The sequence below is a fragment of the Pinus tabuliformis genome, chromosome 6 (assembly GCF_031772625.1).
Source record: "Pinus tabuliformis cultivar Carrire ecotype Pingquan chromosome 6, CPIR1, whole genome shotgun sequence".
In the NCBI taxonomy this organism is placed as follows: domain Eukaryota; kingdom Viridiplantae; phylum Streptophyta; class Pinopsida; order Pinales; family Pinaceae; genus Pinus; species Pinus tabuliformis.
The window spans coordinates 929224915-929297003 of record NC_142292.1 but is presented as its reverse complement, the minus strand read 5'-3'; positions in this window follow the sequence as shown (position 1 = coordinate 929297003).

The window sequence follows — 72089 nt, the reverse complement described above, 5'->3', positions numbered from 1 at the left end:
TAGAAGCCATGCTCAGTGTGTCCGAGGAAAGTTCCTTTTACTGTGTCAACCTCGTTAAAAAATGAATCAGTGAGTGTGAGGATAGTTTCTTCTAGTCTCAACCTCGTTAAAAAATGAAACTGGAAGTCACGAGCATAGTTCCTTGTCTTGTGTCAAGCTCATTAAAAAATGAAACAAGGAGTCACGAGGATAGTTTGTTCCTCTCTCAACCTCGTTAAAAAATGAAATTGGATGGTACGAGGAAAGTTCCTTTTACTGTGTCAACCTCGTTAAAAAATGAATCAGTGAGTACGAGGATAGTTTTTTCTTGTATCAACCTCGTTAAAAAATGAAACAGGCTGTCATGAGGACAGTTCTTTTACTGAGTCAACCTCATTAAAAAATGAATCAGTTAGTTTTTAGGTCATATAGATAGTTAGAAATTAGGATGTAATGAGGAAAGTTCCTTTTACTGTGTCGACCTCATTAAAAAATGAATCAGTGAGTACGAGGATAGTTTTTTCCTGTATCAACCTCGTTAAAAAATGAAATAGGCTAGCATGAGGACAGTTCTTTTACTGAGTCAACCTCATTAAAAAATGAATCAGCTAGATTTTAGGATATGTAGGTAGATTGTAGAAAGTAGGGTTTGAGGACAGTTCCTGTTACTGAGTCAACCTCATTAAAAAATGAATCAGGTTTGAGGATAGTTCCTGTTACTGAGTCAACCTCGTTAAAACAAGAATCAGGTATGAGGATAGTTCTTTTCTTGTGTCAACCTCTTTAAAAATGAAACAACTCCCTTTTCAAGTTAAATATTGAAAGTAAACCTTCATTTCATCCAGCCGGTTGAATGCAATGAAGCCTGGGGGGCATGTACCTCATTTCGCATCATTATGCTGGGGGCATGCGAACTTTTTGAGCATAGTTCCTTGTCTTGTGTCAAGCTCGTTAAAAAATGAAACAAGGGTAGGTTAAGTAGGTAGATTAGTCATGAGCATAGTTCCTTGTCTTGTGTCAAGCTCATTAAAAAATGAATCAAGGTTTTTAGAGCATAGTTCCTTGTCTTGTGTCAAGCTCATTAAAAAATGAATCAAGGTTTTTAGAGCATAGTTCCTTGTCTTGTGTCAAGCTCATTAAAAAATGAATCAAGGTTTTTAGAGCATAGTTCCTTGTCTTGTGTCAAGCTCGTTAAAAAATGAATCAAGGTTTTTAGAGTAGAGTTTTTGTTAAGTAGATTGTAGAAAGTAGTTATGAGCATAGTTCCTTGTCTTGTGTCAAGCTCACTAAAAAATGAAACAACTCCCACAAGTCTTTCCAAGATCTTGAAAGTAAAGCTTCATTCCATCCACCTCATTGAATGCAATGAAGCTTGGGGGGCATGTACCTTGATTTGCGTCGTTATGCTGGGGGCATGCGAACTTATAACAAGCATAGTTTGCGAACTTATAACAAGCATAGTTTTTCGTTTCAAGCTTGCGTAAACATGAAACTAAATCCGAGCATAGTTCTTTTCCTGTGTCAAGCTCGTTAAAAAATGAAACAAATCCTCCTCTACTTGAGTCGAGAGATTGACTAGATCTCATAGATGTTAAGTTGTGTATTTAGGTTAGTTATTTCAGTTTTTGTTTTAGGTCCAGTCTCTCAAATGATCTCGTACTTGAACCTTCATTTTCATCCACTTTAGTTGAATGAAATGAAGCTGGGGGGGGCATGCGCTCTAACAGTTATGCTTAGGGGGCATCAAGCACAGTTTTATCTCTGTTTCAAGCTTGTGTAAAAATGAAACTAATTTGAAGCATAGTTTTTATCTGTTTCAAGCTTTTGTAAAAATGAAACCTATCTCGAGTCAATTTTAGTTATTTTCAAGACTCGTTAAACTCATGAAAATACCGAGATTATTTTGCTATCTTTCATTCTCGTAAAACAAATGAAAATGCCGAGTTCTTTCCGTCTTTTCCTACTCGTAAATTAAATTGAAAGTCGGCCATATGAGTACATTTTTATCATTTTTTTCGAACTCGTTAAAACTTACGAAAAAGTGAAAACCATGAGTACATTTATCCCTTTTTCAAACTCGTTAAAACTTACGAAAAAGTGAAACCTTGGAGTTCTCTTTTAAGCCCTTTTCAGACTCTTAAAACATGAAAAGATTGTCGAGCGTTTCTTTTACGCTCGTTAAAACAGAATTAAAAGACGGTCCCCTTTTAGCTCTTTTCTGACCGCAAAATCAGGAAAAGATTGCCGGGTTTTTGTCGTTTCAAACTCGATAAGGAAATAAAACGACATGTCCTTGATCGCTTTTTACTTTTCAGGTCAATGACACTATTATGAAAGTACTCCTTGGTCGCAAGATCAAGCGGTTCCCCCAGGTATTATTTTATACTTTTTCGGGCTTGAGGGACACAAATGTACGAAAAAGTTCAACGTGGAGTCTCCTTTAGTTTTTTCAGACTCTCTAAAAATGAAAAACGCCGAGTTTCTCCTATACTGGGCTCGTTAAACTTTTACAGTAGAGGACCTGTTCAATTACAAACAGGAACGAACCACTCCTTCCTAGGGTTCGAATTTAAACTAGGTTGGACTCGTCCGAAGGATGAGCTTATAATCAAGCATATGTTATCCTCCTCAAGCTTGTTAAAAATAAAGAGGTACTTGCCAGAAATGGTGGGGGAAAAGAGAGAAGAATGAACCTGTTTGTCACCTTTTGTCTCAGAAGAAACTTTATTACCGCTCTTGAACACGACACTTTTCATTCACCTGGGTTGGGAAATCTTTTACCTCACAGTTGACCAAACCACTTTGAAAGTCTTTAACCGGGTTCCGGGGATTAACTTTGAGTTATTCGTCACCAAGCCATCTATTGTGTCGTTATGTGTTCAAGAGGTCTGCAAGAAAAACTTTCATCTGCAAAATACTTGTCATCCATTTGACCATCCCTGAGTCAGTCCTTACAGCAACATTTCTTCAACTTGAACAATGATTTCGTGTTGCAGGCTTGCCTGCAACGGGTCGCTTTCTATCGACATCGACACATTATCTAGAAAGATGACTTAGGAATCGACAGTACCTTGAAGTCTGCATGCATCAATGGCAGGTTTCTCGCCTTTGACGTCAGTTTACATCATTGACTTTCGATCAAAGGATTCCGTGAAGTGTTCGACATCAGAACATCTATTCACATTTCACGGGTTGTGCTTGGTACTTTGAGAACCATTGACATTACTGGTGGTTTCTCTCACGCTTGTTAACAGTTTGCATCATCGACTGGTAATCAAGTGGTTTCTAACATGTTCGACATCGAATCATTTAATCACATGGCTAGAATCGTACCAATTCGGGAAGTAGAAGTGAAGACCCTGGATCTAGTTTCTACCATCCAGGCTGCGAGGAGTTTTGTATTCATTATCTATGTAGACTAATCATAAACAGATGGCTGCGTCCATACTGTGTCTACAAAAGTCTATAAAAATGATGTACTGCAAGATCATTCCTGTATCAGAATAGTTAGTCCATTAGTTAAAGTTTTGAATCTGAGTATGGGAATGCCTACCTCAGTGATGATATAATCTTATCCATGTATTTTGTGTTGAAAATTGCAGGTTCCAACCAGGCCATCCACAAGACAATCCTTGAAATGATAAAGCGCTTCACCCTTCCCAGAATTACAAAACCCTACTCTATTCCAGGCTTCGCACTTTAGGGGGCAATCTGTTACACTAAAAAATGTCACCTTGACTACTTACAGTTAGTATGGCTCAAATCAACAGTCATGCTACCCTCTTGGGCAAGTCTCATGCCTCTGTTATCCATCTCAAACTCAAAGAAGAGAGAAAGTCTTGTAAAAACTATGTTTATCTCTGGGGTCGCAGGTTCTCTCTAGCCTTACCTGCGGGGACGCTGACCATGTTCACAAAATCTGCGTCCATGGACGCTCTGTATGTTAAGGGACAGGTGCGTCCCTCTGTAAAAGGCAAAATGCGTGAGTTTTATCTTGAAAAAGTTACTTGTGGTTACTTCTAGAACATTCTAGAGGTCGGTTTGATGAAATGGATGCGCCTCCAGTTGGTTCATGTATCTCTATTAAGGGGGAACTTATCCCATCAATAAGGGAGCTATCCCACCCAAAGAGGGGGATGATCCCATTGATAGTGGACCTGAATAACCTCTTTACAGCACTATAAATAAAGACATTGAGCCAGAGGGAGAAGAGGGTTGGAGCTATACATTTTCTTTGGGTAAATGCTGCAGGATTTAGGTCTTCCATTAGATCCTTTGTGAGGAGAGATTGTCTTCACTTGATTCTACTTGGGAGAGGGTGAGCTTTGTCAAAGTAGAGGAAAACCCTTGATGGACCCTGGGAGGAACTTGCACAACACCAAGGCCAGGTTGTAAGAGTTTCTTTGTTTCGTTATTAATACAAACTGGTTTATTTTTCTCAATAGCTTGTGTTAATGAGTTATTTCATGTGTTCCTTGGTCTGCATGTTGAATATATGTTTTATTATATGAAATGCAAGTGCTTGGTAATTGTTTGATTGTTTGTGGTTGCAGGAATTGACTTGAAGGAGGAGCTCATCCGGATCGTCAAGAACGGACTTCAACAACAGCGTTTTGGAATAAGGTAAGCCTAAACACTTGTAGTTTTCATGTTGTAAAAGGTGTATTTAGAGAAAGATCACTCCATTTTGTCTTGTTTGTCATTAGAATGTCTTAGACTTCTAGGAAGGTCAGCTGTGTCCGCACCCTTGACCAATTCCGTGTGACAGGTAGGTTGCACATGAAGCGGAATGACCATGCTAGAGGGAGGAGGGCGACCCAATCTGACCCAACAACCAGGTCCAGAGACATCCTGAAGGTCGACTGTTGGAACGAATTCGCCCAATCTTGATCATCGCTAGTCTCTAACTAAGCTTTAGCGCTGACATCGCTAGTAGGCAATGTACTTAGTCAAACCGTCCCTAAAGATAGCAAATAGCCTCGCGCTGGAGCATGAAATCTGACCATCGCGGGAATCAGATGTGCTCGTCCGATGGAAGCGTGACTAAAATTTTACTGACTGCTGACCATCGCGTATATTTAGTGAATTCTCGTGACGAGGCAGAAAACTTAGGAAAAGTGGGTCAATTGGGAACATAAGAGAGCATTTGTTCAATATGAGCATGTTTTACTGGACACATGACACAATAGAAGGACTAGGGTGAAGGCAGTGAAAAATTACTGTGTAACAGATGCCCCCTAAAGTATGAAGCCCGAGAGAGTGGGAGGGGTGAAATGCTTTACGAAACTGTCTGAGGTGGAACACCATTTGGAAGAACCTGTAGGTGCAAGTACAACTGATATCTCTGATAGTGAAATACATGTAGTCTAGGCATGGGTGCAGCCATCCAAAAGACATACGAACTAGGTCTGTGGTATGGATGCAGCCATCCAGCTAGTAAGACCATGATAATGATAAAGGTATGGTCGCAGCCATCCATCAACAAGTCATTTAATCATGAACCAATCCATGCATCCTAAACATGTGTAATATGAGTTCGGGGTCTTGAAACAAGACCGATCATAGTACAAATTCTAGCAGAAGAACAAATGTGTTGAAGTCGAGCATGATAGAAAGTCGCTTGATTACCGGTCAATGAGGAAAACCATTAACAAGCGCAAGAGAAACCACCAATAATGCCAATGGTTCTGTTGGATACCTATACCAATAGGTTTCATATTTCATGATTGGCAAGAGAAAGGCCAAATATGCTCTGCTTTGGTATCCCAAAGATCCCATATTTCCTAGAAAGCAAGAGCTGGGTAAAGTGTTTCAAGTATTGAGGACCTTATTTCAATTTTGTGGATGATTCAACAGTCTAATCTGGATCATGCCATGTGTTCAATTTTGAGTTATAGAATAGAGAAAGAAGTCTGTCCAAACTGTTTAATCTTGGCAGACAAGTAGTTTAGGTAGAGAAGCAAAGGTTCCCAACAGCTTAATCTGGGACCTTGTAAGAGATAAGGGTAGAAATAGATAGAGAAAAGAATAAAGAAAAAGCCAAAGAAAAGAAAAGGCAAGTAAGGGTTTGCAAGTCCAAGTGCACCCTCCAAGGAGAAACAAAAAATGCTAGGCAAGCAGCTGGGTAGGTAGTTGGGGTCGCAGAAAGTGAGTCCTATCATTGCAAGAATGGTGATGATGGGCAGCAAAGTAAAAGACTACAGCAGGAGCATGACTAACCTCCCTCTCCCCCTTCATTTCATCACTAACATTCCCTTCCTTTCAGCTGGGATTTATGAAGAGAGATCATGGTTTTATGGTGGTTCTAGTTCATTCAGAAGCCACATTTCTTGTCTAAAAACTTTTCATTTTGATCTACTCTCAAAACCAAATCATTTTCATATAAACTCAGTGAGATCCCCTTCATTTGCTCCCTTCATTCATATTAACACTAATTCTATTGTATAAATCCTCATATCGCCTATTCCCCTAATATTACTAACACCAAGGTGTATAAATCCCAAACTCTTATAAATACCCACCCCCTTGGCATTATAGCCAATAAAGTTACAAGTCAGGAATCAAATGACATCAGGTCATATTGATAAACCTATGCCAAATACCCCTTTTCCTCATAAGCCAGTTCCTCTATCTCCCCCCCCTTTTTTTTTTTGCACATAAAACCTTTAAAAAGGGCCCTAAACCCCACCTTATCCGCTTCAAAGAGCCAAAAGAGCATAAAACCCACTTTCCGCCTGTTAGCCAAGGTTGGCGCGTATAATTGTTTTTATCGAAATACATTAGAAAAGCGCTCAAAAGCATGGTTTATTTGTCTCCGCCCTCATCCGTATATTCCACACATGTCACCTCCCCGACCACCATTAGATCAAGGGCCTACAGATCCGACGGCCCTGATCGCGTTGGACCCCTTCCGACGTCTGACCGATACCTGTACTAACCTCCCGTCACATCTGCCTCGCGCCTGCCGTCCGATCAAAGTCCGTAGATCTAACGATCATCGTGACGTCGGAGCCCATCCGATGACCGATAGATATCTCCCGACGTCCGTATTTGGAGGACGTCATCCCACTGCTACGTGCCCTCACCACCGTACGTCGGAGGTACTACTGACCGATACCGCCCCGTACAGGAGGCGGTGCGATATGAAACCACTGCTGGTTTCCGGATTTCCTCATCCCGCCTACCCGCGTCAGCAACGCGTCACCGCCCCGTCACCCAGGTACGCTGCCCCGTCGACCTCCCTGTCCCTCCCATTGGTCCACCTGTCCTGCCATGTCACCGCCACCGTGTACCAACCAGACAGCGCCACGTCACCTAATGACGTCAGCATGACGTCATCCGACCTTGACCCCACCCTATGACGTCATGCTGACGTCAGCACATATTCGTGCCAAAAGCGTAAAAAGGTCTATTTCACCCAAAATTTCGTGTTTTTTGGTCATTTTGCGTGTTCGTCGTTATTCTGCTCTGCATGCAAACAACGTCCAAATTGTCTACCAACCTGCTAAACTGACCAGAAGGCCTCCAGCGCACCAGTTCAACCTGCGGTCACGACCTCTGCGCGTTGTCTTACCAGGTATTCCTCATCATTCATCCTCTGTGCGCCTGCAATTATCTATTTAACGCCTTAGAGAGCTTAATGAAAGCCGAAAATCAGAAATTCACCACTGAATTCCTCAGCAAAGCCTCAAAGTTCCAATTATCACTTCGAAAAACACCGGCCGAGCCTTTCCCAGTGGCATTTTGCTAAGAAACCAGGCCCTGTCTGCGCAATCGTGGCAGGCGCATTTGAAACCAATTTTTAACATTGAAAGGTGCCAAAACAGGGCTAAGCTTCGCTCTTAATTACAAAAACAGCATTTCAACTGCTGCACACCCGGCATTTACCTCCCACTTGCATTTCCATCCCTCTACAAAGAAACTGTGCTGTTGTTACTCTGCATAGTAACACAGCCCCTGAGTAAGAGTAAAATTTGCAAAGGAAAATCATGGACCCCCCTGTAGCTCCCATAGCCCTCAATGTGGCTCCCCTGAATGTCCCTAATAGAACATTTGACACCAGAGCATTGGCAGACCTGGACTACAAGATTACAGAGGAAATGATGAGCAGAAGCAGGTTCCATCTGCAAATATTAAACGAGATAAAGATCAAACATGAGAGGGGGACAGACATCTTGGGAATTTGGGAGTCATTCCTCCCAATATTCAAACTTCCTCAGGTTAATCAATTCCCTGAGCTTGTGCACATAGTTGCTGAACACTATGATGCATCCCAGAGAGCAGTGCTAGATGCTGAAGGTTCAATCCTGTTCCTCATTACCCCTGAAGCCATCAGGGAGATGTTGCAATTCCAAACAGAGCATAAGTTGGTCCCTCTGTCACTAGCTGATTTAATAGTACAGGGAGCCAGAACCACAGAGGCCCAAATCACTAAGGTCAACCAGCTCTTCATCAAAGCTGACACTTTGCAGATTCCTCCCATCAACTGTGTTTACCTCAATCAATTGGGCCAAGACCTGGTTGACATGATCAGTCCCATCCTGGGATATGATTCAATAGAACATATTGATGAAACAGTTATACAAATGATGCTTATGTTCTCCCCAGGAAGGAAACCAATCCACTATGATTATGCAACATACATATCAGACAAAATGCATGAACAGTTGATGAATTTGCCAAGAGAAAGAGTGTTTAGGTACACCTCCTACCTATATCATCTGCTCATATACTTCCAGCATGATAAATTCTCCTTCCCAATGAAGAGAGTAGATGCACAGGGCAATCTGAGATCAGTAGTATATTGGACATCTGTTTTCCATGTATCATGCTACTCTCCATATACCTACTGTGAGTTTATTGATCTCTTCATCCATCCAGCCTTGACTCTACTGATTGGTTCACCTCCTCCTAGACTGACAGAGGACATGAAAAGGTGCCTACATTTGTCAAAAGTATACAGTATTGGGGACTGGTATCTTTACCAACACCACACCGTTATCAGAATATATGGGTGTGAGTTACCCCCATTTAGACTACCCAAATTTGTGCCCATGAGGCTATTTTCCTTAGAATACTTCAGGCAGTTTGGCTATGTGGATATGTTCCACTTCTCAGGCAGAGGCAAGAAAGCACAGCTGAAAATCAAGAGCCAACTTGGCCATTTAGTCTACAATGAAAGGGATGAAGGGTGGAAGGAGGCAGATAGAATACTGGTGGGATTTGGTTTGAAGTACAGTTTTATATGGAAACCCTATGACCCCAACAACTTCATCACAATGAGGAGACTCAAATATAAACTGTCTGCTTACGGTCATCATAGCCTCCCCAAAATTGAAAAATATGCCAATCAAAGCAAGTGGAAAAGGGGAACTCTAGAAGAAGATATAACTCAAAAAGAGCTTGATCAAAGAGCTCTGAACAATCAAAAGAAGATGGCTGACCTTGAGTTTTATGCACAGGTCCCCTCACTGCCAAGCACACAAATTGGAGCAGCAGCCTCCTCTTCAACTACTCCACAGCAAACTACAAAGGTTGCTGGAAAAGTCTCAGAAAAAGGAAAGGAAAAGGAAATGGAGGCAGAGCAAGAGCAACAGCAGGAACTAGACAGGACAATGGGAGGGGAAGTCACCTCCTCCAGCCAGCAGAAAGAGGAAAGAATGAGCATAAAGCAGCAGTTCATAGACATTAAGAGAAGGAGTGACCCAATCAAAGTTCAATTATACAATCACCTACTTAACATGGCTCCTTCCAATCAGCAGAGACTCATGTCTGCTTTTGATGTAGGTGAGGGCAAACTGACATTGAGTCATTTTATGCCTACGGCACTCAAGCCACAGTCTTCTGCTGATTATCTCAGGACCAATTTAGAGGTCCTTGCCAAAGACATACACCCCATGGACAAAATTGAGTTGCATAAACAAACAGGGGAAATGGTGTATGCTTCATTGGCCGATAAGACCTTGGACAACTACAAGTTAACAAGCAGTCTGAATGCTACGGCTTCCCAGCTGGAGCTAGAGAGAGCCTCTTCTCAGGCCAAAGACAACAGGATCAAAACCCTGGAAGAAATCATCATAGAGATTGGGCACAATCCCAATGATATTAAAGGGATACAAGAGATCTTAAAAATCAGAGATGCTGATATGGCTGCACTAAGGAAGAAGGTCAAACTTCCAGCCACTATCCATCCACAGACCGATGAAGTGGCAAAACAAAGGTATGAGCAGGATTCCACTGCTCTATTAATTTCTGTTTACAAAGAACTTTTGCAAGCACAAGAAAAATTGGGGCAATATGAGGCCACACAAGCACCTCTGAAAGGATCATCAACACAAGCGCAAGAGGGGCAAACATCTCAGCCCCCTCCACAGGTCATTAATCTTGAGGAGACTGCTCCTACTACTGCACCTCCACCTCAGCAGGTTGAACAACCAGCCACATCTACTTCAGCAGCACCCACCAGCACAGATCAGAGCTTAGACATGTAAAAGCTAAAAAGCGAAATACAAGCTTTAGAAGCACAAATGATGCAGCTAAATGAAACTAAGGAGCAGCTGGCCAAGGTGAATGAAAGGCATGACAAAACAAAAAGAGAAGTAGGAGAGAAGGCCAAAGAAATCAAAGCTCTTAAAGACAAAATCAAGGAGCTTGAGAAAGAGCTACAGCTAGATAAAATCATAGCCGAAATCAGAGCAATGATATGGTCCAATATTGGTAAGTCTATCAATAACCAGTGGTCATACATTGAGACAATCCATGAGCAACTGGAGCTCATTCCTAAAGCACAGAGGGAAATCAGAACATCAAGGGCCTTGTTGGGGAACATGCCTGAAATTGCAACCAAAATGATCAATGTGCTCAATCATAAGACCAGTTCTCAGTTGACCATTATGGGGATCGCAAACAGAACTGATACTATCCAAATGATCAAGAGGGTTCTTACTCTTAGAAATCTGATGCAAACCTTAGACAGAAGAACCCAGGATATGCAAACTGAGGTAAACAGGTTCTTTGAGAAGTTTCGGGTATTGGAAAGTAAAGGACTCCCTAGCTTGCTGAACAATGGAGGGAGATTATTCACTCATGAAGAATATGCCAAGAGAGTGAATATTTTTGCCTCATCACAGGTAAATGAGAAAGCCAGCACCTCAGAAGATACAGGGCCTATCACAGGACAGATTTTCTATGGTAAGATAGAACCTCTAATTTTTATAATGAATGAAATGAATCATCTATTTGATGTAGCCCCCAATTTTTTCAAGTATACAGAAGCTGAAGAGACAATGCAGGCCATCCTCAAGCATCAGCTCCCTACACAGGAATGGTGGACAGATGCCATCCAGAGAATTTTGTAAACATTAAGCCATGCATTAATTTCTGTTTTTTCTATAAATTCTGATAGAAAGAACAGTCAGCAAAATCAGCAGGCATCATAAAGTCAAAGCTGAGCCAACTCAGCAGATGGAGCAGCCAACAAAGCAGGAAGGACAAACGCAGCTGGCAAAGCCATGAAATTCATTGCGCAGGCAAAAGTAAATGCGTACCTACAGGATCGGTACATAGTAATGTAACCGACTCAGTGACTCCTTAAAGTCAAAACAATCATCTGACAGACATAAAGGGCATTTACTCTGCATTTAATGTTGTAATAACTCCCTGCGTACTTTCTGAACACTACCGAAGATATTTTCTCTCTCTCAGATGACTCAATGCCTGAGATATTTTGTATACTTATTTCTATATAAACCCCTGCGCATGATAGAGCAAGGGTTGTTGTAATTTTCCTTTGAAGAGCTCTCGCTTGCTGTAAAAAATTCTCAGAGAAATAATACAAAAGGAGAATGGAATTTCCAAAGCTTGGTGTACTTTGATGCGTTGTGATGAATGGTGAATGTTGCAGGATTCCAGAGTGTTTCATAAAACAATAAGTTTTCTCAAATCTCTGTATTACATGTTTTCGAGTCTTTTGTTCTCTTTTATCGTTCAGATATTTTACACTTAATAGCAAAGTAGAAGAATAGTTCCAGGACTTAATCCATGATTACCCTGAACTCAAACTGAGCTATTATCCATGTTTTCCTCAGATATAGTAACAGAAGTGTAATTCTTAGTTGCTGCACTTTGAATCTATATCTTTCGCTGTGATAGACATTCCCAGGGATTCAAGTTTGCCCCTGTGACATCTGTCTTTTCTCGTAACCAGTTTGGTGGAAACAGTTAACAACGAGTGAAAATTCTTGAATGCTTTCATTGTTTGTCTTACCTGTTTCCTGTTATTAATCAAAATTTGTTCTATGAAACATCCAAATGGCCCTGTAAGTTTCACCGGTTCATCTCAAAGTTTTCTAGACACCTACAGCCATAGACTCCATTGCCCAATGATACTTAACTCTCTGAATATCACATCATAAGAGATCTGAAGGATATTCTTCAACCAAAACATAAACAAAACCTGTGCATAATGGCTAGCCTAAAACCCTATCATAAACAGTTATAAATCATAAAGAGAGAGCCCTCTCTGACCACAGTTTGGCTAGAAACAGTGATCCAAAGATTGGTTAGTGGTTACCCCGGCCGTATTCCCTTGGGAGTCATAGGGAACAACCTGGGTGTCAACATAATTGGCGACTCCACTGGGGACTTCTTAAAAGTTTTTAGATACTATCTATCTTCCAAAGCTACCATCAAGCCTGAAACTAGCCAAGAGGCCTTAGGACTGTTTCTGTAAACACAGGGACAGCTTTAGGGAAGAGCTAACTAGGGAATCTTCATCCTAGCTTTGAAACATATATAGTCATTCCAGAATCCTTACCTAGTCCTTGTACATATAAATCCTCCTGTATAAAGTTCTAAAAGAATACGTAGAAGCTGGCTCCCAAAAGAAACCCAAGGCACACTAGGGCAAACCCTGACCCTGATCAACCCATCATTGTTGATAACCCAAATATCATTCCAAAGAACATAAGGAGACAGCAAAAGCGGGAGAAGCCTGCTGATTCAGATATAAGTTCAGACCAACCTATCCTTATTCCTACTCCTTGCAAAGTCCTTTTCCGTTCCACACCCAATTCCCCTAGTTCATCATCAACCCCTCAAAGCCCTCCTCTCCCATCTTCACCATCTGCACATATTCTTTCAACCAGTTTCCCGCTTGTTACCCATCCTATTAACCCTGTTACACCTGTAATCCCAGCTGTCCCATTTGTTCTTATTAACCCTATAAACCCCATAAACATGGCTAACAGATATGCTCCTCTGCAGATACCAGCCAATGCACCGGCTCTACCTCAAGACTACCAAACCAAAATCTCATTTTTTGACTCCAATGGCCCTTTGACAGCTGTCCAGCATGCTAAGAAGATGCAAGATCACTTTGAGACCTTTGAAATAGATGATGACAGTGTCAGGATGAGAATTTTTGTTCAAAGCTTAACCGGGGATGTCAGAACTTGGTTTAGATCCCTGAATGCAAATTCCATTGCAACCCCTGAGTTCCTGTACCAAGAGTTTACCAACAGATGGGAGAAGAAGAAAGATCCTCTACACATACTCGGTGAATATAACACTATCAAAAGAGGTCCCCAAGAAACAGTCTTGGAATATTGTGCTAGGTTTAACAATGTATATAATGCTATCCCCCAGAACTTAAGGCCCCCTCCTGATTTGGCCCTGTATAACTTTCCTGACGGTTTTGACTCTGATATGGCCTATCAGCTGAAAGAAAGAGATCCTCCAACCCTTGCAGAAGCTCAAAGAGTTGCAGTCACTGTAGAAGCCAACCTAATTGCCAAGAGAAACAGGGCAAAGCTGGAAAAGAAGGCTGGCTTCAGAGAAGAGCCCTCGGGCCTTGATCAAAAGTTGGATGCAATACTAAACAGCATGAAGAGACTGGGTGAAAGAGTGGAATCAGTTGAAAGAAAGTCATCATGGGAGGCACCACAAAGCAATCCTCCTAGAAACCCAAATTTTAGGAGAACGCAGAACCCAAACATAGGAAAAACAAGTGCAGACCAAGACATTAGACCCCCTTTTCAAGAAAACTATGCAGAAACTTCCTCAGCCAATCAGCTCAATGAAGATCCTGAAATCAACTTAATGGGTCTGGACGGTAAAAGCCATGTTTTCTTAACACAAGAAGACCATGAAGAGGATGAAAGCAAAACATTTCAAACAAAATCAGGAGAATCCTTTGACTTTAAACAAGGGTATGATACTGCTGTCTATGAAGTCCATAAACAATACAAACTAAGGAGTAGGACTGTAAATGTAAATCAGCCTGAAAAGGTAAAGGAGAAACAGCAATCTAAAGAAACCTTAGTCACTGAACCGGATGACAAAACAGACTTGCCTACAAAAGAAGTAGTGGTTGAGGAAGTCACTGAATTACTGTCCCCACTACAACAGCCCACGGCAACCTCATCCTCCCACCCAAATCCGAACATTACCCCTCAAGACATGGGTATGAGGGGCAGGTTCCAAAATCAAGATGAAATCCAACAAGAAGATTTAATGAACAGAGAAAGGACTGCTATCCGTGACTCTAAAATCCAAGTTGACAAACCCTTTGACCTAGGAGCAGAGATTGGCAAGTTAAAAATAGCAATTCCCCTTTCAGAGCTAGCCAAGCATGACATATACAAGCGACAGATAAAGAAATCCCTACAGTTCACCAATAGCAAAGATGATGTAAATGTGCTAGATGACACTCCAGAATTACTGTTTGGCCCAGAGGTAGATGGGAAAACAGTAGTCACAGGGGTTTTACCTTTTTATCTCAGCCTGCATGTTCATGATAAAATACTGCATAATGCAATGTTTGACTCAGGTGCCTCTCACAACCTTATGCCAAAAGCTGTCATGGAAAGATTAAACTTGGATATAACAAGACCATACAAAGACCTGTTTTCCTTTGATTCTAGTCAAGTCAAATGTTTGGGCCTAATAAAAGATTTATGTGTGTCCCTGGTTCAATTTCCCAACAAAACCATACTAATGGATGTGGTAGTTGCTGATATCCCACCCAAATACGGGATGCTCTTATCAAGATCATGGGGAGCCAAGCTCCAAGGCTCCCTGCAATTAGATATGTCATATGCAACCATCTCTGTCTTTGGGCAACCAAAAAGACTTTATAGGGAAACACTCATGAAGTATATGGTCAGCAGTGAAGAAAAGCCTCAAAATTTTCCAATATATGCTGTCCATTCGGACATAGACTCCTTCATCCTCTTCAATGACAGCGCAAGCTTCTCACACAATGACATTAAGACCGAAACACTCATACAAGAACAAAACATTGATCAAACAAGTAGCACCTGCCAAATTTCAATCAGCCCAACAATACACATCAACCCTCCTCTAGTTGTCAAAGATTGTCAAACAAATGATGAAATTATCCTAGGAAACAAATGGGAAAAGAAACCTCTACTCATGCTCACATTGCCATCCCATGAACAGAATGTTAAATCTCCTATTCAGCAAGATATTCTGTGGGTCCTAGAGTTTGATGGCTCAGTTAACAAGTTAGGGGCAGGGGCGGGAGTATGGATACATAACAAAGAGAAAGGCTATGCAGAAGGCAGGGCTTTCAGATTAAAGTTTAGATGCACTAACAACATAGCAGAATATGAAGCTCTGCTGTTGGGCCTAAAAGTAGCAAAATCACTACAAGCCCCTAAACTCTCCATCATGGGAGACTCTGATCTAGTGATTCAACAAGTGAAAGGAAATTTTGTTACCAATGACAAAAGATTGAGGTCCTATAGGTCTGCTGTAATTGAAATATTAGAGACTTTCTCCGAGTTTGTTATCACAAAAATTCCAAGGGGCCACAATCTCCATGCACACAGCTTGGCAACATTTGCCAGCACCTTTAAATTCCCATTAGAACCCAACAATTGTTTCACGGCAGAGGTCAAATATAGGCCTTCTATTCCAAACAATGTCAAAGAGTGGCAAGTATTTGAGAATGACATGCAAATAAACAACTTTTTAACCTTGCAACAAGAGTTTACAGGATTAAATATTGACCTTGAGACAGCAAGTCAATCACAAATGTTTGATGGAGCAAGTCAATCACAATTACAGTTTCAACAGTCTGCCCACCCAATGTCACCTAGAACAGCCAAACAATTACTCAGTCCAACCATTTTCAACAAAGAAAACATTCAGCAAATACACCAAATTGACTGTGAAGAGGTGAGCAACGCTGAAGATGAAATCATACAACTCAAAGACAATCTCCTTCCAGCAGGCCTTACCCCACTAGAGGACATTTTTGACTCAAATGATGTCCCCAGGAAACCAAAGATGCAGCCATTAGATGCAACAATTGAAGAATGTAACATTGGTACCACTGACAAGCCTAAAATAATAAAGCTATCTGCTGCTTTGCCCCCTGATCAAAAACCCAAATATATTGATCTCTTTAAAGAGTTCCAAGATGTCTTTGCTTGGGGTTATGAGGACTTGAAGTCTTATGATACCTCTGTTATCCAACATACCATTCCCCTCAAGCCTAATCAAAAACCATTCAAACAGAAACTGAGAAGAATCAATCCTGTGCTCCTTCCTTCCATTGAAAAGGAATTACAGAAAATGTTCAAAGCTGGTATCATAGCACCAATCAGGTTTTCTGAGTGGATTTCAAATTTGGTCCCTACAAGAAAGAAAACTGGTGAGATTAGACTTTGTGTAGACTTAAGGAATTTGAACCAAGTGTCACTCAAAGACAACTACCCCTTACCCAAAATGGATCACATTCTTCAAAGAGTAGTAGGAGCTTCAAGGATATCATTGCTGGATGGTTTCTCAGGTTTCAATCAAATCCTAGTACACCCTGATGATCAAGACAAAACTGCATTTACTACCCCATGGGGCACTTTCAAGTATGTGAAAATGCCCTTTGGATTGAAAAATGCAGGGGCAACATTTCAGAGAGCAATGGACATTGCTTTTGCAAAAGAGATTCATGACTTCTTGGTCATTTACTTAGATGATCTAACACCCTTTTCAAAATCTGACCAAGAACACTTGAAACATTTGAGACAGATTTTCATAACATGCAGGAAATATGGTATTTCCTTAAACCCCAAGAAGTCACTATTTGGCTTGGAAGAAGGGAAACTTCTAGGGCATATTATTTCAAAAAATGGCATAAGAATTGATCCAGATAGGATACAAGCTATCCTACAAATGCCTCACCCAAGGAATGTCAAGGAGCTGCAAGGATTCTTAGGAAAAATCAACTTTTTAAGAAGGTTTATCCCAAATTTAGCAGAGTTAATCAGATTACTAAACAATATGCTAAAGAAAGATTCAAAGGTCAAATGGACTGTTGAAGCAAAACAAGCCTTTGAAAGTATAAAGTTGGCCCTGACTCAAACCCCAGTGTTAACCAATCCGCAGTTTGACAGAGACTTCATCATTTTCTCCTTTGCCTCCCAACATACTATTGCTGCTGTTTTATTACAGAAAGATGACCAAGGGAATGAGAAACCTATTGCCTTTTTCAGCAGAGCTCTTAGAGATGCTCCCCTAAAGTACCAAATAATGGAAAAACAAGCCTATGCCTTGATCAAAGCTATTAAAGACTTTAGGATTTACATTCTCTACTCCCATGTTGTGGCTTATGTACCAAGTCCTATTGTCAAAGACATTCTCACCCAAGAAAACTTAGAGGGTAGGAGAGGAAAATGGATTGCCAATATACTAGAATTTGACATTGAAATAAAGCCTACAAAGCTGATAAAAGGGCAAGGTTTGGCCAAATTAATGACAGAAGCAAATTTCCAAGCCTTAGACATCAACCAACTGGACAGTGAAACAGAGCTGGCGACTCCAAAGATCAATGTAGCCTTTGAACAATCTCCTTGGTACTCTGATATCTGTTATGTGTTACAAAACCTGTGTGCTCCCCCAGGACTGTCCAGAACTAAGTGTAGATTCCTAAAAATGAAAACATCTAGATTTTGTGTGATGGATGAAAATCTACTGTGGAAAAACCATGAAGGTATTTTGCTGCACTGTCTAATGGAGAATGAAACTAACAAAATCATGCAAGACTTCCATGCGGGAGACTGTGGTGGACATTTGTACTGGAAGTCCACTGTGGACAAGATATTGAGGGCTGGTTATTACTGGCCTACTATGTTCTCTGATGTGAAGAAATTCACAGCCTCATGCCACAAATGCCAACTGTTTGAAGGCAAAAGACAGCTGCTGCCACTTCCTTTGAAGCCCATTGCAACAGAGAGACCTTTTCAACAATGGGGCTTGGATTTCATTGGGGAAATTCATCCCTCATCTTCAGGGCAACACAGATGGATTCTAACAGCAACAGACTACTTCACCAAGTGGATTGAAGCTGCCCCATGCAGACAAGCAAATGATTCAGTAATCATTCAGTTTTTGGAAAACAATATACTGGCTAGATTTGGCTGCCCAGACAAGATAATAACAGACAATGCTGCTGCCTTCAGATCCAAAAAGATGGTAAACTTCTGCCTTAAATTTCACATTACTTTGGGCCATTCTACAGCTTACTATCCTCAAGGAAATGGCCTTGCTGAATCATCAAACAAAACTTTGATAAATATCATAAAGAAAGTGCTGGAAGAGAACAAAAAGAACTGGCATAAGAAACTAATAAATGCCTTATGGGCAGACAGACTAACAACTAAAAGATCAATTGGGATCAGCCCATATGAGTTAGTCTATGGATTAGAGGCCAGATTTCCTTCATCACTGGGAGTGCCGGTTATGAAACTTCTACAAGAAAGCCAAGCAGAGCCAAATGACATGCAAAGAAGGATTAACCAGATAATTTGTTTACAGCAGACCAGAGAACAAGTCTTCAGCAGAGTGCAGATACTACAAGAGAAACTGAAAAAGGCCTTTGATAGAAGAACCAAAGCAGAAGATTTCAATGTAGGGGACAAAGTGCTAAAGTGGGATGCAAGAAGAGAAGAGAAAGGGAAACATGGAAAGTTTGACTCTTTATGGAAAGGACCATTTGTTGTCCAAGCAGTACAAGGTAACAACACTTATTTCCTCAAAAGTCTTACTGAAACTGACTTGGATGAAGGTCCTGTCAATGGCAGGATGCTGAAGCACTACTTTGATTATTCCCCATGAGTGGAACCTAAAGATTCTTTGTATATATGCAGATGTACATATTGTTTTCTGTTTTAGATTGTAAAAAGCAGTTTTCCCAAGTAATTTACCAAGCAGTAAAAGGCAAATAGAATCAGAGGTCTCCCAAAAGAGAAACACACTATTTTGACACATTGACACAGCAGATTTCAAAGACAAAGATGGGCAGTCAAGGAACAAGGCAATCTGACCTGCTGTTCTTGGTCTTTCAAAAGAAAAACCATCCCCATGTGGAGCCACTGTTGGATACCTATACCAATAGGTTTCATATTTCATGATTGGCAAGAGAAAGGCCAAATATGCTCTGCTTTGGTATCCCAAAGATCCCATATTTCCTAGAAAGCAAGAGCTGGGTAAAGTGTTTCAAGTATTGAGGACCTTATTTCAATTTTGTGGATGATTCAACAGTCTAATCTGGATCATGCCATGTGTTCAATTTTGAGTTATAGAATAGAGAAAGAAGTCTGTCCAAACTGTTTAATCTTGGCAGACAAGTAGTTTAGGTAGAGAAGCAAAGGTTCCCAACAGCTTAATCTGGGACCTTGGAAGAGATAAGGGTAGAAATAGATAGAGAAAAGAATAAAGAAAAAGCCAAAGAAAAGAAAAGGCAAGTAAGGGTTTGCAAGTCCAAGTGCACCCTCCAAGGAGAAACAAAAAATGCTAGGCAAGCAGCTGGGTAGGTAGTTGGGGTCGCAGAAAGTGAGTCCTATCATTGCAAGAATGGTGATGATGGGCAGCAAAGTAAAAGACTACAGCAGGAGCATGACTAACCTCCCTCTCCCCCTTCATTTCATCACTAACATTCCCTTCCTTTCAGCTGAGATTTATGAAGAGAGATCATGGTTTTATGGTGGTTCTAGTTCATTCAGAAGCCACATTTCTTGTCTAAAAACTTTTCATTTTGATCTACTCTCAAAACCAAATCATTTTCATATAAACTCAGTGAGATCCCCTTCATTTGCTCCCTTCATTCATATTAACACTAATTCTATTGTATAAATCCTCATATCGCCTATTCCCCTAATATTACTAACACCAAGGTGTATAAATCCCAAACTCTTATAAATACCCACCCCCTTGGCATTATAGCCAATAAAGTTACAAGTCAGGAATCAAATGACATCAGGTCATATTGATAAACCTATGCCAAATACCCCTTTTCCTCATAAGCCAGTTCCTCTATCTCCCCCCTTTTTTTTTTTTTGCACATAAAACCTTTAAAAAGGGCCCTAAACCCCACCTTATCCGCTTCAAAGAGCCAAAAGAGCATAAAACCCACTTTCCGCCTGTTAGCCAAGGTTGGCGCGTATAATTGTTTTTATCGAAATACATTAGAAAAGCGCTCAAAAGCATGGTTTATTTGTCTCCGCCCTCATCCGTATATTCCACACATGTCACCTCCCCGACCACCATTAGATCAAGGGCCTACAGATCCGACGGCCCTGATCGCGTTGGACCCCTTCCGACGTCTGACCGATACCTGTACTAACCTCCCGTCACATCTGCCTCGCGCCCGCCGTCCGATCAAAGTCCGTAGATCTAACGATCATCGTGACGTCGGAGCCCATCCGATGACCGATAGATATCTCCCGACGTCCGTATTTGGAGGACGTCATCCCACTGCTACGTGCCCTCACCACCGTACGTCAGAGGTACTACTGACCGATACCGCCCCGTACAGGAGGCGGTGCGATATGAAACCACTGCTGGTTTTCGGATTTCCTCATCCCGCCTACCCGCGTCAGCAACGCGTCACCACCCCGTCACCCAGGTACGCTGCCCCGTCGACCTCCCTGTCCCTCCCATTGGTCCACCTGTCCTGCCATGTCACCGCCACCGTGTACCAACCAGACAGCGCCACGTCACCTAATGACGTCAGCATGACGTCATCCGACCTTGACCCCACCCTATGACGTCATGCTGACGTCAGCACATATTCGCGCCAAAAGCGTAAAAAGGTCTATTTCACCCAAAATTTCGTGTTTTTTGGTCATTTTGCGTGTTCGTCGTTATTCTGCTCTGCATGCAAACAACGTCCAAATTGTCTACCAACCTGCTAAACTGACCAGAAGGCCTCCAGCGCACCAGTTCAACCTGCGATCACGACCTCTGCGCGTTGTCTTACCAGGTATTCCTCATCATTCATCCTCTGTGCGCCTGCAATTATCTATTTAACGCCTTAGAGAGCTTAATGAAAGCCGAAAATCAGAAATTCACCACTGAATTCCTCAGCAAAGCCTCAAAGTTCCAATTATCACTTCGAAAAACACCGGCCGAGCCTTTCCCAGTGGCATTTTGCTAAGAAACCAGGCCCTGTCTGCGCAATCATGGCAGGCGCATTTGAAACCAATTTTTAACATTGAAAGGTGCCAAAACAGGGCTAAGCTTCGCTCTTAATTACAAAAACAACATTTCAACTGCTGCACACCCGGCATTTACCTCCCACTTGCATTTCCATCCCTCTACAAAGAAACTGTGCTGTTGTTACTCTGCATAGTAACACAGCCCCTGAGTAAGAGTAAAATTTGCAAAGGAAAATCATGGACCCCCCTGTAGCTCCCATAGCCCTCAATGTGGCTCCCCTGAATGTCCCTAATAGAACATTTGACACCAGAGCATTGGCAGACCTGGACTACAAGATTACAGAGGAAATGATGAGCAGAAGCAGGTTCCATCTGCAAATATTAAACGAGATAAAGATCAAACATGAGAGGGGGACAGACATCTTGGGAATTTGGGAGTCATTCCTCCCAATATTCAAACTTCCTCAGGTTAATCAATTCCCTGAGCTTGTGCACATAGTTGCTGAACACTATGATGCATCCCAGAGAGCAGTGCTAGATGCTGAAGGTTCAATCCTGTTCCTCATTACCCCTGAAGCCATCAGGGAGATGTTGCAATTCCAAACAGAGCATAAGTTGGTCCCTCTGTCACTAGCTGATTTAATAGTACAGGGAACCAGAACCACAGAGGCCCAAATCACTAAGGTCAACCAGCTCTTCATCAAAGCTGACACTTTGCAGATTCCTCCCATCAACTGTGTTTACCTCAATCAATTGGGCCAAGACCTGGTTGACATGATCAGTCCCATCCTGGGATATGATTCAATAGAACATATTGATGAAACAGTTATACAAATGATGCTTATGTTCTCCCCAGGAAGGAAACCAATCCACTATGATTATGCAACATACATATCAGACAAAATGCATGAACAGTTGATGAATTTGCCAAGAGAAAGAGTGTTTAGGTACACCTCCTACCTATATCATCTGCTCATATACTTCCAGCGTGATAAATTCTCCTTCCCAATGAAGAGAGTAGATGCACAGGGCAATCTGAGATCAGTAGTATATTGGACATCTGTTTTCCATGTATCATGCTACTCTCCATATACCTACTGTGAGTTTATTGATCTCTTCATCCATCCAGCCTTGACTCTACTGATTGGTTCACCTCCTCCTAGACTGACAGAGGACATGAAAAGGTGCCTACATTTGTCAAAAGTATACAGTATTGGGGACTGGTATCTTTACCAACACCACACCGTTATCAGAATATATGGGTGTGAGTTACCCCCATGTAGACTACCCAAATTTGTGCCCATGAGGCTATTTGCCTTAGAATACTTCAGGCAGTTTGGCTATGTGGATATGTTCCACTTCTCAGGCAGAGGCAAGAAAGCACAGCTGAAAATCAAGAGCCAACTTGGCCATTTAGTCTACAATGAAAGGGATGAAGGGTGGAAGGAGGCAGATAGAATACTGGTGGGATTTGGTTTGAAGTACAGTTTTATATGGAAACCCTATGACCCCAACAACTTCATCACAATGAGGAGACTCAAATATAAACTGTCTGCTTACGGTCATCATAGCCTCCCCAAAATTGAAAAATATGCCAATCAAAGCAAGTGGAAAAGGGGAACTCTAGAAGAAGATATAACTCAAAAAGAGCTTGATCAAAGAGCTCTGAACAATCAAAAGAAGATGGCTAACCTTGAGTTTTATGCACAGGTCCCCTCACTGCCAAGCACACAAATTGGAGCAGCAGCCTCCTCTTCAACTACTCCACAGCAAACTACAAAGGTTGCTGGAAAAGTCTCAGAAAAAGGAAAGGAAAAGGAAATGGAGGCAGAGCAAGAGCAACAGCAGGAACTAGACAGGACAATGGGAGGGGAAGTCACCTCCTCCAGCCAGCAGAAAGAGGAAAGAATGAGCATAAAGCAGCAGTTCATAGACATTAAGAGAAGGAGTGACCCAATCAAAGTTCAATTATACAATCACCTACTTAACATGGCTCCTTCCAATCAGCAGAGACTCATGTCTGCTTTTGATGTAGGTGAGGGCAAACTGACATTGAGTCATTTTATGCCTACGGCACTCAAGCCACAGTCTTCTGCTGATTATCTCAGGACCAATTTAGAGGTCCTTGCCAAAGACATACACCCCATGGACAAAATTGAGTTGCATAAACAAACAGGGGAAATGGTGTATGCTTCATTGGCCGATAAGACCTTGGACAACTACAAGTTAACAAGCAGTCTGAATGCTACGGCTTCCCAGCTGGAGCTAGAGAGAGCCTCTTCTCAGGCCAAAGACAACAGGATCAAAACCCTGGAAGAAATCATCATAGAGATTGGGCACAATCCCAATGATATTAAAGGGATACAAGAGATCTTAAAAATCAGAGATGCTGATATGGCTGCACTAAGGAAGAAGGTCAAACTTCCAGCCACTATCCATCCACAGACCGATGAAGTGGCAAAACAAAGGTATGAGCAGGATTCCACTGCTCTATTAATTTCTGTTTACAAAGAACTTTTGCAAGCACAAGAAAAATTGGGGCAATATGAGGCCACACAAGCACCTCTGAAAGGATCATCAACACAAGCGCAAGAGGGGCAAACATCTCAGCCCCCTCCACAGGTCATTAATCTTGAGGAGACTGCTCCTACTACTGCACCTCCACCTCAGCAGGTTGAACAACCAGCCACATCTACTTCAGCAGCACCCACCAGCACAGATCAGAGCTTAGACATGCAAAAGCTAAAAAGCGAAATACAAGCTTTAGAAGCACAAATGATGCAGCTAAATGAAACTAAGGAGCAGCTGGCCAAGGTGAATGAAAGGCATGACAAAACAAAAAGAGAAGTAGGAGAGAAGGCCAAAGAAATCAAAGCTCTTAAAGACAAAATCAAGGAGCTTGAGAAAGAGCTACAGCTAGATAAAATCATAGCCGAAATCAGAGCAATGATATGGTCCAATATTGGTAAGTCTATCAATAACCAGTGGTCATACATTGAGACAATCCATGAGCAACTGGAGCTCATTCCTAAATCACAGAGGGAAATCAGAACATCAAGGGCCTTGTTGGGGAACATGCCTGAAATTGCAACCAAAATGATCAATGTGCTCAATCATAAGACCAGTTCTCAGTTGACCATTATGGGGATCGCAAACAGAACTGATACTATCCAAATGATCAAGAGGGTTCTTACTCTTAGAAATCTGATGCAAACCTTAGACAGAAGAACCCAGGATATGCAAACTGAGGTAAACAGGTTCTTTGAGAAGTTTCGGGTATTGGAAAGTAAAGGACTCCCTAGCTTGCTGAACAATGGAGGGAGATTATTCACTCATGAAGAATATGCCAAGAGAGTGAATATTTTTGCCTCATCACAGGTAAATGAGAAAGCCAGCACCTCAGAAGATACAGGGCCTATCACAGGACAGATTTTCTATGGTAAGATAGAACCTCTAATTTTTATAATGAATGAAATGAATCATCTATTTGATGTAGCCCCCAATTTTTTCAAGTATACAGAAGCTGAAGAGACAATGCAGGCCATCCTCAAGCATCAGCTCCCTACACAGGAATGGTGGACAGATGCCATCCAGAGAATTTTGTAAACATTAAGCCATGCATTAATTTCTGTTTTTTCTATAAATTCTGATAGAAAGAACAGTCAGCAAAATCAGCAGGCATCATAAAGTCAAAGCTGAGCCAACTCAGCAGATGGAGCAGCCAACAAAGCAGGAAGGACAAACGCAGCTGGAAAAGCCATGAAATTCATTGCGCAGGCAAAAGTAAATGCGTACCTACAGGATCGGTACATAGTAATGTAACCGACTCAGTGACTCCTTAAAGTCAAAACAATCATCTGACAGACATAAAGGGCATTTACTCTGCATTTAATGTTGTAATAACTCCCTGCGTACTTTCTGAACACTATCGAAGATATTTTCTCTCTCTCAGATGACTCAATGCCTGAGATATTTTGTATACTTATTTCTATATAAACCCCTGCGCATGATAGAGCAAGGGTTGTTGTAATTTTCCTTTGAAGAGCTCTCGCTTGCTGTAAAAAATTCTCAGAGAAATAATACAAAAGGAGAATGGAATTTCCAAAGCTTGGTGTACTTTGATGCGTTGTGATGAATGGTGAATGTTGCAGGATTCCAGAGTGTTTCATAAAACAATAAGTTTTCTCAAATCTCTGTATTACATGTTTTCGAGTCTTTTGTTCTCTTTTATCGTTCAGATATTTTACACTTAATAGCAAAGTAGAAGAATAGTTCCAGGACTTAATCCATGATTACCCTGAACTCAAACTGAGCTATTATCCATGTTTTCCTCAGATATAGTAACAGAAGTGTAATTCTTAGTTGCTGCACTTTGAATCTATATCTTTCGATGTGATAGACATTCCCAGGGATTCAAGTTTGCCCCTGTGACATCTGTCTTTTCTCGTAACCAGTTTGGTGGAAACAGTTAACAACGAGTGAAAATTCTTGAATGCTTTCATTGTTTGTCTTACCTGTTTCCTGTTATTAATCAAAATTTGTTCTATGAAACATCCAAATGGCCCTGTAAGTTTCACCGGTTCATCTCAAAGTTTTCTAGACACCTACAGCCACAGACTCCATTGCCCAATGATACTTAACTCTCTGAATATCACATCATAAGAGATCTGAAGGATATTCTTCAACCAAAACATAAACAAAACCTGTGCATAATGGCTAGCCTAAAACCCTATCATAAACAGTTATAAATCATAAAGAGAGAGCCCTCTCTGATCACAGTTTGGCTAGAAACAGTGATCCAAAGATTGGTTAGTGGTTACCCCGGCCGTATTCCCTTGGGAGTCATAGGGAACAACCTGGGTGTTAACAGGTTCTTAAGGTACTATTCAGTACAATCCATGAAGTGTGAAGAATGAACTGAAGTCGAACACTCGTGGAATCACCCAGTCAATGACCAATGATGAAAGTCAATCGTCACGCATGAAGAACTTGACATTGAGGCATGAAAGCTCCAAGGTACCAAAGGGGATCTCTAGATTAGTCTCCTGGATAATGAGCTGATGTCGACAAGAGATGATCCGTCGCATGAGGGCCATAACATTTGCCCCATTAATGACATGAGATAGGGAACAAGTGATAGATGGTGAAACAGAGTATCAGAGGAGGAGGTAAGGACGTGAACTGCAGAAGGATTATACTCTTGAACATGTCGGCAACACGACTCCAGAGGGTGGCAACATTCAAGTACCAAGGGATCAAAGGCTTGATGGAGACAGCATGGATCAGATGGAATAAGGCTAAATGGAAACCGAAAACCCTGGAAGGCCAAATGACAATGTATGGATATCTCAACCCGACAAGAAGCAAAAGTGTCAATGTTCATTTTGACTAGCTAGCACAGGTAATCAATGACAACTTCAAAATTTTCCCCCACCATTGCTGGCGAGTACCCCAATTATTTTTGAAAACAAGCTTGAAGGGGATAGTATATGCTTGTAATATAAGTTCGACCTTTGGTCAAATCTAACCTAGTAATAATTTAACGAGCCCTAGGGAGGAGAAGCTTGAGTCTCGTCATGGTGACGAGTCTCGTGTTGTCAGGGTTTAACAAGTCCAACATAGGCAAAACTCGGAGTCTTTTTCATGTTTAGAGAGTTTGAAAAAGACACGAAAAAGAAAACTCTAGGGGGGTCCTTTTTCATAGATTTGTGTCTCTCGAGCCCAAAAAAGTATAAAACAATACTTGAGAGAATCGCTTGACCATTACGATCAAGGAGTACTTTTCGTGATTAGTGACCTCGAGTTGAAAGAGTAGAAAAGCGATTGAAGACACGTCGTCTCGTAACCAGCATCGAACCTGAAACAACAAAAGTCCGGCGATCGTTTCATGTTTATATGGTAAGAAAAGAGCTGAAAGTGGACCACCTTTTAATTCCGTTTAATGAGTCAAAATGGAAAAACTCGGCAATCTTTTCATATTTTACGAGTCAGTAAAGAGCTTAAAGGTGACTCGTCCTAGAGGAACGAGTGGTATAAAGGGTAGCAACTGGTTCCGACAATGGTGGAACTGCTCAAAACATGTAATCGTCAAGAGGCTGGCTAATAAAACCACTCATCGCTACGGTTCCTCAGGAAAGGTAAAACAACCAAGTGAAATCATATGATTTTCCAAAGAGATAGTGATGATGGAATGAAACAACCAAGGCTCATCTAGTAGAATTCAGTGGATGTAAATCGGGTATGGGTTCATTTTTACACAAGCTTGAACCATGGAGAACTCTGCTTGGATTCAGTTTCATGTTTACACAAGCTTGAAATGAAAAACTATGCTTGTTATGATTTTGCATGCCCCCAGCATAATGATGCAAATCGAGGTACATGCCTCCCAAGCTTCATTACATTCAACGTGGTGGATGGAATGAAGGTTCACTTTCGAGATCTTGGAAAGACTCGACTTGGATTTTACGAGATATGAATCAAAGACATGATTTGGAAAAGGGAGTTGTTTCATTTTTTAATGAGGTTGACACAATAAAAGAACCACCCTCATAACCTTTGTTTCATTTGTTAACGAGGTTGAGACAAGAACAAACTATCCTTGTCATTCCTTGGTTCATTTTTTAATGAGATTGACACAGGAACAAACTATCCTCGTAACTCCTTGGTTCATTTTTTAACGAGGTTGACACAAGAACAAACTATCCTCGTAGCCCCTTGATTCGTTGGCCATATGAGAACATGGGTCCCAAGAGGTCTTAGCTAGATGGAAGAAATGCACTCTGGGAGGAACACATGTCATGAGGCACTAATGACAGATTGGGTTCCAATGCCTCTAGTACATGATGTACGAGATCATCTGCATAATCATCAGCAAAGGTGGAGATGGAATAGGTAGCCACATAATTGACCTGTGGCAAAGAAGGTACTGGTTGCGAGCAAGAACCGAGAGGGGATGATAGCTATGCAGGAGGCAGTGAGGGACTAAAGAATGATAATTGATCTATGGTCACCATTCTTCCATCATGTGGAAAACAAACCACACGGAAAAGTGAAGAGACGAGGGCCCCCATGGCATAAACATAGTCACGGCCAAGGAGAAGACTGAAATCTAAAGCACCTTGGACAACCATGACGCCTATATAGATAGTTTTTCCCCCCAAAGTAATAAGAAGCTTCGGAAGGATCCCTAAAGGTTGATAGGTTCCTCTGTCGAACACCAACAGATTCTGTGTGACTGGCACAAGCTGTGTGGAGCCCAAAGCTTGCCAAGTAGTGGAAGGCATAAGACTGACAGCCGCACCCTCATCCAAGACAGTGCCAGGTACTGTCTTATCATAGGAATGTACTGTAATCTGGAAAGGCACATAGGATGGAAGGCGAAAAGCAGTCAAGTGACTCCAGTCGAAGGAAATGACCGAACTACCTGGTGGGGGTATCATATGATTGGCCCCATGCTCTACAGGAACCGAAGAATGACTCTCTTGATCAGCAGGGATTGGAGGGTTGTTTTCAGACTTAGGAGAATCTGACGAGATGAGAAGAACATGAGCATGACACTCTTCTGAAACAGAGTGATCAATAGGTGGTGAATCCAAGTCGACACTCTCTCCGACCAATGGTTGGTCCAGAATAGTCTGAGCACAGCTAGGCTCGGAAGGAGGAGGATGGACAAGAGAAGAATCTAAGTCAATCTCTTTGTTGAAGGGGAGAGGGTCTGAAGAGAGCCTCTGATAACCAATGGGAAGTTGGGGTGAAGAAACTGTAAGACTTTCCAAAACGGCAGAGGCTTTGTCCATGACCAAACAAAGGTGAAGGGGATGGTTGCCTTCACATATCCTACAAGGGAATAGAATCTTCCCATTCTTCTTACCATTTCCCGTTGATAGGGTAGCATCACCATGAGCTCCAGAGGATGATGAGGGATGAGCCAGATCATGAGACCATACGTCTAAGATCCTAGGAATACTAGGACAATCATGAAGAAGATGGTCACCCTTGAACAATTTACAAGGAAACTTAACCTTCCGCGGAGGAGTAGCAGGTGGTCCGACTTGAGATGTACTTGGAGCAATAGCTGCACAGGTGGCCTCGTGTTTATCAGACTTCTTCTTCTTCTTCATCTTCTTCTTCTTCTTAGTCTCCTAGTTACTAGATGCGAAACTTTCACCAGGCGAAGGAGGAGAGGAGGAGGAAGAAACAGGGGAAGAAGGCATAGGCTCAACCATGGAATCAACGTGTCATGATTCAAACGAAGGAGATGGCGGAATAGGAGTCATGACACTCGGGACAACTAAGGTTGAAAAAAACCAAATGGGAAAACTAATGGTTAACCGAGGCAAGGACAATGTTGCCATATACGGAGCACCAACATTTCCAAAAGAAGGAAATGAACCAAGGTTCCCATCTGGGGGAAGACCTTGGCCGGTAGACTCGGGGACTGATGCCATCAGGAACGAGCCTGAGAAACACTCTTATCACAACTAAGAACTTGAAATATTACCAAGAATATTTTGTGGGCAGTAAATTTTATGACACAGGAACAAAACTTGACATTTTCATGTTTGAAGAGTCGAGAAAAGGACGAAAAGGTGACTCTATCGCTTTTGAGGTTTAATGAGCCTGAAATGACAAGTGCTCAGATGGACCTTTTCTTTTAAGGAGTCTAAAAAGGAATGAAAGTGATTGCTCTGGAGAAACTTGGCAAAAGGTTTACCAAACATCTTGTAAAACTGCATTTACACCTTGGCGATCATATGAAAACCAAGGACTTTCTGTACGGCAGTCAATCATCCCGAATGCTGTGTTCGGTACGTTATGGTTTGCAAGGCAGCAGACATGGCTTCATAGGGATATAGGATGATAACCTAGTGGGGTCTCCCAACATATACTCGATGGTACTGGGAGTACAATTCTGTACTAGATCGCTATTGAGTCACAAAAGGAGGAATCACCCAACCTTGAGTGAAAACAACAGTGACTAGGTTTAACAATGCCAGAGCACATATCTAGCCTAGACATCTAAATAGTGTGCATTATGTTCCAATGCATTGTTAAGTTCATTCAGTTCATTTTAGAGTTGATCTTGAATTATGTTTCAATTTCCAGGCCTTATCGTATGTATATAAAAAAACTTAGAATGCAGCTAGAATGAGTAAAGCATCTTTCATTTCGATGAACACCTACTTACAGAAAGGTAGAGAGTTCATTCTCAAACCAATACAAGTGAATGTAAACACTAAGAACACAATGCATCAATACACTAATCTCATGATGCATCAATACTACTAATGAAATATTTAGAGTTCGCTTTTCAATTTCTCGAACATGAAAATTTGAAATGCACATATAGTTTCAATTTCGTATATCAAATGAATGCAATCCTTTAATTTTTTTTCTTGTTTTGAATTTAAAGAGACAAACAAGCAAGTGTGAAGTAATTGATCCAAACAATTGTGATCTATGCTTGGTAGTGAAGAAATTGAATCAACATAAAAAATTGGTTCAATAATCGACACTAAAAATCAACCAGTAAGAAAATAAGCAGTGAAAAAGCCTCAAGCAAATCAATAAGACGGTTGTGGATGAACCTTGAATAGACAAGTAACCCAAGAAACCAGTTTCTCGACGAAACTTCTAAAGGGCCAGGTCACATGGTCTAAAAACACAAGACTCACTCAATGAAATCAAAGAGACAGTACCCTAACCAAAAGTAATTGAAACAAGATAATGAGAGACAAGAAACAACAGGGGATAAACAAGATTGATGAATTCAAGAGGTAAAGTTGTAAAAACAACTTTACAGGAATCGTCGCAAGTGTCACATTGACAACTAGAGACGAGTCGCTAGTGTTACACTGACAACTAGAGACCATCGCAAGTGTTACACTGACAACTAGAGACCGTCGCAAGTGTTACACTGACAACTAGAGACAAGTTGCTAGTATTACACTGACAACTAGAGATGGTAGCTAAAGTACACCTATTTTCCCTGATGGTCCGATTTCAAGAGTCGTCATGGGAATTAAACTAGCAACCCGAGACGAAAGCCAAATTGTCGCAGGTACAAAGCTATAACAAAGCTATAACATCAGCGACGTCGTCACGACTGTTAGCCTATCTTCTGTGACGATCTTACTTAAGCAAAAGACAAAGTAAAATCACCTAAATGACACCAAATTATTCTTCCAAACAGTAAGGGAACTTCCCAGATTGACCCAGGTAACCCAAAATACTGATAGTTTATCCCCAAAATTCAAGAGACACCAAATCAAAATCAAAACAAGAGAAAACAAGAGAAGAAACATGCAAAGGACTTCCCAGTGGAGTTGCCAACTTGTGATGCAGGAAAGTGTTCCCTCTTCGGACAGAGGCGACCCCTCTAGCACTAGAGTGGGTCTAGTCACAGCAAGGACAAAACAACAATTGGTTCCCTTAAATAGTCATCGTTGGAGGCCAAACTCAAACCGGTGGTTGTTGAAGTTCCATTGTGCTTGCTCCAGCTTCTGTTTCCTTCTCCTTAAAGAGTAATTAACCTGAAACAACAGAAGACAACGACAAAGCACATAACCAGGAAACAACAATGATCTATTTACTCACAAAGTCAAGGAGTCATGAGCTATCAAGAAAATTACATACAAGACATAGGAAATCATCATTGATTGTATTAATGATAAAATAAGAGAAATCTTACAACCGAGTCTTGTTGTCGCAAGCCTTCTCAGAGGGTCCAACCAGTGTGTTTCTTCAAGCACTCACTCTCAAAGATGGGTCTCCCAAATAGAAATATATCTCTCTCTCTCATTCACAAGATTTAAACAAGGTTAAGAGCACTCCACACCTTCTTGCAAACTACAAAGCAATCCCACACTTGTCACACTCACACTAACTATCTATCAAACTCAAAAGCAGCAGGAACACTATACAACCAAAAAAACTAGCCACTAAGGAACTAGCAGATTATAGCAATGGTGAGTGATTTTATAGGAGGAGGAGCCTCCATGAAACGAGGGAGAGGGAGCTTATCCTCAAGGGAGGTTGCACAAGAAGTGGAACCACCATGCCAGAGGGAGGAGGGCGACCCAATTTGACCCAACAACTAGGTCCAGAGACATCCAGAAGGCCGACTGTTGGAATGAATTCGCCCAATCTAGATCGTCGCTAGTCTCTAACTAAGCTTTAGCACTGACATCGCTAGTAGGAAATGTACTCAGTCAAATTGTCACTAAAGATAGCAAATAGCCTCGCGCCGGAGCATGAAATCCGATCGTCACAGGAATCAAGTGTGCTCCTGCGATGGAAGCGTGACTGGACTTTTACTGACTTCTGACCATCACGTATATTTAGCAAATTCTCACGATGAGGCAGAAAACTTAGGAAAAGTTGGTCAATTTGCAACATAAGAGAGCATTTGTTCAATATGAGCATGTTTTACTGGACACATGACACAGTAGAAGGACTAGGGTGAAGGTAGTGACAAATTACTATGTAACATAATCCTTGGAATGAATTATGCTTAGTTGAACCAAGTCCTACCCAACTCAGAGTTGTATAATTTGTTCCATATAGAACCTTAAATATTAACCCATATCTCAGCCAACTAAGAAGAGAAGTTGTGCAAGATGTTGAGAGAGCACTTAGATGCTTTTTCTTGGAACTATAAAGAAATGAAGGGGGTGCATCCTTCAGTTTGTACTAATCACATCTACATCAAGGAGGGATGAAAACTTGTGAGAAAGCCTCACAGGAGAATGAACCCAATCCTCAAGGACATAGTAAAGGAAGAGTTGCAAAAGTTGTTGGATTCAGGGTTCATATACCCCATATCATATAGTGGGTGGGTGTCCCCTCTAGTTTTGTTCCCAAAGAAGAATGGGAAGTGGAGGATCTATGTGTATTAGAGAGAACTAAACAAAGACACCAAGAAATACCATTTCCCCTTTCCTTTCATTGATCAAGTTTTAGATGGTCTTGTAGGGAATAATTTCTTCTCTTTCCTGGATGGATTCAGTGGTTACAATCAGATCCAGATCATCCCTGAGGATCAAGACAAAACTACATTCACATGTCCTTGGGGTACCTTTTCCTATAGGGTCCTCCCTTTCAATTTATGTAATGCCCGAGCCACTTTTCAAAGGGTAGTTCTAAGCATCTTTGTTGAGCTCGTCCATGACTCTGTAGAGATCTACATGGATGATTTCACTCCCTATGGGTGTGACTTCCTAGAGGCTCTCTCTAAAAGTCTCTAGGAAGTGCATTGAAATGAACCTTTGTCTTAGTCCTGAGAAATGTGAATTCTGAATGAATGCAGGGACTATCCTTGGCCATTCAATATCTCAGGATGGAATACAAGTGGATCCAAACAATATTTATGTCATCAAAAGGGTCCCTACTCTTCAAAAGTAGAGGGATGTTAGGTGTTTCTTGGGCTTAGCTATATATTATAGGAGGTTTATTAAGGAATTTAGCAAAGTGGCTTCACCATTGTTTGGATTGTTGGATAAGGACTCATAATTCTACTGGAAAAATAGTTGCCAAGAGGCCCTTGAGATTTTGAAAGAGAAATTAACCACTACACCCATATTTAGGGGGCCTTATTGGGCTCTTCCTTTCCATATCCATGTTGATGCATTCGAAAGAGTTGTGGGGGAAGCCTTGGGACAAATAAATGGTAAGTTACCTTATGCCATTTACTTCATTAGGAAAAAAATTTCTAAGGATGAATTGAACTAGTGATTGTAACTAAGAGAGAACTCCTAGTTGTTGTACACTCCTTGAACAAATTCAAACACTACATCACTAGATACCAAAATTTTATGCATATTTACCATGCAAATATTAAATACTTGATGAATAAACATGATGTGAATGCTACAATCATTAAATGGTTTCTATTGTTACAACAGTTTGATTTAACTATCATTGACAAGTTAGGAAAATTAAATGTATTTGCAGATTTTATATCTAGACTTACTTTGCCTGCAGGTGATGAAGGGATGGTCGATGATCAAATTTCAGATGAGAACTTATTTTCTATCTTAGTGCTCTCTCCATGGCTTTTTGACATATCCAACTACCTAGTTGCAAAAAAACTTTCTCCAAATATGTCATACGGGGAGAAGAGCGGAATTGTAAGGAAAAGCAGCCATTTCACTTGCATTTGGGGAAATATCTTCAAGTTGGGATTGAATCAGATCTCAAGGAGATGTTTCAAGGAAGAGGAAGTCTTTGAAATCCTCTTAGCCTCTCATGATGGGACCTGTGGAGGTCATTTTGCTGCCAAGAGAATTGAACTTTCAAAGCTTTACAAGATGGCTATTATTGGTCCACTCTCCACCAAGATGCAAGAAGGTATACTAGAAAATGTGATCAGTGCTAGAGGATGGGGAAACCCACACCCAAGGATGAAATTCTCCTAAAACCCTAGGTGACCTTGGAACCATTTGACAAGTGGGGCATGGATTTCATTGGGCCAATTGATCCACCATCAGGGCAGAAAAGGTAAATCATTGTGTGAACTAATTACTTGACAAAGTGGGCTAATACAAAGGTTGTCAAGGCAAAGAAAAAGCATAAAGTTGTTGAATTATTAAGGGAAAATGCATTCTACAAATTTGGGTACCCCGTAGAGATAGACATGGATTAGGGAGCTCAATTCACATCACATCTAATTGAGAATATTTTAAGGAAACTTCATATCAAACACATAACATCTACTGCCTATCACCCTCAGGAAAATAGAAAAGTACAGGTTACGAATAGGGCATTCGAGAGCATCCTCACCAATGTTGTGAGAAACAATAGGAAGGATTAGGTAGACATATTAGTGGAGGCCACTTGGGCCTATAACATAAATTGGAAAACAAGTATTGGGTTCACTCCATATGATCTGGTTTATGGAAATAAAGCTTTGCTCACTATTTAGTTTGAGAATGGCAGCCCAATTATACTTATATCTCACCAAAGCATAGGATGAGAGGCTACTCCAAATGAATGGCTTAGACAAGTTCATAATGCAGGCCCTCCTACACACTGAAGTTATACAATTGTAGAGGAAGGTCTGGCATGATAGGCATATAAGGGACAAATTTTTTCAACAATGGGATTGGGAATTATTAAATTACTCTAGGTTTAAGGATTTCAAAGGTAAATTGATGACAAGATGGTTAGGCCCATACCTGATAGAGAAATGTCATGGCAAATGGATTTTTTCAAATCAGGACCATTGATGAGGAAGGGATTCCCTTGCTTGCCAATGGCTACAAGTTGAAGGTATACAAAAAACATATGTCTAAGGAAGTATTCATCAGCCCAATCAGAAGAGAGGTCAATGTGATTGGAAGTGTCGTAGCTTCCATTCCACACCATTTCTAGATACTTTTTTGAAAAAAAAAAAGTCTAGATGAAAACCTTTATGAGTTATCTGAGGCCAACTCTTGGGTTGAAAACATCTTTGAGGCAGCCTAGGAGTAAAAAAAAAAAAAGAGGAAAAATAATAAAGATCCTTGGGTGAAAACATCTCTTAAGGCACCTAGGTCAGGCATACAGGTTGAAAACATCCTCTAAGGTAGGTCGTGTGTCTTCAAAAAAAAAACAAAGGAAAAAGCACAGGAAATGGATCTACAACACGTCTATTAATTTTTTGTCATTTTGCAGGATTGAAGACAGTGGCAGATTCCGTAACTACAAGAGAAACATCTTCAAGATCCTCTTTAGTCCTCCCTCCATACACTTCCTATCCACCATCCAAAATCATTTCATCACCCCTCTCCATCATCCCATTAGCTCAAAATTAAAGTTTCACCCCCTCTCTAGATTGCTACATGAAGGACTTGTAATTGGCACAGGAAGGTCTTGTAGTGCTATAGGAGGGCTCTGAAAAGCTGCGAGAGGGAGATCTAAATGAAAGAAACACCCATAATTACCTTGCAAAGGATGCATAAGGCCCCCCCACCATGGTCCACCATCCATCCATCACTCATCCATCATAGTTCATAAAAATATATATATATTTTTCACTAATATTTTTCACTAAAATCCCTCCACTTTGTCTTACCCTTGTTTATTTTTTTTTTAAGAAACACTCAGAGCACATCCTATCCATTTCCACATATCTACACCACTCACTCAAAGTCATATAATTTCCCTCAAGACATTTTACATCCTCTCTCATCATCCCCATGCAGTTTGAAAACCTTAGAAGAAAAGAAAAGTACTACTATAGGAAGAGAACCTCCTCCTGTAGCAGCCTTTGCACACATCACAAAAAGGAATAATATTTTTTTCTCATTAGTAATGGGGTGATAATAAATTATAAGTTATATAGGGATTAATGCACTATGTTTGGTGATGGAAATATCCTCAAGGATCTTCCTGGGATCCTTGGCGAACAGTCAAATTAGCTGCAGTTGGCCCAGAGATACATGCACATATCCGTATTAGTAAAATGAGAATCAAAGTAAGAAGAAGGATTGTTACCTCAGGTCTTGGTGTGGTGTTGCTAGAGAGCATAAAGTAGCAGAGTGGAAGACCACTTATCTAGCTCCAATATCAATACCTGCACATAAACAATACGAGGCATAATATCAGAGCATATAACTTCAAAAATCAATACACTAATACATAGGGATATATAACTACATACATCTAAGCCACTCATAATCATTAACATTGCATAAAGATGTAAATAAATCAAAATACCAATTCCATGGAGTTCACAACACAATTGCAGGTCTATATTAATGATATAAAATAGTGATTACAACCATTGGTTGCATCAACCTTCCCTTACTCCTCTAGCTCCTCTCTCTCTCTCTCTTCTTAACCTCTTCAAGAGCCAATGTCTAATACAAGCTTCAACAATCAATAGGCAATCCTTTGAATAGTTTTGACCTTTTTCACAATGGCCTTAGCCTCAAATATATAGAATGAAAGGATAAGCCTTGCCAAATCCTTCATGAGTTCCTTTGGGAAAAGCAGGGATGTTTCCATGCTTTAGTGCTATTTCACTGTTTGTAGACTCCATTAGGAATAGGAATAGTAATTCCTCCAAACAGGTTGAATCTGGAGTTTCCCTAATTTTATGAGCTGACATAGGAGTGAATATAGGGATATTTCTCAGTCAAGTTGCTCCTTTGACCTCCAAAAACTCACTTAAGTTGACTAGCAATCTTCTTGAGGCAACAAACAGAGTTACCCTAGGGACTAACACACCTGATGCATGGCTAGGAAGATTTATAAAGCAGGTTGCTAGTTCCTGGAGAGTGTTAGCTTGAAAAATAGGCCTGTCAACTTGGTTAGTCTTTTAGTCATCTTGCCTTTCACCTCTAAGATGATGAGGAGGTCATTTTCCTATATAACAGATGCCCCCTAAAGTGTGAGATCAAAGGCAGAGACAATGGCTGAAATGATTTATATAACTGTCATTTTCTTTGAAAACATATATATAAAACATCTAAAATGATGTCCTGAGTTAGGTATTCCCACACTCAGTAGCTATGTCAGAGTGATTTCTCAACAAAGAGATATGATGATCATGTCTGCCAATAAGCACAATGTGGAACTTGTGTCATAATAATATCACTCTGATGAGCTATATCCAAAAAATAATATATGCAACTTGGGACAGGAAACAAGGCTGAGTAATGTAAGACTCAAACCAAGGTCTTGATTTCTGCTTCACCTTAATAGCATAGTTCGATACATGTGAATAAAGGCATTGAGGTTGAACATGTACAAAATCATCTGATTACCAGTCAATAATGGAGACTGTTAATAGACGTGAGGATGGCCAATGATAATGCTGATGGTCTCCAAGATGCATAGTACAATCTAGCGAGTGTGAATAATGTTTTTGTCATCGAACACTCGTATAATCATTTAACTAGGAGCCAATAATGAAAAACCTTGACCAAGCATAAGGGAACCTTCCATTGATGTCTGCAAGTTCCAAGGCACTGAAGCGTTTTTGGGTCTTCTTCCTAGATAGAGTGTTGAAGTCGATAGGAAGAAACCTACCAAAAGGTAGGCAATAATATGTCCTACATCATTCGACATGAAACGAGACAAGAATGTTTGTCTTTTGAAGAATAGTTTGAGAATTGGGTCAAATCGACAAAGGGCATGATGGAATAATATGCTTGATGGTTTATGGAGGAAACAGAAGATAAAGGGTTTCCCTTGAACAATAGAAGGCACAACACAAAGGTCTTAACCATGCAACACTAGACTCATGAACACCAAAGAGTGTTAGGATACAAAGATGCAAGAACATCGGGGTATATAAGCTAAACTCAAAGGATGGTAAGGTTCATATTGAGAGGTTGTCACAAAGAAGGTTTTTCTGAGGGAGTGCCATGTTCAAGGGATCAACTACTGCCAAAAAACTCTTTTCAAAATATTTACATAAAGCAATTGTAATATCCACTTTCCCCATCTGATTAATTTAATGAGTCAAGACGTGTAAACTTGATGGTATTTTCATATTTCCAGAGTTTGAAAAGATCATAAAGAGAGACTCTGGGGTGCTCCCTTTGTCATAGTTTTTAACTGGGTACGACAAAGGTTTAATAGCATACCTGAAAATTTTCCTTTTCCATAAGTTAGTCTACTGAGTCTGGATAAATATATAAACCTATACTCAATAGACGTTTGCTTCATTTTGTTATGAGTATGAGGAGACGAAGTAAACTTGATTTTTCGTTGTGAAATTTTAATGAGTCACGCGATGACAAACTCAATAGATCTTCATCAAATTTTAACGAGTCAAATGAAGAAAACTTGAGGTATATTTTTCATTTTAATGAGCGAGGAAAAAGAGGTAAAAGAACTGCTCATTCCTTCTTCGTAGATTTAACGAGCCCGAAGAAGGGAAAAACTCGGGGATTTTTCAATTTAAAAGTGAGAAAGAGTCCCAAAAAAGAAAGCGCTTATACCCCGTCATAGGAGTTTAGCGAGCCCAATGATGAAAAATCAGGGATTTTTCAGTTCAAGAGTGAGAAAATATCCCATAAAAGAAAGCGCTCATAGTGAATCGAACATGGTCATTTCTACAATTCAGCCCTGAAAGTCCTTTCATCAAAGCATGAGTAATATTTGACAATATGTCGACATGGCACTTGATAAATAACATAGGAAATGAACTACTTCTACTTTAATGACTTTAATTAAGATAAGTCATACCTCTAGAGTGACTATAAGGGAGTTTTTGAGCCTCCATTTTCACCATTTGCATCATTTGAGTGCTGTGAGAGTGTTCTGGAGCTAAAGAGGAGTAGATCTTCTACGGACGATTGCGGGAAATCCAGGTGACCATTCGACTTGCTGTTTGTTCCAGGTAGATGGAAAAACCCTTATCCTGCATTATTTAACCTTTTTTAGCTACATTGGGGGTGGATTTTTAGAATTTGGGGAGGCCCTAGCTCATTAAATGTGACTAACGCCCCCCTCTAGGTCTAGAGGGGTGTTAAACGCCCTTCACGACCTAGAGGAGGGCGTTAGTGTGCCCTGGTTGCCATAAGGGGGTGGTGTTAGTGCATGAGGGAGCATTCTAAAACCCCAACAAGTGATTTTTCAAGCATTTTACCCCCATTTAACTAAGTTTTGGGTTGATTTGTGCATGTTTTGATCCATCATGACTAGTTTATGTAGGGAACGAGCCTGTGATCATCAGGAACTACTTATGCGAAATGATCAAGCTTGTATACTTGCATTGCACCGATGTGTTTTGATGAAATATTGAAGGCCTTCCCTGATGAAAGGTCAAGAATAACTTTTAAGTTGGATCATTCAGCGCTAGGATGAACACTAAGGGGTGTTTAGGATCGGGGGTCATGAGCTCTTGATAGATAGAGATGATATCTATTTCTTGACTGGTTTGTCATGAAGAGGTGAACGAGAAAACTTGACTAGGGGTAGGATAAATCCACGGTCCACCCTAGAGCTGATCCAGGCTTACTGCATCCCTAATAGCGGACTAGTGGGCAACAGGGTCCCAAAAGAGCTGATTATATCCAGGTCTATGAGGGCCATATTATAGATGATTGTACGCTTCGTGGGGTCCAAGGGTCACCATGTTGCGATAAAGGCCTAATTGTTTCTTGCCATTGATTGTGTCTAGCCTCAAATCTTCAACTGGTGTGAGGCAGTTCTTCGTCAGCTAAAGGCAGAGTTGATGACATGTAAAGCTCGAACCCAATAGCATTTTGGGTCTGGTACTCTCATTTTATCCTTTATACTTGAGAGGATGCATGTTATGAGACTGCAGGTGAGTGTAGGTGCGCTTGATTGGAGGGAGCCCAGGCAAGGGCGATGGGCATCTCTCGATCGTCACACTTGAGGGGGACCCGTCCGGCATTTTTCTGAAGAAGATTTCTTCGAGTGGCTCAGTGGTCAGATCCTGATGATAGATGACTATGCCTACGAGGGCATGGACTTGACAGGCAATCCTAACTTGATACTACCACCTGGTACAAATTGGGGGCCTCAAGTTATGAAGGCCTTTTTAGAGTACTTTAAAGTATTTTTTTGTTTTTGAATGTTTATGTAATGTTTTTATTGTTATGGGTGAACAAGTACTGACATGAAGCTTTTTGCTTGACATACATGTGGCACCAGTGCGACCTACAAGCATGCCTCACCAAGCGAGGTGAGGGGACGAACTACCTGGAGCTGGTATAGGAGCAAATGTCGAAGATGGGGATGATGCACAAAGTCTCTACGAGGTTCTGTTGGGAATGGGTTCCCCTAAGAGCAGTTTTCGGGTTAAAGGCCCATGTTTTGGGACAATTTTGTAATAAAGTTGTAAAGTCTCTGCATATTGTGGTCGTGGAGCATGAAGGTGTCAAGAGTCATAAAGGGTTGTTTTCCCTTATTTTGTAAAGTGTCAAGTCAGCTATAAAGATCTACCCATGGTCCGTGGACCATGGGATTGTATAAAAAGGAGCTAAGTAAGTAAGATCTAATTAGTGAAGTGAAGAGTTGGTAGTGAAGTGAAGTGAAAAAGTCTAAGTGTTTTCGATTCTTAGTGTAGGTAGAGGCTCTGCAGTTGAGTGCGCGGACCCCTGCAGCTATCTGCGTAGGGTGGATAGAGTATGTATTAAGCTAGAAGATATCAATAAAGAGAAGTATTATAGAATTACTATGTATTTAGTCTCTGTTAATGCATTTGAATATATTGCATTACGATCTGGGTTTATATTACAATGTTTATTTTGTGCATGAATTGATGTGATTATATTTGTTAATTGAACGCAAGTAAGAATATCATTTTACGTCACGATAACTGTAATTAATTGGTAGAATAACTAAAAGACTTGATATAACTTGGGAACCTATACAATACATTGTCCTAGAAGCGTGAAAGTACTTGAATCGTTGGTTAGGACTGCGCGAAGGTCGATCGTACACATTCACGGAGGTACTGAAGGATGAGATAAAGGGTAGATCTATACGCCCTAAGGCTTAGTGACCTATGCGAAGGTAGGAGCAGGGGGTATAAACTGACATCATGACCATCTCAGGGTGTGGAAAATTGGTTCCAACATCCCCCCATACTGCTTCGGGTGAGACTTCAGTCTACACTCCGCAGGCTAATGCTGAAAGGGCCAGTAGTGTAGGGATTTGTTTGGTTGACTAACACTGAACCTGGGTCAGGGCCCACAAAGCCAACAAATGGTTCCATTGCTAGGACCGGGAATCTCCATGAGAGATGTGTGACGTCGTATCACTAGAATCCAACTAAGAAAGAGATTGAAGAGAGGTTGGATAGGAAGGTCCATGAATTCGCGACGTCGGAGAATAGGAATCCATGACTGACAAAGGAACAGTGGCTAGACAGGGACCTGAATACAGAAATCCATGAGACATTTTTCTGTTCCTTTCCAGTTGATTTATATGATTGGATCACAAATCTAGCGGATAGCCAAGGAAGGTGGAGGCTTGATAGTCCTATCGTCTGGACCTTGGAGTTAGTACAGAGACTGGAAGCCTCTGAGGATAAGATCGCCCATGCTGTCGATCATTAGCTCAATCATATCATAGGAGGGTTTGTGACTGAATTCACGGTCGATACCTCAGTCAGTTACAGTAAGGTGGAGTGGCGCTTTTTTAAAGGTCCGTGAGGTAATTACTTGAAGTATTTAAATACTTGAATTAAGATTTTATTGTGCGAAAAGCGGGTTATGCAGCTACCTTGATGTTCAAAGCTACAAGAAGTGGAAAGACTTACAGGAAGAAAGGAAGAAAGGGTCTTGAATATAGCCCACTGATTTCACCTCCTCTGAGTGACGAAGAGGGAGTAGTGTAGGCTTCTCTGCAAAGTGCAGTTCAGTTGATAAAACAAGGGTTCCTGTGACTACCACCTCCACCACCTCCACCTTCACCACCGTCACCTGTGACTTCACCCACACCACCACCACCTCCACCATAGCTCAACATGGCGAATTAAGTGAAGCTGCCATGGAAATGAGGACCCAGACTAGTTCTGGTTCATTGTAAAAGCTGTAAAGGAATCTCAGGGCATCACAGATGATCACATGAAGAAGGTGACATTGGTTAGTGCTTTGCAGGATCGTGCGCTAACTTGGTACATCAAGTACTCTAATGATAACCCAAATGTTGTGTTAGTAGAGATCTAGACCACGCTGAATAAAGAGTTCAGTAGGCCTAAATCTGAGGCTTAGTCAATTGTGGGATTCAAGGAAATCGCGATGAAACCAAGTGAGATCCCTTGGGAGTTAGATCGGAGATTGAAGTGTAAAATCCGCGAAGCTAATATGAATTTAACATATGGGCAGCACCATGAATGGTTCATGGCTTCACTCCTACCTCACTTAAGGGTTGCGCTATCACAACAGAAGATTTCGAATCAGGCAGAGGCCTTGGAAACGGCAATAAGACTACATGAGACACTGATGCAATATTTGAATCTGGCAGTTCAATAGATCCATGTGCAGTTGAAAAATATTTTCCTTGAAATTTAAAGTCTAAAGCAGGACAAAACATTTCAGCTAGAGGTGCGTGAGGAAAAAGACCACTGGCTAGTCTTTGTAAACTATATTGTAGGAGGAGGACCAATGCCTTTAAGGCTGGAAGCCCAAGTAGGGCTGAGCGCAGGGAATGTGTTGTGATGCACTATATGTCAGGTAGCAGGGAAACATACGACTGATAATTTCATTTGCTGCAGAAGTTTGTACAAACACCGCAAAAAAATTTCTGCAACTTCTACAGATCGGTAGGGCCTGATGAGTGCACTTGTCGAAGTTATGAATTGATGATGGAAAAAACACCCACCTATAGAGTTCAGGCAGAAACGAAACCTCCTGACCAGGGTGCTGGGATGGCGTGGACAGACTTTCAGGGGCACAGACGAGGCCGAGGCAGAGGAGGACCTAGAAAAGGTTAGGGATAGCTGATCTATTACAATTGTGGAGGACTAGGACACCATGCCCACGAATGCACTACCCCAACGTGTCCATCATGCAAATATTGTACTCAGTTTGATCATGAGACTAAGGATTGTCCTACATTGATAGTAAGGATACATGACAAAGGGGTGCCACCTCTGCAGTCGACTTAGAACCTACAGATGATGAGGGTTGAGCCTCATGAAGAATATCTGAATGTGAATAATGCTACGAAGTGGAATTGCAACAGGCAACGATAAGGGGAAACAACCCGAAGATAGCGTGTGGGTTCACAAAGCTCTAGAGAAAGAGGTTGGATTTGATTTGGAGCGTGCACAAAAAATGTTCATGGAAGCAAAGAAGAGCTTCGCTGAGGCCTCTACCTCAGGGAGCTGAGATAAACCTGTTCAAGAAATGGACCCTTTTATGCTCACAACCTTTCTAGAGACCTACATGAAGCTACTATGCTATAGCAAGGTTGTGAATGGGTTACAGGAACTTATAAATAGATGCACCTTAAACACTCTGGGTGAATCGCGCGTGGTACATAAGATTGGTAAGCATAAGGCAAGGAAGGGACGTGACATGAGACTCACCACATAGATAGGAGAATATGAAATGGATCAAGTCATTCTAGATCTGGGGTCAGACGTGAATGTTTTTCCAAAGTAGACTTGGGAGTGGATGGGGAGACTCACACTAAAGTGGTCTTCAATTCAGTTAAGGATGGAAAATCAATAGAAGATCATCCCCATGGGACATTTGCAGGGAGTCACCGTAGATATTGAAGGCACGACCACATTGGCTGATTTTGAAGTAATAGAAATTGTGGATGACAATAAACCCTACCCAGCGCTCCTTGGCATTGATTAGGCTACTAACATGAATGGGGTAATCAACCTAAAGAAGCGAAAGATGATATTTGAAAAGAAATTGCTTCACGTAATAGTACCCCTAGATCCTATAGAATGATCGTGCTGTACTGAACCAGTCCGTGATTATGAAAGTGATGACGACTTGGACTGGATATATAAGATAACAACACGAGACCAAGATTGGGTGAATCCGATAGCATATGGATGAATTACATGGGATCGCGAGAGTTCCTGCACCTTAGACTCAGACGAAGAATTAGAGCGCTGGCAGAACCGGCTACATGAAGTAACTATGCTGAGTTGTAACATGATGACTCGGCCGCTGCATTGTGTGTCGTCAGAGGTAAGAAATCTGCCCACTTATGATGCCTTCAATGATGTGGATGTGTTTTTGAATTCATTTGAGAGGAAAGTACTAGAGAAGCAGTGCTTCTAGGCTTTGGACTGGGCACTTCACGCTACGCCCATGACATGGTGGGGTACGAACAAGGGTATTTTTGATGATTAGTGCAAGTATAGGAGGATGATGAGAACACACTTTGGGAAGCCGAAGGTATGAGTGACGGAAAAGTATGATGAGAAGGATTATCTGTGCGAACACTTGGCAAAATGGGCTAAGGCCTATGGAGTGAAGTCCCAACCTGAATGGGTCCACATTTTTTGTCACACCCTGGATTTCATCCCGATGAACTAGTACTTGGAGACAAAGCTCCACCATGGCATAAGAGAATGGGATATTTTGCGCGAAGGGTTCATAATGACATTCAGCTTCAAAGACAGGTTTGACTATATTGATAAAGCACCACAAGAAGTTAAAGCAATGATCATTAGGATACTGCAAGATCCTCTGGATATGATTCAACCTGATTGGACTACTCCGTTGAGCCACACGCTGGAATGCTATAACATGACCATTGAAGAAGAAGACGAGGACACCCAAAAGATTAACATCCCTGAAACCGAGGGTCACTACAAGGTCGAGGGACCAGAGATTGAGAATCCTGATATAACCACGCTGCTAAAATCTAAACAGATAAATATTGGCATGGAAGAAGAGCCCAAATTCACGAAGATTGGGGATTATTAGAATGAAGTGATGGTAGGTAAGGTCATCGAATTGCTCTGCGAATACCAGGAATTGTTCCCTACCAAGTTTACAGAGTTAAAGGGGATAATAGGAGACATGGGCATTATGAAGATCACATTATAACCCAACGCAAAGCTACTTAAAAAAGACCTTACTGTCTCAATCTGAAGTATAAGGAGAAGGTCCTCCTAGAGTTAGATAAGATGCTCACGGCATGCATCATTGAGCCCATAGAGGAATCTGACTGGGTGAGCCCAATGGTGGTACAGGACAAGAAGCAAAAGGATGAAATAAGGATATCCGTAGATCTTAGGAAGTTGAATGATGCTTGTGTGCATGATCCTTTCCTGACTCCATTCACTGATGAGGTATCGGATAATGTAGGTGGCTAGGAAGTGTACTCCTTCACTGATGGGTTCTCTGGGTACCATCAGATCAGAATCGCTCCTGAAGATAGAAGAAAGATGACCTTCACAACTAAATAGGGATGTTTTCAGTACACTGTAATGCCTTTGGGATTAAAGAATGTGCCTGCAATTGTTTGGTGCATAATCATTTCTGCATTCAAAGACTTCATTCATAAGTTTCTGAAGGTGTACTTTGATGACTGGACTGTGTTTGGGTTGGTAAAACGCCATGTGGCAAGTTTGCGCTTAATGATAGATACTTGTCGAAGGTACTAGATTGTGCTAAATCTGAAGAAATGTTTATTTTGTGTCCCTTTTGGGACTCTGCTAGGTCATGTGGTATGCAGACAGGGATTGATGGTATACCTTACAAGGATCACAGTGATAATTAATCTAGAGGCACCGAAGAGTGTGAAACAGCTACGCGGAAAATTCGAACATACTGGGTACTATAGGAAGTTTATCAAGGGCTATACCCAAATCACCACGCCTATGGAGAATTTGTTGAAAAAGGATGTCATGTTCTGTTGGAATGAGGACTGTCAAAAAATCTTCGATGTGCTAAAAGGAAAAATGGTCATTGTGCCGATTTTAGTCTTCCCGAATTGGAAGAAGGAGTTTCATGTACATGTAGACACATCATGTATAGAACTGGGAGCAGTACTAACATAGGCTGGCAAAGGATAATTGGACCACCCTATAGAATTCGCAAGCAAGAGGTTATCCAAGGCTGAGAAGAACTATTCCACCACCGAGCATGAAGGACTAGCCATGGTATATGCGCTCCAGAAGTTTAGACACTATTTGCTGGGTGGAAATTTTAATATGTATACAGATCATTCTATGTTGAAATACCTAGTCAATAAGCTTGTGTTTGGGGGGAGAATCTACAGGTGGTTTTTATTATTCCAGGAGTATGATTTTGAAGTTATTGTGAAGCCTAGAGAACTAAACGCGGAGACTAAACCATCTGTCGCGCATCGAAATGGGAGAAGAGCCCACTAATTTGGAGGAAGGATTGCCTGACACACAACTCTTTGTAATGTGCATCATGGATGGTCACTTTTAAGACATCATACACTTCCTAATGACCGGAACTACCCCGAAAGGCTACACCACCCAGTAGAAAAAGGAGCTAGTGGTGCGCACGATAGAATTTTCTGTCATTGCTAGAAATATGTACAAAATGGGGTTCGATGAAGTACTAGGATGATATGTACTAGAGTTTAAAAGAAGAAGTATCCTTGCAGATGCTCATGGGGGTGCTGCAGGAGGGAATTGCACAAGAAGGGCTACCGCACAGAAGATTCTATGCACAGGGTTTTCATGGCCAACCTTCCATCAGGATTCAAAAGGCTACTGCAAGGCGTGCGACGTGTGTCAAAGGACTAGCAAGCCATCGCGGAGAGATGAGCTTCCTCTGAACCCACAGATGACATTACAACCTTTCGAGAAATGGGCAATAGATTTTGTGGGACCCATTCAGCCTCAAGGAAAGAAGACAGGTGCATGGTACATTATCACCACAAAGGAGTATTTGACTTGATGGGCGAAGGCACAGCCTGTAAAGGATTGCACAGGTGAGACCACTACAAAGTTTCTCTTTGAGTATGTACTAATGCGATTTGGGTTTCCAAATATTTTGATGAGCGATCACAGTACGCACTTTCTGAATGAAACGATCAGCGCGCTGATGAAGGAATTTTAGGTATATCACCAGAAAAGCATGCCTTACCACCCACAGGCTAATGGGATGGTAGAAGCATTCAGTAAGGTATTGGAGAATGTGCTGACCAAAGTTTGCAATGCTTAGCAAAATGATTGGGACCTACGCATACCCATAGTATTATGGGCTTATCGAACGACATGCAAAAAGTTCACTGGACAGACCCCCTTTAGGCTTGTATATGGTGTTGAAGCGGTGATGCCAAAGGGATACATTGTTCCTAGTCTGTACATAGCAGCACTCATGGGTATGGCAGATCGCAGAGCCCTAAAAGAGAGGCTCGCGCAACTTGCTGAGCTTGAGGAAGAAAGGTTTCTGGCTAGATTTCACCAACAAGTCCAAAAGCAGCGTAAAAAAGCATGGCATGATCGGTACATTAAATTACGCACCTTTAAGGTAAATGATCTGGTTTTTTTATATGATAGCAAGTTTGATAAATTTCTAGGGAAATTTCGGATGCACTCGTTAGGGCCCTATGTCATTAAGGAGATTACTGACAGTGGAGTAGTTCAGTGAGTTAAATTGAATGGAGATCCCTTCCCAGGAAAGGTGAATGGTAGCTTATTGAAGCAATACACTTGTGATCCATCTAGGTGAATATATGAAAGTAGCATAGTCTCAGTGCTCTAGGCAGCTGAAAGGAGGCACGAGACTATAAATTACACTACCCGAGTTGGGACACTGTGCGATCGGGGGATTGCGCGAAACAGGGAGATGTCACAGGGTTCGTAACAGCGTGGAGAGCGTTGTGCCACCCAGGGAAAAACCACACAGATTAGCTGAAAAGAGACCGTTAAAGTTACTATTCATGATTTGACAGTGAGAATGTGACCAAATGGAGCGGGCGGGCGGCATTTAAGATGAAATTTATGGGTAATATCCTTGAAAATCTGTAACTAATCTAGCAAAAATGAACTGAATTTGGGGAGAACAATCAGATTTGAATTCAAAATGGCCTATAAATTACATGTGGCTTCCCAAAAAAAAATACTTGGCATTTTGAGCATTGAGTTGGTGATCTCTCAAACATGCATGAACTGCGTATTTTTCAAAGAATTGCTAGACTTCCCAACGTTTGTTTGATTTGCAAATTACGACCAAAATTTCATCTGTGACATTATTCTAGGATCAAAATCTATGGACACCAAAGCAGTGACAGTCGAGGGCGCTGTGCCGGAGGTTGTTATGGAGGTAGAGGGAGTTGCTATGGAGGTTGTAGAGGTACTAGCTGAAGTCCCCAAGTCACCATGGACGCCTAGACCAAAGCCTACCCCAACAAAAGAGAATGCAAAGGATAAGAAGGGCAAGCAGGCTGTGACACTCATGCGTGCATTGCCTAGAAGAAACCCACAGAAGGACAAGCCCACCGCATAGGAAAAGGGAAAAACTATTAACTTGGAACCAAAGGAGGATGGGATTGAGGACATCCTGATGGATGATGAGGATATGCAAGTGCCAGTGGAGGATGTTGAAGTCAAGGGTTCCTACCCTATTACTAAGTTTCCTGAATACATCCCTTCACGCAAAGGCAAGGCCAAGGTGCTGAAGGACATTGACAAAAGCAAGGTCACCTTGCACATACCTCTGCTACAGGATGAGAGTGTCTTTGAAGGACCCCACTTGGGGTAGGTTCCATTGTTGAAATTGGAAGACTGGGACTTAGCTGACATTGAGAAGTTCCCTCACTTGGCAACAGACTAGCTAATGCACCGCATTTTTCATACAACCACCAAGATGACTGCATTGGAACCATGGAAGTGGCTCAAGGGTGTAGACAAGGCAGGTCTGCTCAATCTTCTATGGGTGGCACACTACAATCGCACACCCATTACATTATTGGTAATCAATAAGTTGTTATGCTTGGTGCATGATGGGTGTCTATTGCTAGAGGAGCCGATACCCATCACTGACAAGTTGATCCATAGGATCACACATCTACCATATAGAGGGGAAAATATAGCCATGATGTTCGGTGGAAAAAGTGGCGAGCATACCCTCGTAGAGGCCATGAAGGAGAAATTCAAGCTTGTGAAGAAGCTGCTAGGCTATGCCATCTCGAGTCTGCGATCCTCCGGTCAAGGTGGCCATGCCAATCTTGGTAGGAAAATTTATGTGGAAGTGTTGCACAGATGAAGTGTTGGCACCCATCATCACTCTAGCGGCCCAATGCATAGAAGGAGTTAAGTTTAATCAGGCACACTATCTCTGTGGTGAGTTACTCATGAACTACCATGAGGCACAAGAGCTCAACAAGACCTTCCACTATTCGTGGCTCTTGCTATCCATTGTGATGGTAGCTTGGGAGCTGCCTAAAGATAGTCAATTCCCCTCGGTCGCACCAGACCTACCAGAAGTAGTGAATTACGCTTCACTGTGGGTGACCAAGGATGCTCAGCACATCAAGGATAGCAATATCTTTTGGATCTTGATGGAAAATAATATATGCATGGCTATCAACTGCAAGCACACTTGTCACCTACGATGTTTTCCAAATTATAGGAGTATGTGGAATTCATGGCAAACTTTCAACACGTATCGATTAGGGCACAGAAGGACCCTAAGCACAAGTGGAATGACTTGCCTTACATGGCAACTAATGACGCAATCGATGTAGTTCTTGATCACTGGCCGGCAGAGTGGCACACTTCCTCAGACTCGGTGATGGGATCGAGCAAGTCTGTCGCGCAGTATAAAAAGGAAGAGGCCAAGCTCAAGATGGCGTAGCTAGCTGAGAAGGGGAGGAACGAGGTCAATGACAAGGCTCAGGTAGAGCGCGATGCCGCACAATAGATTGAAGAGAAGACAGGTGGAGCAGAGCATGGCTCTGAAAAAGGTGCGAGGTCACCCTCGCCTGAAACAGTAGAAAAAACTGATGAGTAGATAGAGTAGCATGGAGCAGACCCACAGACAATGTCATTCCATATGAAGCATCGAAGAGGATAGGAAAAAGTTGGGCCGCGGAAGAAATCCAAGGCCAGTAAGACGTCGTTGGACCCAATCACCCTAACAGAGGGAGATTTGAATGACATTGGAGATACGGTGTGGGATGTCACCGCAGAGGTACTACAACAGTTCGAGCAACAACAATAGCAAGTATTGGGGGCCATCCAGATGGGTCTGCATGAGCTACAGATCTGCGCATCACAGACTGATGCAGCATCCATCATCCTTGCCATTGGTACATCAGAAGCCGCTGGGATGTTGCACACGAAGGGCTCCCAAGTGATAGTGCTGCCGGAGGGAGCACTAACCATAGAGATCGTAGCTGACATGCCTGCGGTCAGTGCCCTCAAGGGAGTAGGGTTGAACTTGGCAGCACTTCCTGGTGAGGCACTCCACCTACTGTAGGATGGGGTGATTGCGGAGCTGAGGACCCGCGAACAGCGCACTTTGCAGGTGATCAGTGAGTAGAACATCAATAATGTGCAAATGGCCCTATAGTGAGACTCTGCCATCACCACTGTAAATGACGTAATCGACTGAAATAATTGCATAGTTCAGGTCGTAGAGGAAGCATGCCGAATGGTCCCTAAGTTGGCCATTCCTGAGGAAGAACTGGTAGAGGTGCACGTTCACTAACTTGCTATGCGGGTGGACGACGCTCGCATAGAGCTGGCCAAGGTTTAGCTGGAGTTGAACCTCCAAATTGCAGAGTTTCAGTTGAAGGCCCAGCCTTCAACTCTGTTGAAAGTAAAGGAGCAATGCACAACCGTTGTCATAGAGGTGATAATGGCAGTAGACAGTGCAGTAGCAGACTACACAAGGTTGTTTGAACAATCATTCAAGGTACTGACCAGTCTGCAACAAGATCCTAATGTATAGAGGCTGGAGACAGGGACACGAGAACTGCAGTAGTGCTACGACAAGGTGAAAGGAATAGCGTGTCCTTTCGCCCTCACAGAGAGACTTGCGAAGCTACAGGAGGCCAAAATACTCAAGAAACAGGTAGATGCAGCTCAGCACAAAGAGGCAGTGGTGAAGGCATGCTTGAAGCCTTGGCTGCACGAGGCCTATTTTGTCATGGCCTCCATTGAATCCAAGCTTTCTAGTCTACAAGCGACTCAATAGAAGCTTCAAGCTAACAGTTCAGGACCAACGACAGAGCAATTGGTCAAAGAAGTGAAGCAGGTAGCCGTGGAGTGCACCGCCGAGGTGGCAATCATATAGGTCAAGCTGGGAGGTCTTCCTGCCAAGATCTCTACAGCCGCAAAGTGACTCAAGAGCGAGTCACCATGTTTGTGTTGGGGCCCTGTTGGGAATGGGTTCCCCCAAGAGCAGTTTTGGGGATAAAAGCCCATGTTTTGGGACAATTTTGTAATAAAGTTGTAAATTCCCCACATATTTTGGTCGCAGAGAGCGAAGGTGTCAAAAGTCATAAAGGGTTGTCTACCCTTATTTTGTAAAGTGTCAAGTCAGCTGTAAAGATCTACCCATGGTCCACGGACGATGGGATTGTATAAAGAGGAGCTAAGTAAGTAAGCTCGAAGTAGTAAAGTGAAGAGTTGGTAGCGAAGAGAAATGAAAAATTCCAAGTTTTTTTGGTTCTTATCGTAGGTAGAGGCTCTGTAGCTAAGTGCGCAGAGGCCTAGGGTAGAAGTCCGCAGCTAAGTGCACGGACCCCTACAACTGTGTGCACAGGGTGGATAGAGTCTATATTAAGCTGGAAGATATCAATAAAGAGAAGTATTCTACAATTACTGTGTATTTAGTCTATGTTAATGCATCTGATTATATTTCGTTACGATCTAGGTTTATATTACAATGTTTATTTGATGTGCGAATTTATGTGATAATATTTATTAATTGAATGCAAGTAAGAATATCAGTTTACACGACAATAACTGTAATTAATTGGTAGAATAAATAAAACACTTGAGATAACATGGGAACCTATACAATACATCATCCCAGAAGCATGAAAGTACCTAAACTGCTGGTTAGCACTACGCGAAGGTCGATCATACACATTTGCGGAGGTACTAAAGGACGGGATAAATGGTAGATCGATAAGCCATAAGGCTTAGTGACTAGCGAAAATGCAAGAGAAGGGGGTATAAACTAACATCGTGACCATATCAAGGTGTAGAAACTTGGTTCCAGCATCCCCCATGCTACTTCAGGTGAGACTTCGGTCCGAGCTCTGCGACTGATGTCGAAAGGGCCAGTAGCGTAGGGATTTGTTTGGCTAACTAATGCTGAACCTAGGTCAGGGCCCACAAAGCCAACAGGTTTTGAGGAACATCGAAGGTCTAAGCATGGGTGTTCCTCCCCTTCCCATGAGAGAGATTCCTGCTCACATGCAGTGACACACTGTTGGTGTGCCTAAGCAGTTTCTGATTCCTCTTCAAAGGATAGCTAGAGTTGTATTGACTTTTAGTAGGCACATGGTATGGCCAACAGGTGTTTATAGCAAGGCTTAGTAGCCATTTTGTACTTAAAAACACCCAAGTTTTGGTAATTCTTTTGATGTAAAAGACTGGATTCGATATATATATATATATATTAGTATTTTATGATGTAATGTTTTTTAAGTGTTTTTTTGTAAATTTTTAATTGTGTAAATTTTTACTTTCATACATGTATCTATAATAAATGAGAAAAATTTCAATCTAATACATAGTTTTCCAATGAATCAGTAACTGCATTAAATTCTCGAGGAATGTGTTCATATCCAATAAACTCAAATTGATGTTCCAAGAGTCGTACCCTTAAATAATGACGTAACAAGATTGGATTGCAAATGTGATAATGATTTGTCAATTTCATAATGACAAGCTAAGAGTCTAGCCTGACCACTAGATTGGAGATGTCCCGAGATGACACTTCAGTGAGAAGTAAAATTACATACATATACTGAGCAATATTGTTGGTGGTAGTACCAAGAAAGACTCTCCCTGAACAAAGAAGTTCTAACTCAGGTGTGTAAATGACCCAAGCAGCTAATGCAATGTGTCGTGTGTGACAACTAACACCATCTACATATCCTGCGTTTGCTAAGGGTAATGAAGACATTTGCACGAAAAGAAATATGTATAAGACAAATACTCACAAAATACCAAAAACTGCAGTCACATCAAAAAAACCAAAAATTATAAACACATAGAATTACAAAGTACATGGCTAGTGTAGTACTAAGAAAAATGCTTTTTCATATAGATCCCATTTCGAGGCTCATCAAGCGGGATTCCTTCATAGTCCTGAAGTTCATATGCCCCTTTTGAGAGGGCCTTGGTGATGACATATGGACCGATCCATAAGGGTTGAAGCGTTCTTGCCCCCAAGAGGTCATGTTTTTTATCATAGAGCAAAACAAGATCACCTTCTTGGTAAGAATGAGGCTTGACCTTTTTGTCATACTAGGTTTTGACCCAGCACTTGTGGGCTTCGAGTGCCAATTCGACATCTCGACAGGTTTCATCTAGTTGATTGAGGTATAGCAGGCACTCTTCTTCGGCAGTGGTGTCAGGCAAGAGTTCAACAACAATTTTTAGGGAAGGAATCTGACACTCGATAGGTAAAACCACTTCTAGGCCATAAGCTAGTTGAAATGGTGTAAAGCCTGTAGCAGTTTTGACTGAAGTTCAATATGTCCATAATGCAAGATATAACATTTGGTGCTAGTGGGTTTTGTGATTCCTTACTAACCTATGGATCATAGCCTTTAAGATTCCATTAATGGCTTCTACTTGGCCATTAGCTTGGGGGTAGTAGGAGGTCAATTTGTCCTGGCAAAAACTGAGCAATGATGTTAAGTTAGACATCATTTGATTCGGAAAATGAGACCCATAGTCTGTAACGATGGTGCGGGGCACACCGAAATGATAGATAACCTAATTAAATAGGAATAACACCCTCCTTTCTCCATCAGCCCAGAAAGTGGGAAGGGCTTTGGCCCGTTTCGTGAAATAGTTCACCACTATAATAATGTAGTTGTGTTCAGCTGAGGAAATGGGGTTGCATGTGACGAAGTCGATACCCTATTTGGAAAAAGGTCCGATCGAGATAATTGGGTGTAGTAGGGCCAGGGAAGCACAAATTTTCTTTGTAAAAACTTGACAAGGATGGCACTGCTGGATTGCCTTGATACAATCTTTGAACAAGGTTGGCCAGTATGATGAGCATCATTATTGCAGCAAGAATGGTGCAACTCCTAGGGCTACCAACTTTACTTTATCAACCGGGGTTTGTAAAAGCTTGGAGGTGATAGTGCAGTATACACAAGAAAATGTGATGGGTCCACTATTTGTCACTGCTAAGCTGGTGATAAACCACTATGGTTTCTCAAACCAACCTTCTATTGATTCAGAAGAAGCTTGATTACCAATGAGGAAAGGGGAAATTTGCACTAACTGAAATCTTGTCTACTATAGTAAGGAAAGACTGACATCAAATGCTTAAACACACCACTCATTTAACTAATTGATAAGAGGCTTTGCTTCAAAATAACTCTAAGTTAACATGTGTCTAATCCTACTATCCTAGGCATGAAATATGAAATAACCAAACACTCTATTGTTGTGCATGTAAATGCACATAATAACTCTTTTTTCTTTTTGTCCTTTTTTGTGTGAAAAATATGAACGCTAAATCCTATTGGTGATGTGGCAAGTAGGTTAGAGATGGTGGTGAAAGGTCAGATGGTTTGGGAGGAAATTAGGGGTCTTCTCCTATCTTCTTGGATGATTTTTCCACAATTTAGCCTCCAAAAAGGCCACTGCAGGTTGTCCTACAAGATGTCTTGATGCTTTGTACAAGATGTCCTAATGCTCCTACAGGATTCGACCGAGAGAAATAGTAGTGATTTGGAAGGTGGTGTAGGGCTTAGGGAAGGTGAATGGTGGGAGAAATAACAAAAGGGAGTGACTAACACTTATTCAGAGCTCAAAATGGAGTTTGTAAGATGGTCGGATTTGCTCAATAAACCTGGAAAGTTTGTAAGATGGTTGGTTTTGCTCAATAAACCTAGAAAGTTGTTCTTATGGAAGGATGAATTATTTGAGGGACTTTGTGGAAAAAGTGATGATCATGGATGGATGAGGTTAGGATGGGGTTGCTAGTCATGAGATATCCCTGCATTGTTGGAACTCCTGCACTGCATCAATCACTAACATTAATCCATGAATCATGTCAAATAAGAAAGATTTTCAATCAACTAAAGAAAAGATAATCTTATTATCTAGTTGCTTAGCTTATACATGGAAATACTTGCAGAATAATGTGAAACACTATGAGATCTAATACAAGGTTGAAGATATAAGAGATGACAATTGAATCCTATTCTTGAAAAATGAAAAGATGCTGGCCTAAGTAGCAGAATGTAGGTTTTAACCCTGTACAAAAATTACTTGCATACGAATTCTAAAAAACACAGAAAAATAAACAATGTGAGAGCATAACACATAAAACACATATACATAGAGATTTCCCACTGGATCCCAAAACCAGGACTACCAGCTTGATTTTTCATTATATTCCTTTCAATGTTACAATACATATTTATACATGTAGAAGCATCCAATACCATGGACCGAAAACCATCATGTTCAAAACCATGGATTGAAAACCATAGGTAGGTTTGGCCAACCTAATATAGGGTCCAAAAAAAAAATTTCTTGGGGCGCTGCCCCGGACCCCATAAAGGGGGGCTACCCACCCCCCTAAAACCCCCAGGACAGGGGGTGCTACTACCCCCCCCTATGACCCCCCCTCTTCGCAATCGACGCAACGAAGGGGGGGCTTTGGCCCCCCTCTAACCCCCTTGTTCACTACGTAGGTTAGTTGTGGAAAGAATATAACAGAACCCAACATTCTCCCACTTATTATTTTCTTTCCACAGGAGGCCACAGGAGAGCTTAGTCATTTTTCCAGCCTTGAAATGCCCATTGTTTCTCTACACTAGGAGAACTTCTCAGAGCTCATAGATTTTGTCAATGCATCTGCAATATTCTTCAAAGTGTCCACCTTCACCAGCAACACCTTTTTGTCTTCTATCATATCCCTCACAAAGTGATACTGAACATCAATGTGCTTTACCTTTGAATGATAAGCAAGGTTCTTTACCAAGAAAATTGCACTTTGGTTGTCACAGTCTATCCTTATAGCTCCTTGTACTAACCCCATACTTGAACACAATCTCTGCAACCAAACTGCTTCCTTCCTTGCATGAGTGGTTGCCATGTATTCTGCCTCTGTAGTTGATAGTGCCACTATAGATTGTTTCTTACTCATCCAACTGATTGCACCTCCAAATAGGTTAAACACATACCCACTTGTAGATCTTCTCTGATCCAGATCTCCAGTCTAGTCTGCATCAACGAAGCTGGGAATATCCAACACTCTGTGCAATCTTGGTGTTTGGTCAATTTAGTGATGTCTAAATTGCAACTTTTAAATGTCAACCCGGGGCTCGTAAGCTGATGAAGTGATGTGTACTGTATGTACTTAGGCAACTGTTTCTTACGTTTTTGTCATTTTTAACTTTTTAATTTTGTTTTCAAATATATTTCTCCTACAATGGTGTGATGGAAATGAAATAAAGTGAGTGAAGTGTGTGTGATTGTGATGAGTTCTAAATGATTTCTTAAAACTTAAAAGTAATCTACAAGAAAGCTTTGAACAACAACTGAAATGAAATCAACTCTTAAAGGAAAATGAAGGCATCAAATAAAGACCAATGGCATCAGCCCAATACCTCTACTGCTGATGAAAATGAAATTGAAAATGACATCTACATTAACTCAATTGAAAAAACAAGAACAACTACTTTAACTCTTCAATTAAATCTTAAGCAATGTAAAATCTAGGTGACAAATCATACTACTTAATTTTCCCTTAACCTTTTTGCCTTCAGCTAGATTGATCATATAAGAAAGAGTTATGAGAAAGTTAGCAATGTGAGTCTTAAAACAGAATAAACCAAGCTGCACTAAGTGATATTTTGGCTCCACTAAAGTTAGTTGATTATGACAAAAAGAGCCATCAAAAGAGGAACAACTTGATAAGCTATGAGCAGAAAGTAAAGTGTAAACTAAAGCAATGATACTAATGAAAATCAAAAATAAAGATCAGCAGTCTAGATAAGACGATCACAAATGCCACTAGTTGTAAAAAGAGAAGAACGAAAACTGTCCCGGGCTCCTAAGAAATCTGCAAAAAACACACTGATCAGTCATGAACAAAAGTGCAGAAATATAGATAAGCGGAATTCAAAGTTATATACAGCTATTGTACATGATCAAAACACAGCAATCAAAGGCATTCTGTACAACTATTATACATAAAATGATAAAAAGAAATGCAGGAAATTAAAAGCACTGTATAGGCCTTAAGTAAACAGGGGCCCTCTGCCTACTCCAGCCAGCTCAAAGATCAATTACACGCTCAAATGGAGAACAGTCTTCTCATATATTATGTATCAAAATAGAAAGTACAGTGGGGTTCAAAATTACATATCAGCAGCTAACTATCCAGCATTCAGAGACGCTTTATTTATAGCAGAGAAAGCAAACTAACTTAACGCAAACTAGGCTATTCTATCAGCTGTGTAAAAACACGTAATCTGGCAGCGTCCTCGGATTTAGGCAACGGTCGTGGTGGGAATTAAATCTTCTGTTGGATTCGTGTTTCCCACCATCTGCGTGGCTGAGGAAGAGGCCAGCTGTTCTTCACGTGCTCTAAAACAGAACACGCAGAGTCGTGCCACCGCCAATGACCTCTGTTGACCGTAGTTGCCTCCTCGTTGACCATGGGTTTTTATGACTGGTTTGGCTGAGCTGGAAGGACACACACCATGTCCTTGGTTCCACGAACTTGCCCATGTGGCTCTTCTTCCCGGAGGACACCTGGAACATACCGTTTAATAAAACAGCTGCGGAATCCGGGGTTGGCTGCGGAAACCGGGATCAGCTGCGGAAACCCTGTGTGAGCTGCGGAAACGCAGCACTTGAACCAAAATTCTAAACCAACAACACAGTCATTAGCATAATTAACAAACCATGTAAAAAGTCCTAAAATACAATGATTTGAGCAATTTGATGAAGGGAATGAGTGGCAAAAGAAGGAAATGAATAGGAAAAGGAGGCTGAGAGGATGTGTAAAGAAGTGCAGGTTTGAGGCTCAACACTTGGTCTTCCTTGGTAGCACAAACCATAATCACTAGTGCCACACAAATACCTGAAACCTGCTTCACTGCTGTCCAATGCTCCTTTCATGGTTTTGACATAAACCTGCTCAATACTCCCACTACATGTGCAATGTTTGGTCTAGTACAGACCATTGCATACATCAGGCTACCGACTGCACTTGCATATGGAACACGGGACATATCCTCTTCCTCTTCTTGTGTCTTGGGACACTATTCAGTAGATAGCTTTACACCTACAAGAATAGGAACCTTCACTGGTTTACTGTCCTGCATACTAAACCTCTGCAGTATTGTCTTGACATACTTCCTCTAGTTTAACCAAAGCTTCCTCTTTGCTCGATCTCTTTTAATTTCCATGCCCAAAATATAGTTTGTAGCACCAAGATCTTTCATGTTGAATTTGGAGGACAATTGGGTCTTCAAATCCTGGATAATTTCCTTGTCATTTCCAACCAACAACATATCATCCACATACAAGACCAGATAAATCACATGGTCACCAATTAATTTAAAATACACATAGTGATCTGCTTTGCTTCTGGTGAAGCCAAGTCCTGTTGTTGGGAAAAGTATCCAATACGGAATGCCCCTATCCCACTCTAAGAGGTGATAGTGCCTTAGCAACAAACAAGTAAACTTATTCAAGTATTCTTCTTTATGAAATGCAAGTGAGGAAGAAGGATCTAACTAACCTGTATCTTCCGCTAGTTTGTCGATCCAGATCACTCCTCTCTTCAGTAGCTCCCAGCTTCTTGCTCCTTCACCGGCCCAGCTTCACCGAATTACTGCAAGATCACAAGAGAGAGAAACTACACAAAGATACAAATATACATTCATAAAAAGCTCAAGATCAGATTAAGCTAAACATATAATCATAAAAAAACATCATTGGTATACAACATGTAGGAGAAACTCAAATAGTTTATTGATAAGATAATAAAGTCTGAGAGGAGATACAACCAAGTGAGTTCCGATCCAGCATCTACCTCCCAGCGATGGAGTTCCTTTCTCTCCTCCAACAAAGCATAAATCACCCAATGTGCTAATGTCAATCTCAAACCAATAGCAATTCTCTGCAAAGTACAAAATTCCAGCCTCCTGAACCTCTGGGTGAGAGATCCATATATAGATGTGAGCAGAGAGGATGAGTCAGCTCATGTTCTGACTTGTGGCTTCTCTCTGTCAGTTCTTGCTTCCACTTGGAGGTTGAGAACCTCTTACTCATCACTAGTCGAATTCATTGAGGCAAGTGTCATTGGAGAAGATTCTGGAAGCTTCCAGGGTCTTTCCACCTCGTTGAATGAACTTGCCATTTCTCATTTCCCGCTCAGCGCACCCTGGTAGTGCTTCTACATGCGTTGCAGTGCACCTAGCCAGTGTAATCTCTGCATTTCAGCGCAGACAGCTAGTGGAGCCTCTGAATTGATCCTGAATTGACTGTTTCTGAGTGGTTTTTGGTGGAGAACTTCTGGGAGAAGCTGTCATTGGTTGACCTTGTTCCTCTAGGGGTAGGAACAACTCATTTAGGGACTTTGGATCCCTTGGATTATGGACATTTCATGCTCAATGCTGTCAGGCACAAAAATGTCTATAACAGTTGCCCCCTAAAGAATGAGGTCGTTTGTCGGGTGAAATGCTTTATTAGGAGGATCCGAAGTTCTTCCAATGCTGGGAGGAGACCTGTAATAAGATACAATACAATACATTATTTTTCATACTGCTTTCATGATCTAGCTGAGGCGGGCATTCCCATGCTCAGCTTTATAAATTCATTTTTGTGTACATAGAACAGACAATCGTCTGATGGTAAACTGATGATTTTGATGAAATCATCATCCTTTTGGTATGATGATTATCTGCTGTAATGCTGTACATGTCAATGTCTTTATTTTTCCTGAATATATATCGCAGCCCGGATGGATGAAACTAGATCCGGGGTCTTCAAACTCGTTCGATCTTCACTCTAAGTACAAGTCGATCCATGTGAGAAATGTTCTGAAGTCGAACATGGAAAGACATCGCTTGATTACCGGTCAATGAGGTAAACCGTTAACAAGCGCGAGAGGAATCACCGATAATGATAATGACCCTCAAGGTACTGCAGTACAATTCACGTGGTGTGAATAAAGGACTTGGCGTCGAACACCACGCAAAATCTTTCGGTCGAAGGTCATTGATGTATAACTGTCGCCGGAAGTGAGAAACTTGCCATTGAGGCATGCAAGCTTCAAAGTACTGAAGGGGTTGTTCCTAGATCAACTTCTTGGATAATGAGCTGATGTCGACAAGAAGCGATCCGTCAAAGGAGGGCCTTAATGTATCCCACATCAGTGACACGGAATGGAGCAAATGATTTTTATGGAGGTGAAAACGATCTGATGATATATGGTTCAGGGTGGCGGTCATGAAAGGATGAAGGATAATGTATGGTAGTGGATGGGACACGGTTGACTTCTCTGGATGACTTCTCTTGAACATATCGGTGACACTTGTGTGATGGATTGGTAGAATTTACCCCAAAGATGGATGGTATTGGCGATACTATGGTGATGTGACCGGTGAATGAAACAACCCAACCTGACTCAGGCACGGAGTGGAAGTGTCATGTTGAAGAGTGACTTGCTACCAACAAAGTTCTTTGAGTTTCTTCCCAATTTTTCCCCAGTCATTGCTGACCAGTACCTCTTTATTTTTGTCAAGCTTGAGGAGGATAACATATGCTTGTTCTATAATTTGCCCTTCGGGCAAACCCATCGCTATGTTTTAACGAGCCTAGCGATAGTGAAACTCGTTCTCGTCTAAAGACAAGTTTGTCGCTATTTAATGGTTTTAACGAGTCTAACGACAAAGATAACTCGGTCCTTTTCATTTTTAGAGAGTCTAAAAAGGTACGTAAAGTCAACTCCGAAAGTCCTTTTTCGTCATCTTATCCCTTAAGTCCGAAAAAGTATAAAATAATACAGAAGGGATGAATTTTCGATAGTTTTAACGAGCCGAACAAAACAAGCGCTCGATCTTTTTGTGCAATAATCCCTCAGGTCCAAAAAGATTAAAATCTAGAGGAGGGATAGCACTTCCGGTCACTTTAACGAGCTGGAAGGCCAAAACTCGGCAATCTTTTCATATTTTACGAGTCAGATGAAAAGAGCTTAAAGAAGACTCGTCTTTTGAGGAACGAGTGATAAAACGGGTTAGCAGTTGATTCCAGGTAAGAGTTGGAATTTTCCAATCACGGCAGTGTCACAAGGATGGCTAGTGAAATCACTCTTCGCAGTTGTTCCTCAAAATGGGTAAACAATCATATGGAGGTGAATGATCGACCAATGGAAAAGTGGAGGTGACAGTGCAAACACGACCAAGGCTTTAATGGCTGATAATGTTACATTCACGGTGGTTATTTACCAGGGGATAGTTCATTTTTTAACGAGATTAAACGCGGAAAAACACTGCTCAATCTATGTTTATTTTTTAACGAGCATGAACTATGTGCTAAAACTGCTCGATCTTATGTTTATTTTTTAACGAGCATGAACTATGTGCTAAAACTGCTCGATTATCCAGTCATATGATAAGAATGTCTCATGTAAGATGCCATTTTTTATGGAGCTTGCGCCTTACCAAAGCTATGCCCCGCATCCTTTCGTTATGCAAGTTCGGAAACGACTAATCCTACGAGTTTAAAGGGTTAGACCTACAGGTTTAAAGGGAGGACCTAAAAATTTAAAAAATAAATAGTCGCCCCTTGCTTGCACTCCAAAAGGTTTGCATGCCCCCAAGCATAAAGTACGGTTTCAAGGTTACCCCTTCTTAGTCCAATAAAACATTTGTTTTACCGGGAGAGGCCTACCTCTTTCAGGTTACCCAAAGATTGTTTCATCAATGCAGCGAACAAAACACTTCTTCGACGGTGTCTACCGAGATAGACAAAGGTGAGAGACTCCGTCTGTCAACTCACATAACTTTAACAAAATAATCTTATTCTAGAATAACCCCTCTTCCAAGACAGATAGGGTACAGACTAGTCATATTCTCCTGCGGAAACCTACCCTATACCCAAAGTTTTCCTGCCGAAGCAGACTAGGACGCATGCCCCCTAGGTTCCAGTCATATCCCTCTGAATTACTCGCGCTCATCGGGAGGACAGACCGTGGGTTGAGACATTTCTTGCGTGAAGAGACCATTTAGGGAAGGTATGTGACTATTTGCGATGCGTGATCCGGGAAATGAAAGCTGGTCCACGAGCTTGACCACTCTTCCTTCGTGCGGAAAACACATTACTCTAAAGAGTGAGGAGACGATGGCTCCCATGCAATATATATAGTCTCATCCAAGGAGTAAGTTATAATCCAAGGGTCCTTGAACGCCCATCACATTCATTTGAACGGTCTTCCCTTTCAATGTGATAGGCACATTGGGGAGGATCCCTAAAGGTCGACTGGTTCCTTTATCAAAGCCTGTCAGATTTCTCATTTCAGGCAAAAGCGCTGGCGAACCAAGCGCTTTCCAAGCAGTGGAGGAAAGGATACTCACAGATGCCCCTTCATCAATGATGGTTCCAGCCATGACCATTCTGTATATTTGGACGATAATTCTGAATGGTATGCTTGCTGGCAAAAGGGGTCTGCCTAGTTGGTTCCAGTCGAAGGAGACAACTAGGTTGCTTGGTGGTGGGACCGAGTAAACGGCCGGGTATCGCTCTGACGAACTTCCTTCCTGCGATAAAGGAATGGGGGAGTGCCCCCGTGCTCGTCAAAGTCTGTGTTGATGAAGAGAATTTGGATGGTGTCATCTTTATCCTCTTCAGTGACTGGATCATTCGAAGATAAATCCTCTGAAGGCAAGACCAGGTCAACTGCCGCCTCGACCTTTTGACTTTCGTCGGGTATGGATTCAGCTAGTTCATCTTCAATGACTGACGCTTCAGCTGACCACTTGAGTGGGCCAGCTGGATTTTCAACTAACGAGGGACTCGGCAAGAGTTTTTTATATCCAGGAGGAAGTCGTAACGGTGAAACCAGACGATCATCCAAAACTCTTTTTGCTTCGTCTAAGAAGGGACAACGGTGGATGGCGTGGTTGCCTTCGCACAGTCTACAGGGAGATCTAGCTCTCCCTTTTTGTCCAAGGACTTCACTCTCGCTAGTTGACGGTATGCATTCAACATGGCTATCAGAGGTTGATGCCACCGGATTGTGCAAACGGGGAGACCAGTCCCTTAGTATCCGAGGGATGCAAGGGACAATCTCTGTGGAAGTGGTCTCCCTTGCATATGACACATGGCGATTTAGACCTAGTCAGTGCTGTGTGTGGATTTTTGTCAGATGACACTTGTTTGCCCCCAGTCGCTTTTGGCTCCTTCTTCTTCTTCTCTTTCTTCTTCTTTTCCTTCTTCTCCTTAGGAACCTGGTTTTTTGTTTTACCAGTTCCGTCAAGCGAAGAGGAAGGAGGAGAGGAAGAATTAGAGGAAGTAGAAGGCTGGTGGGCAACTTTGGATTGGTCTAACTTTTGATTCGACTGTTCAGGAATAGTGGTGTTCTGAACGACATTGGTTGAGAAGAGCCAGACCGGCAGGCCAATTGTCAGCCCTGGAAGCGACAATGTGGCCATATGGGGCGCACCAACATCTCCCCAAGAGGAGAAGGGACTAGGATTTCAACCAAGGGGAATTCCTTGGTTGGTGGGTTCCATTTTCTCAACCTACAGATCAACGCAGGAAAAAGGGGTGATTGTTCCGTTTAAAATAAATTTTAACGACGCTTTAGACACAACTTTCTTTTTCAATTTTAAAGAGTCGAGAAAAAGCTAAAGATGACTCTAGTCTCCTTCGATGTTTTAACGAGCCCGAAGTGACAAATGCTCGGATGGACTTTTTCCGTTATAGAGTCTGAAAAAGGCCAAAAGGAACTGCTCTGGAGTTCTAGGTAGAGGGTGTGCCAAACTTTTCGCAAAACCACAGAATACTTTTTAAGGTATGGGCAGTCAATCTTCCCGAATGTTGTGTTCAGTGCATTGCGATCAGTAGGGCAGCCGACACGGTTTCCTAAGGATAAAGATTTTATGCCTATAGGGGTCTCCCAATATATACTCGACGGTACGTGGGAGCACAATCCGTACTGGCGCTATCGTCCCTCAGGAGGAATCACCCAACCATCAGCGAGATCGACAATCACCAGGTTTTACGACGCTGGAACACGTCTCTAGCCTAGACCTCTATGTTGTGCATTAAGTTACAAAGCGTTGTTAAGTTCATTCAATTTATTTTAGGTTGATCTTTCTTAGAAGTTTTCCTTTTTGGATCACCACGAGATGTATGATACAATTCCTAAATGCAGTCTAAAGATGATAAGCAAGCTTTATATCTTTTCAACAATGAAAATCCTAGCTAGAAGGGGAAAAGGAAGATACAACTTTTCTCAAAGAGCATAGAGCACACTGTAATGCACTTTTCCCTAAATCAACACATGCAAACTATCCAAATGCAAATGCACAAATGCATGTATTTGTTTTCGCTTCCTTAATATTGATGCCTAAAAAGAAAGCTGTTGTAAAAATTTGAATTCGGTTTCAAGTGAAAACATAAACAAGTTCCTTTTTCAAAATCAAAAAGACGATTACGACAGCTTATGATTTACTTGTTTCGACACTAGAAATTCATAAATTCAAACCAAAAGACAAAAGTAAAAGCTAAATCAACTGTGAACGGCAAACAAACTCACTCCTAAGATCAAAACGACACTTACGACAGGTCTAGATCTAAAGGCGACAGTATGACTAGTTTACTTTTGTAATGGGAAACTGCAAATGATGTAACAAATACACAAAGAACAAATACAGTTTCTTTATACAACTGAGGCAGAATTGAGGCAAAGAAAAGGGGTTTCAGATAGGTACACTGACTGATAACAGGCTGCAAAAACAGAGATGAAACTGAGCAAAAGGAAGCAGGGAACCACAGTTGCACAAGGCAAAGACTAATCAGCGCACTCCCAACACAGAGGTTTTGACATTCAACGCAGGTAGCCTTCACGGGACCTGCATTGAAATGCAGAACCTCTTCACAGAGTCTGCACTGAAGCAGAAACGAGAGTTGTTTCTGGGTTCTGGGTTACGGTTTTCAGTTAAATCAACAGTTTTTGGCCAAATCAAATCTATCAATTAGGTACAATTAGGAGGATGATTTATAGGAGGACTAAGATCTATCACAAAGGGTTGTTAGAGAACTTGTGTATCAGTTTGTTCAGATCATAAAAACAGGCCCAGTGAGTGGACTAGAGTGACAGATCTCTACTTTGCACTTGAAAATGGAAAGTGCATTTCGATTCAACACTCCTGAGTTTATGAGAAGAACAAGACCAGAAACACAAATAGACCAACAAGATACGATCCCCAGCGGAGTCGCCAATTTGTTGTTGGGAAAAGTATCCAATACGGAATGCCCCTATTCCACTCTAAGAGGTGATAGTGCCTTAGCAACAAACATGTAAACTTATTCAAGTATTCTTCTTTATGAAATGCAAGTGAGGAAGAAGGATCTAACTAACCTGTATCTTCCGCTAGTTTGTCGATCCAGATCACTCCTCTCTTCAGTAGCTCCCAGCTTCTTGCTCCTTCACCGGCCCAGCTTCACCGAATTCCTGCAAGATCACAAGAGAGAGAAACTACACAAAGATACAGATATACATTCATAAAAAGCTCAAGATCAGATTAAGCTAAACATGTAAGCATAACAAAACATCATTGGTATACAACATGTAGGAGAAACTCAAATAGTTTATTGATAAGATAATAAAGTCTGAGAGGAGATACAACCAAGTGAGTTCCGATCCAGCATCTACCTCCCAGCGATGGAATTCCTTCCTCTCCTCCAACAAAGCATAAATCACCCAATGTGCTAATGTCAATCTCAAACCAACAGCAATTCTCTGCAAAGTACAAAATTCCAGCCTCCTGAACCTCTGGGTGAGAGATCCATATATAGATGTGAGCAGAGAGGATGAGTCAGCTCATGTTCTGACTTGTGGCTTCTCTCTGTCAGTTCTTGCTTCCACTTGGAGGTTGAGAACCTCTTACTCATCACTAGTCGAATTCATTGAGGCAAGTGTCATTGGAGAAGATTCTGGAAGCTTCCAGGGTCTTTCCACCTCGTTGAATGAACTTGCCATTTGTCATTTCCCGCTCAGCGCACCCTGGTAGTGCTTCTACCTGCGTTGCAGTGCACCTAGCCAGTGTAATCTCTGCATTTCAGCGCAGACAGCTAGTGGAGCCTCTGAATTGATCCTGAATTGATTGTTTCTGAGTGGTTTTTGGTGGAGAACTTCTGGGAGAAGCTGTCATTGGTTGACCTTGTTCCTCTAGGGGTAGGAACAGCTCATTTAGGGACTTTGGATCCCTTGGATTATGGACATTTCATGCTCAATGCTGTCAGGCACAAAAATGTCTATAACAAGTCCCCATATAAATTTATCAAATTTCTGATACCACATCCTTGGTGACTATTTTAACCCATACAAAGACTTCTTTAACTCGCATACCAGTTCTTTCTTACCTTTCACCGCAAAGCCTTTAGGTTGCTTCATGTAGATCTCCTCTTCTAGATCCCCGTGAAGAAATGTTGTCTTCACATCCATCTGGTCTACCTCAAAATCAAAAGCAACAACAACAGATAAAAGTAACCTAATAGAAGTTACCTTGGGAACAGGAGAAAAAATATCACCAAAATCAATTCCCGACACCTGGGAATAACCTTTTGCTACCAACCGAGCTTTGTATTTCTCCACCTTTCCTTCTGCATTTGTCTTCTTCTTGTACACCCATTTGCTGCCAATGGGTTTCCTTCCAGTAGGAAACTCCACCAGATCCCAAGCCTCATTTTTGTGCAAAGATGCCATTTCATCAATCATGGCCTCTTTCCAGAGTTTTCCATCCTCTGAATCTACTGCTTCCTTCAAAGTTCTGGGATCATCATCAGTAATAGATAAAGAAAAATTTGAACAGAAAGTATATGGACTATACCTTTCTGGTTGCCTTCTTTCTCGAACTAATCTTCTTACACTCAGAGTTTTTGGCTCTTCATCTTTTGATTCCTCCTCTACTGTCGAGTCTGATTCTTCCTCCTTTAGCTCAAACTCTATCTTCTCAGGTTCCTTTCGTTGGACTTCATGTTTAATAACATCTTTCACCTCTCTGAACACCACATCTTGGTTGTACACAACCTTCTTTGTTGCTAGGTTCCAAAGCTTATAACCCTTTAAACCATCCTTATACCCAATAAAGATGCAATTTTCAGATTTACTATCCAACTTGGTTCATTTCTCCTTTGGAACATGTACATATGCATCACATCCAAATACCCTCAGATGTGAAAGAGAGGGTTTTTTACCAATCCATACCTCTTGTGGAGTCTTACCTCCTGTTATCACAAAACCAGTACTAGGGACTGCAACCAAGCAAGGTCTCATGTAACTGTTTCAGACCATACTTTAGATTAGGAATTAGCCTTCCTAATCAGAGAGGGCTCTCTCACAACTCTTGACAAAATCCTTTAAACACTAGATGGCTAACTCTTTATTTACTTATGAAAGCATAACTGGTTGGAAACACATCACACTGGCTCTCATTGGGCTATGGAGTCTATAATATCAAGTAAACAAGGAAAAACACAGTGACCTCATAGAAATCAAGGCTCTTAGCATTACATGTCAAACATATTTCACCAAAACATAGCTTGCTGTATACACAGGAAGTCAGAGCATATATTTATGAATTCTGAGTGATTGCATACAACAAAACCATAAAATAACATAAAGTACCACACATCATCACTACATTTGATCATGACAATCCTTCAAGAATCTTGAGAAGAGAATAACTCTGTTTTACTATTACTATCAAAAAAGGTCTTACAATGGCCCAAAACAACACTGTTTTTCTATTAAGTATCCAACCTTTTTTACATAAAAGTTATTCCTATATATAGCTTATCAAAACACTACTGCACGAGACTCCTCAACAAGCATGAAGGGAGCTCGGAATTCTGACATTAATGACCTTAACTATATCATAAACAAACTGATTGATTACAAGAGATATGGTGCTACGAAAACAGAGGATTCCATCATATTGGCACTTTAAGTCTTTCTCCTCGTATACTTTGCTGCATTCTTGGAGCTTGCCACCTGTAGCATTACAATAATAACCACACCCAAACTGAAAGCAGATTCAATGTATGAACAGCTCCGGATACCTGATGCATAGATGATTCAACAACCAATAAGAAAATGAAGCCTATATTCTCGGTTGCTGCCTCCCATCGGTGTTCATATATTAATGATCCATCTTCAAGCCATTTAATCCTTGGATAGTCCCGTGTGTCTGAAGAAAACTCATGATCTGGCTATCCCATAACTAGACAAGTGTATCACTTAACACCTCAGCAGCTCTATCAAAACCCTAAAAATTCGGAGATAAAGTGACTTTCAACAAAAGACAAAACTTTACCTTTACTTCGAATATTTACACCTGGCCTCCTTTTTAACTATCTGACTGATTCTCCCATAACCTCCATGCTGGCATTAAATCATCTCTTTAAATATTTGCTGACCTCAGCATTCCAACTCAAGTTTTCAACATAACCAGTCATCTACAGCAGTTTCGTAGCGCGCTACGAAACTGCTGTAGGTCATCAAAATTAAATACATGAACCTTGAAACAACAATAACTCAAGTCTGTGATTTCTTCAGTCATTCTATACAGGTGTGAAGACATCAAAAAGTCTCAAAAAGCTTTTAAAAAGACGGTGGCCCCAAAATATATCAAAATTTGAAAAAACACATTCCTCTTTGAATCATTTAGCTAGCTTGGGCTATTTCAGAGAAAATTTCAAGTGCCTCTGTCCTAGGCATCTCTGAAAGTACTTTCTCTTTTTGAGCCTTTTCTACTTCTTTCATTTGCCTTCTAGTCATTGGCCTGCGAGGTTTAAAGGCATACTCTTCACCTGGTTCTTCAAACTTTAACTTTTTAGAAGCTTTTGACTTCTTAGAACTTTCAGGTGAAGATTGTGTTAGATCAATATGCATTGGTGATACCAATTGATCTTGCTCAATTTCAAGTGGTTCAATTTGAATTGGATGCTCTTGTTCTAATTCAATGGCTTCCAACAAGTCATTTAAACTACCCTTAGAAACAGGACTCTCTTCCACAGGGGCTGACTTTCTTTTTTCTTTTCTTAGTTGGCCTCTAGTTCTCACCCTTGAAACCCTTTCAACTTCACTAGACTTAATTTCATCTTTTCCTTTGTGAGTCTTCTGTTTTGATGATTGAGGTGTTTCTTTAACTGCTGACTTAGGAGTTTTCTTCATTGATGCTTCAGGTGCTTCTTTGACTGTTACAGACCTCTCTGGCTTCTTTGTTTTAGCTTTGGGCTTCTTATGGTCTGTTATTTCCTTTCTAATCTCAGCCAAAGTAGTTTCCTCACTCCTATCTTCTCTTTCTCTTACAGGTAATGGAGTGAGGCCCGTTTTACTAGGGAAACCGGCCATGAACACAAACGAATCCCAGTCCTTACCAATTTTATGTAAGCTATCCAACACCAGTAATTTAACCAGACCATGATGAAAAAGAGATGTTTCATAAGCTTCCTTCTTCAACTGAATCTTATCACACATCTTACTAATACTCCTGAATAAGTAAAAAGGTATGTCTATTGAGCTCTTACCAGTGAAGTGTAGCAGTAGCTTGAAATGGTATGAATAGACTTTGTTGTACCGACCTTCACATGTCAAGTACTTCTGGATACATGTCAATAGCATAGCATAATTCTCCTTTAGATAGCTCCTTGGGACAGCTTTAGTGAGATCTTCGTCTACAAATGGTGCCTTTAAGAACTCCTTACACGGACCCATGTCAAACTTGAAATTCTTGAACCACTCTTGGCCACCCCTCGGGATTTCTGTGACATTAGAGATGACTTCAGGGGATACCGGAAACTCCAACATGGCCACCTTCGAATTGAGCCCAGTGAAGTTCAATGCAAATGCCTTGGTCACTTCTGCATGTCCACCCTTTAGTTTTTCACAAAACCGCCAACAACCAGCACTTCTAAACGCCTTTGCTACCTCCTCATTCCCGAGGGTTACATCTAATCCCTCCGGCTCTGTTCTCACACATTTACCCGAACGGTGCTCCTTTCTTTCCATGCTTCTTTGCGCAATTCTACACAAGGGAATGACGGTGGTTTGCAGCAATAAAACACTTTTTAGCTGTAGAGATCAGGCTCGCTTGCAGTAGTCTGTTTAGAATAAAGCTCAAGCTTTTCATAGAGCAAAAACATTCATATGTTATGAAGAACACATTATGGAATGACCATCTTCTATAACGTCCTCCAAACTGACACCTAACTCTATGACTTCGGACCTGATGGCAAAGTAATGGCTAATCATGACATAGAAATGGTGTGAAGAAACAATCATGACCGGATTCGTGACTCACTACTTCTCGGATTAGACATTCAAGGAAAAATGCTGCACAAAAGCCTGAAACCCCGATTTCGTAGCGCGGGCAGTTCAAATTTAAGGGAATGCGCTACGAAATCGCTGACAAACGGGGCGCTACGAAAACACGCAAACATTATTTCGCAGCAGAACTGACCAATCATACCCGCGCTGCGAAACTGCGCAAGTACCAATGACATGACATGACATAACTAACAATGATGGAGGATGACTAATACCCTTGCCTTTACACGAATTTCATCCATAACTCTTGAATTTCAAATTTTGAAATTGACATAAGCTAACAAACCTATTTACAAGATCTCAAGACTTTATAAAAACTTATGGACAATTAACATATACATGAACTATAGATTCTAGTGATAACACCTCCAACACTGATGAAGGTGATCGTTGACCAGGTAACATGCTGTCTCTACCACCTCTGCCCAGAATTCTTGTCCTAACCTGACACCAAAGAGCATGCTTCTTGCCCTTTCCATCAATGTCTTGTTCATTCTTTCTA